Consider the following 72089-nt stretch of genomic DNA (forward strand, 5'->3'; position numbering starts at 1 on the left):
GAAGAGTGTCTTGAAATAAGAATTGATGAACACTTTGTTCACCTTGACTCAAAAGCTATTTTAGTTAGTTCTCAGTCTTGTCTTCTCCAAGGGAACATATTTCCTGGTGGAAGTAATTGCCTTAATGTTGCCTGTCCTCAGTACTATAGGGGGGGACAAAAGAGCATGCTTAGTCTGGTATTCTTTAACAAGCTGATCAAAATTATTTCAATTCTGCTTCTCACTGTTTTATTGTTGTGCAAACTTCTTGAGGTGAAAGCAGATTTCATTTACCAGGCTTTAAAAATGCCTTTCCTATTGTAAAAGTTCTTTTCAGAACATTTTTATATCATGTGATTTCCTTTGATATCATGTAGGACACTGCTAAAGAAACTATCATTTCAGTTCTGATTTCTTCTTTAATGTAACAGTATTTTATTTTTAGAAGGTGAATTATTTAGCCAGTTTTGCTCTTAATATCTAGTTTTCTTCTATCTTCCATTCATAGATAGATGAATTTTTTAAAATATTTTACTCATTTTTACTAAAAAATATCATAAATATTTTCCAAAAATGCTATATGGTACACTAAAAGTTGTATAAGCTATGTTTTGTGAGGGTCTTCTTTTTCTAATTGTGAGGTTTTTTTGGTCACGTAATTTATGGTTATATTTCGGCACATACATCTTTCTCCTGGCTTATCAGCTTACTGGAAGATTCTTTATCTTCATTTCTTCCCTAGTTCCACACCTCAACTTTTTCATTTAGGTCATCAGAGGGACAATTCCTTGAGGATCTCAGAGGAGCTCTCAGCAGAGAAGCTCCTGGCTCATTTGTATTCAACCTCTAAGTTTCCATCAGGAAGTTCTCAGATTCTCTACAGAACTATAGTTTCCTAGAACAGACAAGTCCTCACCACATTAACCACACAAAGCCATCCATTGGCAGTGATCGACCACAGTGAGCATATGTTCCATTATTATACAAAGCATTTCTACTTCTTTTAATGAAAAGTCTGAAATGGCTTTTCTGACAATTTCACCTTATATTTGCCTTGCTATATAGCTCATCCAAATGATTTTTCTAGAACAAAAAAGTTTGTCCTACAGATATATCCCTTACCTTCAGGTCAAAACAAAAATCCTGCCATTTCCTTTGAAATATCACAAGAGTTTTCTTTTTCAAGTTCTACTCTTTCTTAAAAGATCTCAAACAATCTAGGGGCTACATCAGAGTTCAATTTCAAAGCAACCGGTCACCTATCCCTAGAAGTTGGTAAGAAATCTTTTTCCCCCACCCACGCTTCTTCATCCTTGTGGAAGTAATTTAATATTTTGGGTTAGATTCACTTTCAGAGGCAAATGGCAAATGTCTCAGTGGTTATTTTTCTGTCACTTACTTGAGCAATTTACTTAATTTCCTTAAAAGTAATTTTATTTTTTTAATTTTTTTTTCAGTGTTTCTTCCTTTATTTCTCTCAGGTATTTGTTATAGTGATGAAAAGACCAAATTGCAGTTTTCCCTTATACTTTTTTTTTTTTTTTTGCTGGTCCTGGGACTTGAATTCAGGGCCTGGGCGCTGTCCCTGAGCCTCTCTGTACTCAAAGCTAGCACTCTACCACCTGAACTACAACACCATTTCTGGCTCTTCTGAGTAGTTTATTGGAGATAAGTCTCACAGGGACTTTTCTGCCTGGACTGGTTTCAAACAATGATCCTCAGATCTTAGCCACCTGAGTAGCTAGGAGTATAGGCATGAGCCACTGGCCCCCAGCTACATTTTTTCTTATTAATGCCTGATTTTTCTTTTTTTCTTAGGCCCGAGACCAGGACTTGAACTTGGTAACTGACACTTTTACACATCTACCAACTGAACCACACTTTCAACCCCATAATTTCTTCTTTTTATTATTTACTTTCTCTCTCTCTTCCTTTCTTTTTTCTTTATCTCTTTCTTTCTCATTCTCTTTCTTTTTTCTTTTTGTCAGTTGCGGGATTTGAACTGGGTGCCTGGGCTCTGTCCTTGAGTTCTTTTTTTTTCATTTTCTTTTTGCCAGTCGTGGGTCTTGAACTCAGGGTCTGGCACTGTCCCTGAGGTTTTTTTTTGCTCAAGGCTAGTGCTGTACCACTTTTAGTCACAATGCCACCTCTACTTTTCTGTTGGTTAGTTGGAGCTAAGAGTCCCATTGACTTTCCTGCCTAAGCTGGCTTTGAACTGCAATCCTCAGATCTTGGCCTCCTGAGTAGCTAAGATTATAGGCATGAGCCACCAATACAATTAATTTTATTTGCCTATAGAATGGGAGAACTATTTGGTCTAGCCTTGGACCACTGTTGCCAGGATTAAATGAGATAAGATGTAGAATGTGTTTTGTAAGAGCTTGGCACAGAGTAAGGACTCAGTGTAAGGCAGCTATTATTAGTAATGCAAGCTCAATTCTGAGATGATAAATATACACCTGGCTTGCATATCTTGTTCAGGAGATCATCATTATTTTTTTTTCTGGGCAGAGATTACAATTACACCTCCAGACGAGGTCCAAAGATCCATCAGTATCTGGAAAAGCACAACGGGTAACTGAAGATAGAGTTCAGGAAGCAGGTGCTGACTGGTGCATTTAATTCTGATGGACAGCATGTATCTGGGATAGGGCTATTTTTAACAGGCCCATCAAAACTGTAGCAGATCACAGTCGGTAGCTTCTTAAATAAGTGCCAGTACTTAAATAAGTGCTGTGTGATTGTATTTGCTATTCTTTCTGAATAAGATCTTTGCTTTGGTTATCACTGAAATCCCTCATCGCATATTTTTGAAATAATATGCTTCATTTGCACTATGAGCCTATCGATTATAATGAAAACAGTGAAAATCTGTCTTTAGTACTGGATACTTGTTTCCTTTTCTACTCTATCAATTTCAGAGTTAGCCATGGTCCTACCAGCAGCAACTGAGTCAGCAGATACTTGACTTTACAGGCACGGGACGCAAAGCTCTCCTTCCCCATGCTGTCCTTGCAAAACTAAAAGAAAGGGAACTGACACTTCACATATTTTACACAGAATATCTTTTAGAACTCATTTGGACTATTTAGAAAATGGAATTTTTTGGAGTACAGTTCCAATGGAGTTCAACCGACCCAATGGAAACCAGAATGGACTCTAACTGGGCACCTTTGAGTTATGCACTTCCAAGTCAACTTCTCCAATCATAAGCCCTTGACTCCTACTATCTTCTGAACTCAAACTCTCTTGTCTTCCAAGATCCCCTATTCAAGAAAGGGCAACATGTCTTTGCTCCGAGTTAGAAAGAGACCATCGCAATCTACCCATTTCTTTCTCCAAAATCTCGTACTTAACCCCTCAGAAAATTAACTTGAGCATATGTTTTTTGTTTTTCTCTTCTTACCACATCTACTACCACAGTTAAAGACACCTGCATATTTGATAGGAACACAAATTATGCACTTCCATTTCACTTCTGAGGTTACTCTCCATTCACCTATTCTGCTCTTCAGGCAACAGCAAGAATAAATAGGTCATCACTCCTATGCAGTAGCACACATAGGGTCATCTTGCTCAGATCCATTCAATGGTTTCTCATCACACGGAATAGATTTCTGAGTTCTTGTTAGGGATTTTATGTCACTTCTCGGGCTTAGCTGTGGCCTTTTCTGTCTTTCCTACTCATCATTCTGCTCTTTGCTTCCTGGATCTCAGCAATGATGAGCAGTTCTTTGCCACCTTAAGCACTGTGAGAAAGCTTCTCAGGGAATTTGCACTTGTCCTTTGCTGCCCCTGAGACTCTACTCATTCTCATGTTTACTTCTGCCCTTTGTTCCTATTTCTGTTCATTTATCCTCCTGTCATAAAATCGGTTCTGCTTATATTTTCACCCATATCAAAAGGTAGTTCCCTCAAACAGAACATACGTGTCTCTACCTCCTTAAATGACTTAGTTTCCTTCGTAGCATTTATTCTGGTCTGATAATTGATTTTAATCTTTTTTTATTGGATTATTATCTGTTCCTCTATATGCCCTCATGGAGGACTTGTGAGAGAGAAGCTGGCAAAAGCCAGCTTTTCTGTCCCCATCGTTTAAATGATAACCTGTATTACATTCATCAAGTCGATTTTTTTGTTTACATTTAGTTTGTGTTTGTTTTCTCCTTGCAGTAATCAAGAGTGTATGCTGCTCAGGGAGTTTCTTCTATTCCGGGCGGATGCAGGGTCATTAGATATGTTCTGCAGCCTGTGCACTTCAGAATGCCAGCGGCACCCCTTGGATTTGCATCATGAACAAACACTGCAGCTGTTCACATTGGCCCTGTGAATGAAAAATTTAAAAAATACTAAAGAAAAGAAAGTATTGGACAGGAATCCAACCTTGAGGCTTATAAAGAGGTCGAGGAGAAAGTGATGAATTTCAAGCAGGTGGATTCTTACGTGTATTGATGATGACATCATTCCACAGCTGGGAATACCAAGGGGCATGATCTTATTAGAAGTCATTTTTCTTCCCATATAGGTGAGATAAAGTAAATGCATACTTTTAAATCACTAAAATTTGTATGTTTAATATTTAATAAACAGAAAAGAGGTAATGGGATGGCATTACCTTAAATAGGTCTGATTAAATAACATTTCTGGACTGTAATGAGAGTAAAGAAGTATCATTTGGAAATGACTAATAAAGATGTAAATGTGTTCTTAGACATTTCCTTTATTTCTTTCTTTTCTGTCAATATCTCAAAAAGAAATAGATGGTCTGCATGTGTTTGCCTTCTTCAACTGTCCCCATGCTACAGGGTGACAGAGATTTCAAACTGAAATGTACTTTGAAGTTAAGAAGACAGAGGAGACAGAGATAAGTTCTCTATTTTAGTCTTTTTCTTTCTTTCTCCTATTCTTCAGGTCATTTTATGCCCTGGATCATTTCACTCCCCATTTTTAAGTCTCTATCACTCTTCTATGTCTCTATTTGGCAATTTCACCTCTGCTTTCTTCTCATCAAAACCACTTCAAGGTCCACAAATCAGGATCTCTGGTAAGTCGTTCCTCTTGCGTACTTCATTTTTCATCATTTTTAAAGTGAAACTCTTACTGATCCTCTTTATATTTTACAAATACATGATTCTATAAATGATGCAAGATGCTAGGAGATTATTAGAAGGAGAGAAAAGTGAAGGAGATGGATTGCCAAAGGGAACTTCACTTGTAGAGAAAGAAGGCAAGTCAGGAAAAATCTAAAGGATAAAACCACTAAGCAGGGAGGGGAAGTATATACCTGTAATCCCAGCATTCAGAAGGCTGAGGTCCACTTAGATTGGCTATTGTGTCTCAAACAACAATAGAAGACTAAGAGCTAATAAAGAGAAGCTGGGAAGTTTGGAGTAGCATACCCAAAGGGACAGAGTGTAAATTAATGGAGTTTCTTCTGAAATTGCAAAGTAAGCATTCGTAAATGTAATATTTTGCTCATCCTTGAGTTTTAGACTCCTTGATAAGCTAATTAAATATTGTTATTTATATGCCTTGGGGATTGGTAAAGGCTTGGGTTGGTTTATTTATAGTGAGATAGGAATTAAAATTAAGTAATGGTCACTATTGGGCTTATGATTAAACAGAAGAGCATTATTTTTATGTTAAAAGTGAGAGGTCCTGAGAAAGTTTAAGTTCTCACTCTTATCAGACCAGTAAGACAAAGATGAAGAAACAATATGTAATTAGAATCAATCAATCCAAAATAGAGTTCTCTGCTTGTTCCAGAAGAAGAGCTTTTCGGCTCTGACTACCTCAGTGTGGATGATTGTCTGCTAGCCTAAGGTTTGATCTCATGTTTCTCAAACTAGGAATATGTTATGTACTTCTCTCAGTAGGATGTCTTATTAGAAAATTCCAATGCAAAATCATGGAAAAATATAAACAGAAGCCCCTATTGTTTTGAATTTAGATGTCAATGAATGGGACTGTAGACTACTGTTCTTCCTCAGGAAGAAAAGCATCTGGGCAAATCTTCTCCAAACAAGCTCTCAGATAAACTTCCTCAAGTCCAGATAATTAAATACTCTTTCTCATCGTCTGATCATACAAGACATATAAGATCCAAAGAGTCAATGTGAGCATTAATGTTGGGACTGAAGTAAGTGCTGAGAATGAAAAGTCTTACTTTCTAATTATAACAGAGCTGCAGAATCTTACCATATGATTCAGATGAGGTATGAAGACAGTGCTCCTCAAAAACAGCTCATTAAGTATTTGTTCTTAGAAGCTGATCACATATGGAAATGTATTACCCAAGGAGTCAATTTCTTTGTCAGGACAAGGAAATACTGTAGGTACTTAAATTCAAAATGACAAAGAGAAAGAACCAGTGTTCAAGAATCTCTATCCATTCAGAAGTGCTGAAGCCAGTGCTGCTATAAGTTTCAATAGAGACCAGCCTTTCTCTTGGGAAGCTGTTCTTCATGAGCTCTTGCAAGAGCTTCTAACGTATTAACTCCCAACCTTTTCCTGGTAAACCTTTCTAACTTCTATTTCCTGCTTATGAAGTTTCGGGGTCTCAGTTGCCTTTTCTATTTCTCTGCTGTTTCTTACCCTTGTTACACTTTGGTATATGTTGATTCTTTTAAATTGTTTTCAGGTTCTCTGTATATTAGTGTATGATTCAGTCCTTTACTACAAGCCACAATCACTGGTATTATCTGAATAACCTATCCTCAGACTCACCATGGACTGCTCTGAGATAATATCCTTAATATTCTAAGAATACTCATGCTGTAGCAAAGAGGATATTTAAATCAGATTACTATGAATCTTAGAATGATGTAGGTAGAAAATTCTCTATTTTCTCTTTGAGTTCCCTAGAGTCCTGACAGCATGTTTTGTAATGCAGTTGAATTTACTCTCCTAAACCAATCCTTAAGTATCACCTATAATCGAGAGCCATAAGGACAGAGAAACAGTTTATTTTCAAACCATAAAAAATACTGGACCAGGCGCCACTGGCTCATGCCTGTAATCCTAGCTACTCAGGAGGCTGAGATCTGAGGATCACGGTTCAAAGCCGCCTGGGCAGGAAAGTCCGTGAGACTCTTATCTCCAATAAACCACTAGAAAACCAGAAGTGGCGCTGTGGATCAAGTGGTAGGGCACTCGCCTTGAGCTGAAGAGCAGAGGGACAGCACCCAAGCCCAGAGTTCAAGCCCCATAACCGACCAAAAGAAAAAAAAAACTGGATCCTTTATAAACAAGAGTGTCTTTTCTTTTCTGTTTTTTTTTTTCCAGTCATGGTGGGGCTTGAACTCTGGGACTGGGAGCTGTCCCTCAGCTCTTCAGCTCAAGGCTAGCGCTATACCACTTGAGCCACAGCACCACTTCCAGTTTTCTGGTGATTTATTGGAGATAAAAGTCTCACAGACTTTCCTGAGCAGGCTGGTTTGAACCTCTAACCTAAGATCTCAGCCTCCTGAGTAGCTAGGATTACAGGCCTGAGCCACTGATGCCCAGCTCAGGAGTTTATTTTCAACATATTTCTCTCCTCTTACCAAAAACAAAAACAAAAACAAAAAAGCAGTAGTAGAGATCTAGCTAATGCTTTCAATATTCTGCCTGAAAGTTCCCGTAGATTTCTCATCAAGTTCCTTCATTCACTTTCTCTTTTCTGAGGTAATGCAGGTAATAGCATAACAGAAATTTCTGCCACTGTGAAACATCTTCTGTTCACATTTTCCTTACTTCCTCTGAGCTGTCAGAGACAGCTTTGTCAAAATTCTTGAGATTTCCAGTAACATATTTTCAAGGCATTTCTTGTTTGTTTATATAACAGGTCTCAAAGCCATCATAAGATGCTTTTGGACCTTTGCAGCAATACTCCTCTTTGAGGGTCACACAAAGTCTGTGTTAGTAATCTATTACTCTATAAAGAAAACCCTATTCCAAAACTTAATGACTTGAAACAACAACTGTGTTCTTTGCTTATAATTCTGTGATCTAGGTGGAGCTTGATGAGGATCACTCATCCCCCTGCAGCTGTCAAGATGGCTCTCTTTCATGGCTGGCAAGAGAATACTGGCTATTGGCTGCAAGCTTACCCCAGTGCTGGAATGCCCAGAATTTCTCCATATGGAATCTTCTAGGGACACCGACACCTGGGCTTAGTCTGGCATGGGGGCTGGGCTCAGAAGCAGATATTCCAAATGACCCCAGTATTGCTTTATCTAATTTCATCACCTAGAATTTTATATTGACTTGCTACAGTCAGTGTGATATGAATACCCATGTATATTAAAAGAAAATGTGTGTTTCAGCCATTCTTGGAAAATGAAAATTGCCCAAATGAAGAGAAACTATAAGGCTTTGAGTTAGATTAGTAGAGTGACCTGATTTTTGTTGGGGTGGAATCCTTTCACTATTTTAGGGATGAAAGACAGGTCTCAAACAAGGAAATTATTAGAGAAATAACTGTCATCGCTTAAGAAGTAGAGAATGACATCTTGCATAGGTAGAGACACAAATGGAGACAAAATTAGAGAGGAATTGCAGAGGTATATTCAATAGAAATAGGTTAGACACAATTATTTAGAAAAGCAGCCATGTGTTTTGCTTTTAATCTTCACACTTAAGAATGGTGGGGTAGGTAATTATATTTAATGAGATGAGAAATACCAAGGAAGGAACAGGGTTTTTTTTTTAGTGATAAGCATTCACTGTGTGCCAGGTCTAAGTTCCTTATACATGTTCAAATAGAGAATAAGCACACAATACACATATTGGTGTAGAATTGTAGATTTGAGAAGCTCCAAAGGACAAATCCACGATAGAAATAGAATGTAGTAGGTTTGGAAGGAGACTAGCCACATATGTGTATTCTGTAGTTAATGATAAAGCAATTTAGTTAAACAAGTATAGAAAACTGCCAGCAGTCTATATCTTGTACAACTCTTACATTGAACAAAAAAAATGATGAGACAAAGGACAAAGGAGAAACCAAGGCAACAGTGATACTCACAAAACACTATGCTGGAAATGATCTGTACAACTTGCGGGGGTGGGGGTAGGAGGAGGAAAAGAGGGAGAAACATGAGGGAGGGGGTAACAGGTTTGACAGGAAATGTACTCACTACCTTACTTATATAACTGTAACCCCTTTGTATATCACCTTGACAATAACATTTTGAAAAAAGGGAGTCAAAAGAAGATTATAAGAATGACAATTTTGAAGGCAGGGGTAATCTGCAGGCATACTATAATAGAAGCCAAGTTAACAGATTCAGATGCTATGACTCTGAAATTTAGATATTTTCCTATGAATCAGCATCTTTGGAAAGGCTTTTCTCTACTGCTCCCTCATAACAAGTTGGAGTTACCCTGACAGCAGCCAACTGATCTCAGCCTTCTCAGAAGGTAGGATTATAGGCACAAACCACTAGCACCCAGCTGATATTTTTTTAAGTTTAAAATTGAAATAATAGCCATCACAGTCAAGATCACAGGATTATCTCTTAATTTTAATCATATCTCCTTCTCTAATGATCTGAAATGCAACTCATCTCTTCTCTAATTTAGCTTGTCTTTACTCTGCTAACTCTTTAAGCGTGCATTTCTGAAAAGAATAGCTATAATAATACTAATTGGGAGACAGCCAAATTAGATTTCAGCTTTTGGTCTGCTACTGATTGAGTTAGTATTGACCACTCAGTTTTACTAGATTTTAGTTTCTTCATCTTTTGGAATGGTATTTTTGAGCACTTGATAATGGTATCAAGAAGAACACTATGTATTTATACAGAAATTGAAAATTCCAACAGTTTTAACTGTTTATGTTCTAAATTATTAGGCTCAAACAAAGCGTGCAAATTTAAGAATTTACTAAAAATCATATATCTCAATGCTTTCTATATAAACCTCATTTCAATTTAGTTCTTTTGATACTGCTTCATGATTAATATTGTGGTTTATCATGTGAATGTTTAACTTTGTTCATTAAGATGTCTATTTCTTAAAATTAGGCAAGCTTTTTTTCTTTCCTATATATTCTTTTCTCTTTAAAGCTTTACAGACTCACAGTAGCATAAGATGAGTAGTCATGGGACTGAAGGAAATATATCAATACATGGACTTTAAAAAATATTGATATTTTGTTGTGTCCAGCACTGTCATAATTATTTGGATTCCCTTAAGCCATTTTATACTAACAATGTGTCTTAGATACCATGGTACAGAGGTTAACTGTGGCCAACAAGCTAGCAATTCTGAATGCAAAATCAAGAATCTTAATTGCTAATTTGAATTGTTTGTGCGATAATGGTTATTGATGATGATGATGATCATGATCATGACAATGATTAGGAAAATGATATTGATCATAGGTATCTGAGAACAACTTAAACAAATCAAGCTTGATTATAATGAAATGATATAGCAGGGTCAAAAGAGCTATACAGAGGAGATAAATCTGAAAGGGGCTACTATTTCCCAAATATACAGAGAGTGGCAGAGAGGAGGAGAAACAGTAAGTTTTCTGCAATGAAAATGTAAGACAAAACTCCCATTCATGCTACTGCTGATTAATAATCTGAATTTAATTATTAAACAAAATCAACTTCTTTGGTAATAGATCTGCAATGAAAATACATTTAGTAATTATTTCTAGCAAGTCCCAAAGTTTAAATCATGAACCCAAACTAAATAAACATATATATATTCATATATATATTCATTCATAGTTATATACTATATTATGTGTATGCGTGTGTATATTTATAATAAATAGTTGGTTTAAGGAAGTCTGAATGTCTGGGGCCAGGAAAGATTAAACAGTTAATCCAGTTCAAACCCAGCAAGTTCAAGACACTAGGCAATTCAATATGTTGCTCCAACTCAAAGTTCGAAAAAGTCCAATGTCCCAGCTAAAGAAACCCAACCAGATGAGTTCTTGTGTACAGGTGCTCCATTAATTGGATGCAACTCTTCTGCAGATTAGGAAAGTCAATCTGCTTTGCTCAGTCTCCTGATTCCAAAATGCCACTGTCAACCAGAGAGGCCTGCAAAAACAGGCACACTAACCTTTGGCTAGATAGATGGCCACCCACAATCAAGGTGATAAATTAAACTAGTGATCAATATAATGCGTCCAGTGGTATATCCAGTCACAGACTATGGGACAGCCTATCGAATAGGGCAATTTCAAAAGGAAAATATCCTAGAGAAAGAAGAATGTGGGTTTTTTTTGTTGTTTGGTTTTTATTTTTTCTTCTCTGAAAGGTTTTCCCATCCATCGTTTCTGATATCCATCCTATCCTTTCAGGTCCCCTCAGCTGTGTGCACGTGACTCAGGCTTTAGAGTTCTTGGTTATAGCTATTCTAAGGGGGGTGAGGTGGAATCTCAATGCTGTTTTGATTTGCATTCCTTTTATGGCTAGAGAGGTTGAGCATTTCTTCTTGTGTCTTGGCCATCTTATTTCCTCTTCAGATAAGTTTCTCTATTATAGCCCACTTATTTTTTGGGCAGTTGTTTCTTTGAGGATTTGTTGTTGGGGGATTTAATTTTTTTAGTTCCAAGTATATTTTAGATATGAGACCCTTATCCATTGTAAATGACATCGCCCCATTTTGTGAGGAAATGGAAAGACTTGGAAAAAATTATATTGAGTGAAGTAAGCCAGGCCCAAAATCATAGGTCCCATGGTTTCCCTTATTTGCAATAACTAGTATATGTCTGGGACAAGCAGAAAAGGTCATATGACCAGAGAACATGAAGTGAAGCAAAATGAACCCCAAGATAAGGACACAGTGTTTTTTTTAAATTTCTTGCTATTGTTTCTAACATATTTATAAGGTACCATGTGATTTTTTTTGTTGCTTTGTATGCTCTTCCCCCAAGGTTTAACCCCTGTTTTCACTGTATTTGATGTCTGTATAATTTGGGCAGGGGAAGGGAAGAAAACAAAATGTTTAAATAGGGATATAGGTTGACCCATTGTAACAATGAGTTATACAAGACCCTATGTTGAAAACTAATTTTACAACTTTGGGGGGATGGGAGGGGTAATTGTGGACATGGGAGGGAAGGGATGGTAGGGGAAAAACAAAGGTGGAAACAACAATGCTTGATAAGAAATGTACTCATTACCTTGCTCATGTAACTGTAACCCTTCTGTACAGTATTTTCACAATAAAAAACTTATTTAAAAAAAATCTGAGAGAGAAGAGGTCGTTTTCAAATATAGCCAGCAAATTAATCTCAAGAGAGCAAGGAAAACTATAGAATTTTATCAAGTAACTATAATTTAATTAGCTACAAAGAAGACATTTCTTTCTTTATTAACATTTATATCACTTATTTGTACTTCTCCTGGAGGATAGATGACACATATAACAGCATGTTATAGATTACTATATGTTGAATATATATATATATATATATATATATATATATATATATATATATATCATTTAAAAAATAAGTACGTAAGGAATCATCTTGGGGTTTATACTCAGAGCTTTGGTGCTGTTGCTGAGATTTTTTTTTTTTGGTCAAGGCTAGTGCCCTACTAATTGAGCAATGGCTCCACTTTTGGCTTTTTGGGGGAATTAGTTAATTATGGACTTTCTTATCTGGGCTAACTTTGAACCATGTATCTCGGATCTCAGCTTCCTGAATAGCTACAATTATAATACATGAGCCACCGATGTACAGCTAAAGAGTCATCTTTAACTTACAGCCTGATTTTTTTAAGACTCCTAATATTATGGAAGCAATAATGAACATTCAACCCTCTGACTTAGAAATCCTTACCTTAACTCTACTGATAGTGGATAGAATACTATAAATATTTTAAATCCACTCTACCATGTGGAGTGGTTCACACTACCTTAACCCTTCCTACATACAGATCTCCTGCATTTCCTAGCTTTGTTAGTTCCTGTCTCTGGCTTTGGCCCACTTGGATGTTCTATCCAGTGATGACTCTGATTATTTCTTCCAAGAGTGAACATCTACTCCCCCTCATCTCTTTCTATGGAACCACTTACACTTTGGAGAATTTGCCAATTCCAGAAGGGAAGGAGATTAAATACATAGAAACAAAGTCTTAAAAAGAATCCACACACAACACAAAAACTGCTACTAAACATTTGCAGATAAGACACATTTTACTGTTTCTGACAATCGCACCAGAATCTGAGTTAGAAAATCCAAAAGCCCACCAAGGAGACTGGCGTAGAGAAGCTTGCCATAGAGGGAGTGGTGCTGTTTCCATTTCAAATAAGCACAGAGAATAGAGATTGCAGCCCAGTGTCATGCATTTCAATTTAGGATTCTTAAGAGTTTTGAGACATAGATCATCAATCCATTCTGGCTAACAGCTCAAAATGCTTCTATTGGCATTTTGAAACGCGTTCACTTTCAGTACCTCTTGGAGGTTACACAGAACAAATAAAGCGTCTACAAGCTTGTAATAAAACAAAGAGTGTGTTTGTCAGCTCTACCCAAGAATGTAGGCATTGGGCTTGTGATCATCAATTTGCTTTAGCTTTGTTCCTGATTCACAGGAATGTTAAGTACTCCAGGGATTAAACCCCAGTCCTTAGGAGTTCTGTACACAAATGGCTGATTTGGTCTAGTAATCAAATGAGATTTGTTTTACAAGAAGATACGAGGACAATTACTGAAACTAAACACAAATAGAAAGAGGAGCGGGTGCCAAACTGAAAAGAGTGCCAGTATTGGAGAAGCGGGAAATAGAGGCTATCCATTAGAGCCCATACACCATGAATGAGACAAATACCTGTCCAATTCTAGGAAAGAATCCATGGCCCAAATCCTCCTTTTATTATGAGAAACTCTTCTTCCTTAAAAATGAAACAATTCAATGGTACTTAAATATTAAGATTCTAGTCAGTGTTTGATGGTGCATACCTATAATCCTAGCTACTCAGGAGGCTAAGATTTGAGAATTGTGGTTCAAAGCCATCTTGGGCAGGAAAGTGCATGAGAACTCCTAACTCCAAGTAACCACCAGAAAATTGAAAGTGGTGCTGTGACTCAAAGAGGTAGAATGCTAGCCTTGAGCAAAAATGAGCTCAAGGATATTGCTTAGGCCCTGAGTTCAAGCCCTATGGCTGACAAAAGAGAAAAAATAGATTTTATAAAGTACAGTGATGCAACCCTTTTTGAATTCTAGCTTCTTTTGCTTACTCCTTACCTATAATCATGGCTATTGATTAATTCTGAGTACAGACAAGAACAGTTTAGCAGCAAAAATAATCACAGATACATGTAAGGAAATGAGAAGAATATTACATAAACACAAACAAGTCATTCCATTTTAATATCTTAAACCTTTCTAATTTAAGTCCTTATCTGAGAACTCTTAGTGTTCTGTTAATTTCATTATACATGGATCTAATCCAGAAGATACATATTTTAGTCTTTACCCACTCTATATGTTAACCTAGTGTTATGTATATTAAGAGGTTAAAAGCAATATATACTCACATAATAATGTGGTTTATAAATATAAAAATAATGCAGATCTTAAATTCTCATAGCACCTATGATATTTAATATATATTTCAAACTGTGTGTATGTATCTATATCTATATTAAGCAATATTCTTTTGCACATAATATTGTAGTAACTTAGTAAGAAATAATAGAAACTAAGCATCCATATATGTACTCATTCTACTTAGTTTCTCCCTAAAGATTTTGTAGGAATTTATAAATATCCATTTCTGGCCTTAAAACTGCAAAAAAGTGGTTTTTAGAGTTTGGGAGAGGTGAAACTTTAAATAATTATGCTATAAGTTTATAAATCCCTGCCACTCACCAGGCAAATTAGTTGAAAACTTCTCCTCCTTGATGATGATTATCAGTTTGTATTACAAACTAAAATGTTCTAATTAATACTTTTCATAAAAAATTCATTAAAACTCATTGGTTTTCTTGATGATACATGTTAAACTCCAAAGTACTCATTTATTATTACTTTTTTTGCTTTTGGTGTAAGTTTAAATTTGCATTTAAATATGAGATAGACTTGTCTTTTTCCCAAAGTAGTAAAATAACACATTTTCAGATTTATTCTGGAACACTTTTTTCCCCAACAACACTGGTTTTTGCACTCATTAAAACTTCACTTTCTAAGACTCTGTTGTCTAATTTTAAATCTGGTTTTGTGATCTATCTAATATTGATTTTTTTTTCTCAAGATTGCTTTGGCTATTTGGGGTCTTTTGTGTTTCTATATGAATTTAAGAATTGATTTTTCTACTTCTGAGAAGAAAGTTATTGGAATTTTGATAGGGATTGTATTGAATCTGTATAATGCTTTTGGTAGAATAGACATTAATTATTCTACTTCTGCCATTCCATGAGCGTGGGTGGTCTTTCCATCTTCTAGTGTTCTCTTTAATTTGCTTCTTTAAGATTTTATAGCTTTCTTTCATGGTAAAAGACTTTCATTTCTTTGATTAAGTTTATTCTTAATATTTTCTTTTCTTTCATGGGTATTGTGAATGGATTTATTCTTTTAATATCCTTCTCAACCTGTTCATCATTGGCAGACAGGAAACTACTGATTTTTTAAAAAGTTTTTTTTTAATTGTGAAAATACCGTAAAGAGAGGTTACAATTACATGAGCAAGGTAATGAGTACATTTCTTATCAAGCATTGTTGCCTTCTCCTTTGTTTCCCCTTACCATCCCTGCCCTCCCTTCCACCCCCTGCTCCCTCCAAAGTTGTAAAGTTCGTTTTCGATGTAATGTCTTGTACATCTCATTGTTTCAATGGATCCAAAAAACAAATTGTTTAAATAGGGAAACTACTGATTTTTGTGGGCTGATTTTGTATCCTGCTATATTGTTAAAGTTTTGAAGGGCTAGATTGCATACATAATTTGAGAAATATTTTCTAGCTATGATGCAATTAAATGCAAGCAGTTGCTATCATAAAAGCCAACTGAATACTTGAAACACTAGTTTTGTCAATTAGAAAATAGCTCATCTTTAAGCTCAAAAATTATTTTTATGCATTTTAGCAACAAACATCTGAACATCTAAGCTATTGGCAAAAGTGTGCCTAAATGACAGTTGGGTCTCTATGAAACTTGATATTAAAACTTCAAACTTTTTTTGTATTGTATAAATCCATTTAAGAGACAAAACCTAATGAAAAAAATTTGATTTTGAAACGGTTCCCTGGGCTATCTTGCTTTTTTCCTAAGACTGTTATGGTTGACGATCTGATAAAATTCCCAAGGAAGAATGCAGGTTGTCAATCCTTCCGTTGACGATGTCAAATATTCTTCTTGTTAAGTTTTTGTAAATAAAGTGAAATTCTAAGTGGTTATTTAAAAATCCTACTGCATTTTTTTGAGAGATCCTTGACTTTGAAACAAAAATTTACAGCTAATGGAAAGAAAAATGTATTGGAAAAGAAAGAAGTTTAGAGGAGTTAGGGCTGAAAAATAAGAGAAAGAAAAATAAATCTTTAACAGAGGTGACATTCTTAGTATGTGCTTCTGCGCAGCATTCAACTGTATGATGAAATATTGGTGCATAAATATTGAGTGAAGTTTATAGGGAAAGAAAGCAGAAATAGCCAGAGTTAAAGGGAAATAAGATCCAACAAGACAAAACCAAATCCAGGCTGTATATCTACTCTGTCACTTTGAATAGATTTAATAGAGATGGATATCTGCATATACCAAGTGTAATTCTCCACTTAATTTTATCCCATAACAAACTGTCTTTCTTTTAATACTTTAGGAATTCATCTGTGTTCTTATGTGACAACCACAGAATTTCTGACTGAAAAACAACACATATGAAGTGAAATGTCAACAATAGTTCTAAAGGATAAAAAGCAAGTTGTCAGCAGTGCCAGTTCCTCTAGTACTTCCAGAGCAAAATCCTTTCCATGTCGCTTTGATATTTCACAATCTTTCTTGCCTCCTAGCTTTGCCATTGTATTCTCTGTCTCAATTTTCCCTTTTCCGTTTATACTCTCTTGTACCCCTTTGGCATAGTTTCCCACACATACATCAGCACACAGGAAATCTAGATATGCTCTTATCTCATTGTATTTCATCGTATCTACAAAGTCCCTTTTTCCAGACAAAGTAATATTTGCAAGTTCTGAATTCAATAGAGAGAGATGGCTGGGAGGTGGGACACTTGCTCAGCATATGTGACACCCCAGACTCAATCATCAATATGGGGAAGAAACCAATCACACAAACCAGTGATAACATTTTCCATACAAATTGATGTATCTGAGTTGAATAGGAAATCATGTCCCCACCCCTACATTGTGTTTTTTAGTTATTTTTTCCTACAAAATGAATCCAATAGTTAATAGTTTAGTTTGACATCATAAAATTCTAGAACTAGATGTTTTCCATAAAATAATCTAAGTTCCGTTAGTGGAGGGCTATTGGAAACTACTGCAATCCAATATTTAGAGAATATTAACTCATGTTCCAAACTAATGGCATTCAAATATTTTTAGACACTCCAGGAAGATGATAATAAAAGTTGTTAATGACAATGGTTTTTAAGAAAACCTATCCTTACATTAGAATTACAAAATACAAGGATGTGGACCCACAGAAAATATATACACCAGTATTACATAAAATTATGGAATCCTCATGTGCATAGTCAGTGATAGATGATTCTAAACTCATATAACCTTATAATACTAAGTCACAGAGAAATTCCTTTCAAACTAAGGAGATGACTAGTAACCTTTGGAAGCATAAATCATACCCTATCTTAACTATAAATATGATTTTATTTTACATCAAGCTTTCATTTCTTAAAATATTTTTCCTCATACAGAAAGGAACCTTACTTCATTGTTGGTGGGAATGTAAACTTGTTCAACCACTTTGGAAAGCAGTATGGAGGTTCCTCAAAAGACTCCACATAGAGCTCCCCAACAACCCAGCAATCCCACTTTTGGGCATTTACCCAAATGATCACAAACAAGGCCACACTAAAGCTACCAGCACAACTATGTTTATTGCAGCATTATTTACCATAGCTAAGACATGGAACCAACCCAGATGCCCCTCAGTAGATGAATGGATCAAGAAGATGTGGTATATATACACAATGGAATTCTATGCCTCCATCAGAAACAATGACATTTCCCCATTTGTTAGGAAATGGAAAGACTTGGAAAAAATTATATTAAGTGAAGTAAGCCAGGCCCAAAGAAACATAGGTCCCATGGTTTCCCTTATTTGCAATATCTAGTATAGGTATGAGTCAAGCGGAAAAAGTCAGATAATGTGATGTTAGGAAAACAAAACCTCAAATATGTATTTTAATGTTTTTGTTTCTTTCATGCATGTGTTTCTAATGCATTTATAAGATTATTTCTTTGTTGCTTTGTATGTCCCTCCCCCACAGTGTAACCCCCGCTTTCACTATATTTGATGTCAGTATAACATGTGGAGGAGACGGGGACAAACAAGTCGTTTAAGGATTCAGGTGGACCTGTTGCAACAATGAGAAGTACAAAATGTCATGTCAAAACCAGCTTTACAATGTCGGTGGGGGGGGGGGGTATGATTGGTTGGGAGGGAGGGGGGAGGCTGGGAAGGGAGGTGAAGGGTAAACAAAGGAGGAGGCTGCAATGCTTGGTAAGAAATGTATGCATTATCCTGCCCATGTAATTGTAACCCCTCTGTACAGTATGTTCTCAAATAAAATAAAATAAAATTTAAAAAAAAAATATTTTTCCTCATAACATTAAAGTAACTCAATATCTCACCAGGCTGGCTGCTTTTATCTCTTTAGGTAATATTATATTCACAAGTGGTGAATGATATAAAGAATAAAGATCAAATTTAAAGACAAAATCAATCCCAGATAGTACCATAAAGTATAGCATGTGAAAAATAATTTATAATATATAATTCGTTTTTTAATTCTAGGAATACTTTATCAGCATACTTTCTTTTATGATATACTATAGCTATAATAACTTTTAGATAATATACAGTGTTGAGGACATATAAAATCATAACATTTTCATTATAGTAAACAAGTTTCTAATTATTTTAATTACATGATAGTAATACAAAAAATTTGATGATTCCTTCATATTCTTTTTTACTCTTTAACACTATTCTAAATCCACCAAAGCCTCACATTTAAAATACAGCCACTCAGTGGGCTGAAATCTGGACAAACATAGCGCCAGGCCATTCCAGGCAAAAGATCCCCTCCAAAATAACCAGCAAAAGTCTAGGATATGAACCTGACTCAAGTAGTAGAGTATTAGCTGAGTAAGCAAGAAGAGCAAAACCAGACATTGAGTTCAAGTGTTGATACTGGTCAAAAAAAAAAAAAAACCCTACAAAAACCCCTAAAAGTTATTAAATTCAAAAATAATTAATTAATACTAACAAAACTGACAGTCACACTTTGTGCATGCTTAACATGGTAAGTTGTACTAGTAAAATAAATTAAATTTGCATCCCAAAGCATAATCTTTCTAGTCACAAGTCATACAGGGCAAATAAGAGGAAATATTTAATATATAATATCCATTTTATTTTAATGCTCCATTGATGACATCTACTATGAGTATTCTTTAATATATAACCAAATACATAAAATTAACTGACAAAATTAACTACAATTTCATAGCATTATTATTTAAAATTAAGATAGTTGCTCTAGTATAACTATGATCAGGATTTTACTTTTTATTTAAGTGAAAATGATGTTGCATTTGACACCATACAAGAAGTATCCCTTCAAGTTTTCCAGTAAATGTCCCATAAGTAATTCTACTACGAAAATTTTACTATTTCTGCCACTACCAACATCTCCCTATCAATCTCAAGATTTCTTAGCATAGACACAAAACGTAGAATTGTTTGGGTTACCTAATGTGATTTTGGTTCTGTGATAAGTAGGGTATCATAGAAGGTCTATTTTGATAATATGAGTAAGCATTTTCTGTTTAAGCCTCAGCGGTGTTCTTAATTTAAATGATTATACATATAATCTGCATGCTTTCAATCATTCAAAAGAAAATCTTTCAAGTCTAAAAGCACATTGTTAACAAGGATTTTCATTCTTATATTCAAACCTATGTTTGACTACAAATGTAAAAATAAATTTGTATTTTTCTGAATTAACTGAAAACAAAATTGCGTTTGGGAAGCAGAAGATTAAAACAATATTTTTTATCTCCGTGTACTTCAAATATTTTTTAAATGTGTCAGACATGGTGCAATCTGAAGTTTTATAAAATCAAATTCGCCTTCCAAATATTCATAGCATAATGAACCAAGTCATGTAATTTTCAGTTTCATAATTGAATGATATTAAAAGAAACATAGAGTAATAATTTCAAAAAGCTAAATTAGGATCTTCCAAAAAGCAAATTATTTACTTTCCTTACAAACCACCAGTTTCCAAAGTGGTTGAACAAGTTTACACTCCCACCAACAATGTAGTAAGGTTCCCTTCTGTCCACATCCCATCCAGCATCTGTTGTTATTAGAGTTCTTGATTTTAGCCATTCTAACTGGAGTGAGGTGGTATCTCAATGTTTTTTTGATTTGTATTTCTTTTATGGCTAGGGAAGGTGAGCATTTCTTCATGTGTCTATTGGCCATCCTTCTTTCCTCTTCAGAGAAATTTTTCTTTAAGTCTTTAGCCCACTTATTTATTGGGCAGTTGTTTCTTTGAAGATTTGTTGTTGGGGGATTAATTTTTTGAGTTCAAGGTATATTTTAGATATGAGACCCTTGTCTGTTGTATGGCTAGTGAAGATCTTCTCCCAATCCGTGGGCTTTCTATTGATCTTGATAGCTATGTCCTTTGCCATGCAGAAGCTCTGCAATTTCAGGCAATCCCATTTGTCCAACTCTTCTTTGATTTGTTGTGTTTCTGGGCCTCTATTAAGAAAATTTCGGCCTGTGCCAAGAAGACCTAGAGTTTCTCCTATTACAACTTTGGGGGGGGAGCAGGAGGATTGGGTGGGGTAAGCGGGTGGGGGGGGGGGAAGGTTGGGAAGGGGAAACAAAGGAGGAGGCTACAATGCTTGATAAGAAATGAACTCATCTTGTCCATGTAATTGTAACCCCTCTGTACAGTATTTTCATAATAAAAAAAAGAAAAGAAAATAGTTTGTGAAAAAAAACCACCAGTTTCATATGAACATTTGAAGTCTAGTTGAAATTTTTGTTATTCTAACTGGAAATCAACGCCTATAATTTCTCCTTATTCCATAGTAGTATCTCTCTGTGAATGAGTCAAAACCACATATTGTTCTCAGCACTGGAAGATATACAACCTGCTTTCTTCTAGGTAAAAGTATATTACTTTTGATTTGCTTACCTGATAAATGTCTGCTTCTTTTTCAAATCCAAAAAGAAAAAAGCAGTGGGCATATAGAGCAATGAATGATGTCTTGTCACACAATTTCCCATGTCCTTTCTCCTGTATTACATTTACAACTTTATGTAAGTGGTTGAAGAAAGACAACTTAAAGATGTAGGTGTTTTTAATAGCATGGTAGCTAAGAAGTGGTCATTTAAAATTAGGTAAAATAGAATGATCCTTAATGATATTCTATTTTGTAGCCCCTCCCTGAATTTTCTTCTCTTAGTCATCCTGCTCTTCTTCTTCTTCCTCTTCTTTCTCCTCTTCTTCCTCTTTTTTTCCTTCACCTCTGTCTCCTTCTTTTAACTTCCTTCTCAGACTGGAATTTCTGATGAACAAAATCTCTCATCCTACTCAAACCCATTATAATCCTAAAGATTTTTCTCTTTATGCTTCTTGCCTGTTCTGTAAACAAAAATTGCCATGGTTTCCAGCAAAATACATTATTTCACAGTTCTGTGTGTGTGTGTGTGTGTGTGTGTGTGTGTGTGTGTGTGTGTGTGAGTGAGAAAATCTGTTTCTCAACTCAGTGTTTCTCTCTCAGAAGTTTAATGTTTAGATCACATGAAATCTTGCTAGAGCAAGACTTCCTCCACACTCAGACCATAGCTTCTAGCATTTTTATGGTCCCTAATGGCACCTCTAGACTCATCAGTTGAGTTCTATAAAATTTGGCAGGTGTATTCCCACAGAGCAACTATGGGAGAGTATCACACAGGTAGTTGTTCCCTAATATCAGAACTAAGAATCCATCACTTTGCCATAATCTGTTCAATACAAGCAAGTCAAACAAGCCACACTTAAAGGGAAGGAATTACACAGAGCACAAATATAAGTACTAGGAATAACTTCAGAACCTTCAGGAGGCTGATCCCAGAGCAACTACCCATCATCTCATCCCTCATTTATATTTTATTTTAGATTTAAAGGGGAAAACGGGTCAAATTTTATGAATACATCTCTGTACCATGTCAAAATTGTAAAAAGATCAGATATATATGGCTTTCATTCTAGAGAAGAAACATAAAAAAAAAATCCATTCTCTTTTCTTTTTTTTTCTGCCCAATTCTTCTTTATTTTTAAGCTATGAGATTTGTACTCCGGGCTTTGCACTTACTAGGAAGTTTTTTAACTACTTTTGCAACATTTCTAGCCCTTTCTTGCTTTAGTTTATTTTCTTGTTCTTTTATGTAGGGCTAGCTTCAGATTTTCCAACTTCTCTCTCCTGCTTAGCTGGCATTCTGAGGGCACCACTATATAATAATGTGTTTTGTCTCTATGTTTGGACTTACTATGAAAGACTTCCTTTTTGCTTGCCCTTTTCTCCTATTGGAATGGAAGTATCTACAACATCCACTTGTTTATTAAGATGGGATCTCTTCAATTTTTTTCTGGGCTGGCCTCAACTCAAGATGTTTTTACCCCTTCTTCACGAGTTGCTAGGATTACAGGCATTGGTTGTTACACTAAACCTTAAGCTTATTCATTATAAATAATAATTTATTTCTATCTGCAATTATTTCTTTGCCTGTGTTAATTTTCTATGTCACTTGGTGACATACTGAATTTGTTTTCCTAAAGATACTTGTCCATTGTTTACCTTGCAAATTTTACAAAGGACTTATGCCTGCTTCCCTGTTTACTTATAGATTTCTTCTTTAAATCTTTTTTGCTTACTCTTTGCAATTAAAAATTACCAAGCAGTATTTTCAATATTTTGCTTAAAAATTTCTTCTATCCAATATCCTACTGCCTTATTCTTTAATTCTTCATTTTACTAAGACATCCTTATGATAAGCTTGTTTCCATGGTTTAATCATAAATGTAGAGATAGATTTATAACTTATATCTAGCATGAAAGGCTAATCAAATCTACAAAGCCAATTTAATTCATTGAAAGAGATAACTGTCTACAGAATTTGTATTGACCTGAAAGTTAAGGTGCTGCCTGATGGTTAACTTAGTCCTTTCTTATTAACACAATCAAGTCAGAACACAAACAATACCACAATAGATGTTTCTTCACACACAAATAAGCACAGAACATTAAGCAAATGGATTAGCTCCCTTTCATATATTACTTTCTCTTAATTTTGCTATACATATAATTAAAATCAAACTGGAAAAAAGTGCATTAGAGAAACCTCCCAATACATCTTCTTCACTTCAATTGGCTACTTCCTTACTAAAGGCCACAAGTACCTGACATCAGACATATTAAAATTTGTAAGTAAAATTATATTTTTTAAATGTACTTCTACAGTAGGTGGGCTTTGTTATGTGATTTGTATCATTATTATTTGTATGCAGCTCAATAATTTTCATTGCTGAAGAGTTTCTGTTTTATGAGGCACAATGTTACAGAGTCTAAGCCTGCATGTCTGCAGAACTGCAACTGTCATATCATGAAGGCTGTAGATCTGCAATATTAGCAGATGATGCTGAACTTTTTTTCTAAATATTTCCATCAATTTATTAGATACCTAGGAAGAGTTATTTTTTTATTTGCTGTGTTAGAGATTTGACTCCATGCCTTGCATATGATAAACAAGTGCTAATTGATGAGCAAAACTCTCAGTCCCTCTAGTACTATGAGATAATTTCTCATTTTGTGTCTAACTTCTTTATATTAAACCTTGTTAAAATTGACCAATTCTGGTGATTTTTGTTTTCATGTGTTTTCAATGTATCATTGGTTTCTTTGGTTAATATTTTAATATTTTTGTATCTATGTTTATGATTGGAATGGGCCTTTCATTTTTCATGATGATATTCCTGCTGGAGAATTTTATCAAAGCTTGCTTCTATTTTTGCTAAATTTAGAAAAAGAATGCATAGACAGGCACTAATTTCTCCTTAAATATTTTGCTGAATAAATAGTTTTTATCATCTGTAATTTTCATTATATTTATTGGAACCTTTTACATTTTCTATCTGGTTCTCATATAGAATTGCTTGACTGTTCTATTTAATGGTTCTATTTCAAAGATTGCAATCTCTCTCTGTCTCTCTGTCTCTATATTTGTGTGTGTGTGTGTTGCTAGTCCTAGGACTTGAAAACAGGGCCTGGGTGCTGCATGAGCTTCTTTTTCTCAAGGCTAGTGTCATACTAATTGAGCCACAGCAGCTATATTTCCAGCTTTTGTCATAGTTTTAATGGGGATTTAAATTTTACAGATTTTCCTGTCCAGGCTGGCTTCCAACCATGATCCTCAGATTTCAGCCTCTTGAGTAGCAAGGATTACAGATGTGAGCTACTTGAGCCTAATAAAAACACTGTATTTTGAATGTAGTTGTTGCTTATTCTTTTTGAAGCTTATTTGGCAGGACTCTTCTGTGCCTGTTAGTATGGTATGTCACCAAGAAGAATGAAGTCAGGCAGGCAAATGGATGGAACTGGAGATCATGATGTTAAGCAATGTAAACCAGTTCAGAAGGTTGTTCATTTTCTCTCATCTATGAGTACTAGACCAAAGTGTATAAAAATATATGCAGGATCATATACATATTATAATAAATATGCAAATATTGTATGTGTATCACATATATGATATATGAATTTCTAATTGCAATCTGGAGTTCTGTTTCAAGAGAATGAAGGTGAAAGGAGAAGGAAAAAATGTTAAACAGAAATAATATTAAAACATTGCATCTGTATATGAAGACAGCCAAAGGAAACTCATTGAAGGCTATCAAATAATAGGGGACTAGACAATGCGTAAAGAGAAAGTGTGTCACTGACTAAAGTGCCCATTGTACATGTGAGAAATATCAAGACGAAATATTTTTGAACAATTAGCATCCACTTTAAGAAGTGAAAGATAGAAATATAATACAGCTCTGGACCAGGGCTAGGTACCTGTAAGGTAAGAGAGGTGAGTGTGTATGATCCAATGTTTTACTTTGTTATATGAAAATAGAGCAACTGAAATATACTGAAATAATTTGAGAAATGAAGGAGAGGAAATAAGAGTGTTGAAGAGGGTGAGTCTAATTAAGATATATTATAAATCTATATGGGAATTTTGTAATGAAAGTCCTCTGTACTGCTCATAAAAATATTTCTTTAGAAAGAATGAACCCCAAGATAAGTATTCAAATGTTTTTTTTTGTTTTTTTTTCCTTTCATGCAATTGTTTCTAACATATTATAAGATGATTTCTTTGTTGCTTTGCATGTCCCTCCCCTACTGTATAACCCATGCTTTCACTGTATTTGATGTTGGTATAATGGAGGGGAAGGGAAAAAACAAATCGTTTAACTAGAGATACAAGTGGACCCATTGCAACAATGAGATGTGCAAGTCCTTATGTCGAAAAACGAACTTTACAACTTTGGTGGGGGGTGGAGGGAAGATCGGGTAGGGGGAGGGGGAGAGTATAGGAAGGGATGGGAAGGAGAAACAAAGAGGAGGCAACAATGCTTGATAAGAAATGTACTCGTTATCTTGCCCATGTAATTGTAACTCCTTTGTATGGTATTCTCACAATTAAAAAAAAAAAAGAAAGAATGAAACAATACATCTTGGGGAAAAATGACAAGAAAGACCACCATCTACATACACTTCTAATTTTCAAATCTTGACTGTGTGATTTGCATAGCTTTGTTAGCTCAACAGGAATATCAGGCACTTTAGTTTTAACTTTATCAGCTTTTTAAATGGTTTCAGAATGAATTTTAGTCTAAGTTCTCATCTTTCATTGTAGAAATATGTAGTCTAAAGAATCAGTTTTTAGAAATCCCTGAAGGATACCATCAAGACAAAAGATCTTTATGTCTTTATAGTTTTAAAACTTGATACATTTTTAAAATATAAAAGGAATATTTCTTCAGAGAATGAATTAAGTGGTGAATTTTGCATTATATTAAATGAGCACAGAAACATGGTCTCCATAAATTTCTTCTTGTTAGTGTTCCAAAAAGTTCCTTTAACATTAAACATACTCTTAAAAATCTTCCCTTCATTATCATATTGCTATATTGCTTATTGGCCTACAATAGTAAGTACCCATATAGCTTATAAATCTCATATGTGATTATATTTAAAAGAATTTACATTAATTAATTGAGTGGCTATTTTAAAGTGGCTTTAAAACATGCTTTCAATAAAAGTGTATAATACTAAGCATAAATACCAAATTATATTTTTAATAGAGTTGAAGTTCTAAAAATCAATACATTAAAAACTTATAAATTAGCTATGGTAATACAATATAGATATAGATAAACTTGGATATATATCCAAATATGCATATATATGCACTAGGATATATATATAATTGCTTTACAATAATTTACAAATAATATATGCATTTGAAAAAGGAGGTGGGAGGCGGGGAGGAGGGAAGGGAGGTAGAAAGGGGAGATGGGAAGGGATTGTAAGTGGAAACAAAGGAGGAAGAAACTTTGCTTGATAAGAAATGTACTCATTACCTTGCTCATGTAATTGTACCCCTCTGTACAGTATTTTCCCAATAAAAATAATAAAAATTTAAATATACTAAGTATATTTAAATTTGTATTTATTGTCAGTTTTCCAATTTCCTGTTACTCTTAGGAGGCTCACTAGTCACTCTGATTAATAAGTAAGCATGTTCAAAATTGATGTATCCATGTTCAAGTTCAGTAAAAATGCATGATCAATGCCCATTTATGTTTTTCCAAGGAACCAACTCTACTTTCTCCTGAGTGTAGAATCAGAAGACAATCATGTATGGCTGTTTACAGTGTGACTGTGGTTCATAATAACTTCTAGTTGTTTGATATTTCATATTAGTCACCGATATACAGCCAAATGCTTAACCCCGTGATCAGGTGTAACTTCATGCATCATAAGAGCCTGTCTGTCACTGATTTATTGGTGAAGAGTAATATAAAACTCTAGTTGTTTCAGATGGTAATCCATGGAAACCAAGATTTGTTTTCCCCTCTATCCATTCAATATCTCAGGTACTGCTTTTTTTCTTTCTGAGCAGTTACCGATTACTTCTCCCCCATTTTCCTCTGGTGTATAGAAGTCCATGGTTAGCTACTCGGAGGCAGCTATGTGAGCACATGGCTGCATCTTCCTCTGACATACTATATGTGTTTGTTCCTGCCTTACCATGAACTAGATGAGCAGAGAATAAAAATGACCTTCCTCGATGACAGATGTTTATAAATGAGGAATTTAAATTCCAAAGTCAATAAACTATAAACTGAGTGCCACAATAAGAAATAATAGACAATGTGATACCTATCAATATTCTAACCTCATTCTTCAAGGAAATAGAAGAGGCAATCCAAAAATTCATATGGAACAATAAAAGATCCTGAATAGCAAAAATGATCCTTAACAGAAAAAACGGTGCTGGAGGAATATTAATATCAAATTTCAAACTCTACTACAAAGCCACAGTAATCAAAACAGCTTGGTACTGGCACAAGAACAGACCTCAGGACCAATGGAATAGACTTGAAAACCCAAAAATGAACCCACAGACCTACAGCCATCTAATCTTTGATGAGGGAGCTAAAAAAATAGAATGGAAGAAAGACAGCCTCTTCAGTAAATTGGGCTGGCAAAATTGGTTAATCACTTGTAGAAAACTAAAGCTAGATTCTTATAGATCACCCTGCACCAGAATCATCTCCAAATGGATCAAACACCTCAGAGTCAAAGCAGACACCCTGAAAACAATACAGAATGCAATAGGAGAAACCCTAGGTCTCCTTGGCACAAGCCAAAATTTTCTTAAAAGAGACCCAGAAACCTAACAAATCAAAGAAAGGTTGGACAAATGGGATTGCAGAAATTGCAGAGCTTCTGCATGGCAAAGGACATAGCTAGCAAGATCAATAGAAAGCCCACGGATTGGGAGAAGATCTTCACTAGCCATACAACAGACAAGGGTCTCATATCTAAAATATTCCTGGAACTCAAAAATTAAATCCCCCAACAACAAATCCTCAAAGAAACAATTGCCCAACCAATAAGTGGGCTAAAGACTTAAAGAGACTTTTCTGAAGAGGAAGGAAGGATGGCCAATAGACACTTGAAGAAATGCTCAACCTCTCTAGCCATAAAAGAAATGCAAATCAAAACAACATTAAGATACCACCTCACCCCAGTTAGAATGGCTATAATCAAGAACTCTAATCACAACAGATGCTGGAGGGGATGTGGACAGAAGGGAATCTTACTGCATTGTTGGTGGAAGTGTAAACTTGTTCAACCACTTTGGAAAATAGTATGGAAGTTCCTCAAAAGACTCCATATAGAGCTCCCCTATGACTCAGCAATCCCACTTTTGGGCATTTACCTGAATGATCACAAACAAGACCATACTAAAGCTACCAGCATGACTATGTTTATTGCAGCATTATTTACCATAGCTAAGATATGGAACCAACCCAGATGCCCCTCAGTAGATGAATGGATCAAGAAAATGTGGTATCTATACACAATGGAATCCTATGCCTCCTTCAGAAAGAATGACATTGCCCCATTTGTTAAGAAATTGACAGACTTGGAAAAAAATTACTTTAAGTGAAGTAAGCCAGACCCAAAGAAACATAAGTCTCATATTTTCCCTTACTTGCAATAACTAGTATATGTCTGAGACAAGCAGAAATGGTCAGATAAGTTGATGTTAAGTGAAATGAACCCCAAGATAAGGACTCAAATGGTTTTTCTTTCTTGCTATTGTTTCTAACATATTTATAAGATGATTTCTTTGTTACTTTGTAAGTTACTCCCCCAGGGTATAACTCCTGTTTTCACTGTATTTGATGTTGGTATAATTTGTGAGGGGAAGGGAAAAAACAAATTGTTTAAATAGGGATACAAGTGGACCCATTGCAACAATGAGATGTACAAGACGTTATGTTGAAAAACGAACTTTACAACTTTGGTGTGGGGTGGGGTGGGGGTAGATGGGAAGGGATGGGAAGGGGAAACAAAGGAGGAGGCAACAATGCTTGATAAGAAATGTACTCACTGCCTTGCTCATGTAATTGTAACCGCTCTGTAGGGTATTTTCACAATAAAATTTAATAAAAAGAAATACTAGAGATAATCAAACTCAGGTTCTGATAGCTTCCAACATAGGCCCATAGTTTTCTATTTTATGCTTTTATATCTCTGTAGAAGATGTAAAACCTACATGCCTGAACATATATCCTTTCTCATTTTGTATTTCATAGCCGACTTCCTTCCCATAGAGTAATGTCATTTTTCACTGACTAGCCTATCATATAAATTGTTTTCATAACTAGAGAACTTATATATGTCACCAATTAATCTGCATTGAACTCCAGTAAATATTAGATCAAAGTATAAGGTTTTTTTGTTATTATTTCATTCTCCTTGTTCGAGACAAAAACAAAATAACATCCAAAAAGGCTTTTTACTTCCTGACCTAGTGTGGCTGGCTGTCACCATGATTGCTGGCACCAGAATTCCAAAGTTTTAGGAAGATGTTATTCCAAACAGGAAGAGAAAATGTTATGAGATGATAATGAATAATGCTTAACTTGTGTGTGTGTATGTGTGTGTGTGTGAGAGAGAGAGAGAGAGAGAGAGAGAGAGAGAAAGAGAGAGAGATGGTCCTGAGATTTGAACAGCCACTAGAGCCTGTCCTTCAGCATTGTTCAAGACTAGCCTTCTGCCACTTGAATCAAAGTTCCACTTACAGCTTTTGGGTAGTTAATTGAAGGTAAGAGCCTCAACCTTGTCCAGGCTGCTTTTAAACTGCAATTCTCAGACCTCAGTCTCCTAAGTAGCTAGGATTACAGGCATGAGGCAACTGGTACCAGGTGTTTCCAACTTTCAAACATTTATTATTGGTACTTTACAGAAAGCCTTTTGCCTGTATTAACTAATTAATAGTATTATTGGTCATGAACTCTTTACCTTAGCTTTATGATTTTTTTGTCCTTTTTCATTGGATAAATGCTATACAGAGGGGTTACTGCAAGCAAGGTAATGAGCAAGGTAATGACATTTCCTATTGAGCATTGTTGCCTCCTTTTTTCCTACCATCCCTTCCTCCCACCTCCCACAACTACCTCCTCCTTAAGCATTTTGTTTTTTCCTTTCCTCTTCCCGAATTAGAGAAGTGTATATACAAGAGGCAGGGCACTGACATCAAATGTAGTGAAAACAGCGGTTATACCGTGGGAGACGAACATACAAAGCAACAAAAGAATCACATTGTACATTATAAATATGTTAGAAACAATAGCAAGAAAGAAAAAAGATATTTGTGTCCCTATCTTAGAGTTCATTTCACTTAACATCATCTTATATGGTCATATGTACATAGTTTTTGGCCTTCTCTGCTTTTCCTACATATGTACTAGTTAACTGTATTTTTTGGTACTGAGGATGGAATCCATAACCTCCAACATGCTAGGTAAATGCTCTTTCATTTCAGTCATGTCTCTACTCCTTTTTATATTTTGTTTTGGAGATAAGGTCTTCCTAATTTTGTGAAGGTCAGCCTTAAGTTTTATGCCCTAAGGAGCTGGAATTATGAGCACATGCTGAATTTGAGCTTGGTCTCCCTTTTTTTAATGATGAAGCAAAATGGAGATTTGTAAGAATAATATGACTGCTATAATAACTTCAGGTAACTTAAAAATTTAAATTTTCTATTTGTTGATGCTTTTCACTTCCATTAAGCAAATCCCAAAATTTAAACTGCATACAAATCACCAGAAGACCTCATCAGAAATGCATATTCTCATTCGGTAACTCTTTGTTGGGGCTGGAATTTCTGTATACAAACAATTCCAACTGATAACATTCGGAAAGGGTTGCTTCAGATCATTGAATTTTTTCTCAGGCTAACTCTACTATTAAAAAGCCTTTAATTTGTTCTTAGATCTAAACAAAATAGTAATCTCCAAATTTATTAAAGACATTTTATAAATTGATATACACTTGATCATCAAGAACTTGGACGAATCATTGACTTTAGTATGTTTTTCCTTTGTGTCTGTGAATCCTATCTGACCAATATCCTCTAAACAGGGTCCAATGTTCACATGGTCTATTAATGCTAGGCTCTAATCCTGAGATCCTCTAATACAAATTTGAATTGGTTCTAGCCTCCAGAAAGATTTAGAACCTCAAATTGAGTGGTTTAAACACTCCAGGTTTTTTTTCCTCTATAGTTCTGTGGTCCCTAGGGAAGTTTTGCTCAATCAAAATGATGGCAAAATTCAATTTTATTCAATTGGTTGGTTTCTGTTTCCTTACAGATTGTCAGCTAGTGGCTGACATCAAGTCTGGAGGTCACTGCTTCCCTGGACTCACGTGGCCAGCAAAATGGTAGAATATTTACCATACTTCAAAAGCTTTCTGCCTCCTGTGTCTTCTATCTCTGGTCATTGCCTTTTAAGCCTTATAAGGATCTATGTGAATAGATTGTGCCCACAAATTCATATGAGTACCTTGAGCTCACCTACATAGTCCAGGACAACTAATCTCCCTGTTCAAGGGTCTCATCACATCTGTAAAATCCCTTTTGTTCATAGAAGTTCACATTCTTAAATTACAAGTGTCTTCAGGGGCCATTGTTCTAGCACATACCACTTATATAATGGGTTTCTTTTGATCAGGTTAGTTAGTGACAATGAGAGAAAGCATAAATGCCACAGAAAAGAAATATATTGAAGAAAATAAACCAGCCTTCAGAAGTTTCAGGAAGGCCAACAATCAAGGTTTTGCACTTTATGCATCCATCCATTGTCCTCAAGCTCCGTGTATACTCACAGAAGTGATGACAGGAGAGTACTGTAGGACAGCAGTGAGGACCATCACCAGTTTCACCATCACAGTTATTTCTCGGGCTCAGCGTTTCCATGCCATGTTTGGCCGTATTTACAGTACTGGAATATCTCAAAAGCTCTTCTATGCAGAGATAAACTATTGCAGGGTTACATTTCTCAAAGGGAAATGCTACATGTCTGTCACTTAGCCATCAATAAGGGCTAGATATTTTAATGGTGGACTTGAATTTGATGCAGCTTTTGCTAAATATAGAGAACAATAAAATAAATAAGTGGCTGGGCCATAAATATCATTCTCAATTGAATATGGCCCTCCTACTTAGATGAAAGTCTCAGAAGGACCATGACATTTGCACTCATTATCAGCCCCAAACTAGAAGACCGTGTGTATCCAGGCTTCCCAAAATGCCCTCAGAGAGTGGCGCTCACACTGCTGGTTACCATAGTAACACACGCTTCTTTTTTAAAAACCTGATGATATTGAAGTACTGATAACTCAGTCAGGCACCAATGGTTCATGATGCTCAGGAGGCAGAGATCTGGAAGATTACCTTTTAAAACCAGTCAGGGCATAAAAGTGTCAGGCTAACTCAGGTGAAACACTAAAAATTTCAGGTCAGGGGCATGGCTTGAGTATCGGATTGCCAGAAATCAGCAAGAATATCAAGGAAGAGGTGATACAGCCTCTCTCCTTCTGTCTCTGTTTCTGTCTCTGTCTGTCTGCCTCTCTCTCTCTCTGTCTCTCTCTGTCTCTCTCTCTCTGTCGCTCTCTCTCTCTCTTTCTCTCTCTCTCTCTCTCTCTCTCTCTCTCTCTCTCTCTCTCACACACACACACACACACACACACACACACATACACATAATGGGAAACTTGCAAAATCATAAAAGTTAAATTTCAAAAATGTAGTATTTTCTTAAAATTCTGTACCAGACAATTTTGGGTACTTTTTGAGACTTACACAATTTTATATCAACTCAAGATGTTTTAAGCCCCATTGTAGTGCTCTGAAGTCAGGTTTAAATAACACGAACAATACCTTTTGCTATATAGATACTTAGGTTTTATTTTTTTATTTTTACTTAAAAATATTGTAAAGATGATGTACCGAGAGGTTACAGTTCCATGAGTCAGGTAATGACATTTCCTTTTGAATACTGTCACATTCTCTCTTATTCTCTCCCCATTTTTCCCTCCTTTCCCCTTTAAGTTGCGTAGTTCATTTCCAACCTAATGTCCAGTGGTTTCATTGTTGAATTGGTTCACACTTTTGTATATATTGTATTACTTACCATAGTAACCACAGTATTTGTAGTTCCTATTTCTGCTAAGAATATTCTACAAACCAGCAATAGTATCTTTATTTCACTAATCTATTATTTGTTACCCTTGCTATTTTAACCACTAATTTAATAATAATTACATTGCTTACTATTTTTACAATCACGTACATTACCTGTAAATCTAAATTTAAAGTCCTTCCTTGTTTCCAGTGCCTCATCTCTATGTAATAGTTACTTTCAAAATTAAAAGAGATAAAACATATGTTGTTTGATATTAATTCACTGTATATTCAGAACCAAAATGGGATTTAGAATCTTTCAAATAATTGCTTCACTGATGCTGAATTGTTTAATTGGCCAGTGATTTAATTGATCAAGTAATGATTCATAGAGTCAGGTAGAAAATGATGATGTCAGCTCATATTTGGTCCAAGATTTACCCTTTAGAATAACAAAGACCTTTTTTATGTAGAGTATAAATTACAAGTTGTGAGAAAAGCTAAGATTTCTTGGAAAACCCAATTTTCCTTGTAAAAATTGAATGAGTAGCCTAGTCATGAACTCTGGAGGGTCAGGGTTTACTATTTAAGCTGTGCCTGAAATGCAATTCCATATACATTGAGCCATGAAACCATGCAGCTGGAATGACCCTGAGACTTGGAAAGCTACTCACTCTACACATGATTTATTCAATAGCAATGTTAAAATTCATTGAGAAAGGCATCCCATGAATTTCATGAGTGTAGTGTGTTATTTCCAAATTCAGATCGGTCTCGAGTGTAGACTCAGAGGTTTGAACTCCCCTCACTATTGCTGGCTGACTGGTTATGAATACATTTATTCAATTAATCACTAATTTTCAATTGAACAGCTTCCTATAACATAATCCCCCAGCTAAATGTGAGGGATATAGTTCATAGGCAGACACTGAATTTGTTCTTATAGAGTTTGTAATCTTGAGTAAAGTAGTTCCTCAATGACAGCCATGAAACAAACAATTACACAATCCTTTAATCATAGGTAAAATGTAAGTTATCCAACTAAAATAATGTGCATTTACAACTCCATTGTATCTCTTTGTTTGTTGGTTGGTTTTGTGCCCGTATTGAGGCTTGAACACAGGTTTGGCACTATCCCTTAACTAGGATGGTGCTCTATCACTTGAGCCACAACTCCACTTTTGGCCTTTTGGTGGTTAAGTGGAGATAAGAATCTCATAGAGTTTCCTACCCAGGCTGGACTCTTTAAGCCTCTGCCTTCTGAGTAGCTAGGAATACAGGTATGAACCACCAGTTTCCAGTTTACAAATCCATTCTTAAAGATAAAATCTGGGGGAAAAAAATCACCGAAATATTTTACTGAACCAAATATAAAAAAGAAGCTATTTTAAATTAAGAGGCAGTTAAGTAATACCAAGTAAAGGTAAACCAGATTACATGCAAGAATTTTTTTCTAGTCAACCCTTTTCTTAAATATCAGTTTCATTTTGCATATTATTCTTTGGGTTTCAAACAGCTGGTCAGAATGTATTCTAAGCTACATCATTTACGTAATTTAAAACAACAGCTTCATTGTCAATGTATGTTAACAATTGTGTCTGGGATCTCTAATGACTGGGCTGATAGAATTAATGCTGTCTTATTGTTTTATATGATTACTGCAGTACTAACGTATTACAAAAGTGCACAGCCAATTAAACCTTCACTGAAATGTATTATATGTTGGTTGATTTGGATTCCGTTATGCTTTTTGAATTTCTCAATTTTAAATACATATAACCTTTTCTTGTTTACATCCCTGTCTTCAAACATCACTGTAATTTGAGAAGTTCGAACTTAGAACCTTCAATTAATCAGTCTTCAGATTGATCATCATAATAGCTAAATATTAAATGTCTTGCAAAAATAAGCATGATTGCTTATATAGAATCGGGAGTTCTTCTACTAACTTAAAAGTAAAACTGATCACCATAAAGTATTTTTTATCAAAAATAAGTTACCTGGAAACTTTTTGTTTTGCATATCTCTACTCTTAATAGCTCTGTAGAGCTCTCAGTGGAATTTAATCCTTGAGAATTAATATCTTCTTTCAAACTAACTTGGGGATGCAAAGTCTGCTCCTCTACAATATCTCTAGGAGGTTCAACACATTCCAACATTCTAATGCTCACACCAGGGATCATCTGCTTCTCTTGAACACCACAGAATCTCCTTTTGAAGCTGTTACATTATTCCCAGAAGGGCTTTGGCTCATCTCTGTGATACATGTTCATTCATAGTGATTTTACTGCAGAAGGTAATGACAAATACAGCCAATAAGCTTTCCTGTTGTTTTGAAAGCACATTGTTTAATCTAGTGTGCTGAAATCATCTTGCAGATAAAGCAGCTGTATTTATACTAAAGAAGAGGTGTGTCCAGGCACTGGTGGCTCATGCCTGTAATCCTAGTTACTCAGTTGGCTGAGCCTGAGGGTCATGGTTCAAAGCCATCCTGGGCAGGAAAGACTGTGAAACACTTATTTCCAAATTAACTGCAAGCAATCTGGAAGGGGAGTGGTGGCTCAAAGTGGTAGAGTACTAGCCAGCATTGAGCAGAAAAGCTTAGGGATAGCACCCAGGCCCTGAGTTCAAGCCCCAAAACGGACAAAAAAAAAAAGGTGTCTTTTGCGAGGAGTCAGTAGTTCATTCCCTGTTAGCTACTCGGGAGGCTACTCGGGATCATTCTTTGAAGACTTTTATCTCCAATTAACCAGCAAAAGAAAAAAAAAACTAAATTAAAAACTAGAAGTTAAACTATGGCTCAAGTGGTAGATTGGTAGCCTTGAGCAAAATAGTTCAAGGACAGTGCCTAGGCCTTGAGTTCAAGTTCCAGGACCAGCAGAAAATGAAACAAAAACACAGTAAAAAAAACCACTAGGATGTCATATTATAATTTAGCATCCCTTATATAGTTTGTGTAATATTCATTTTAAGGGGATGGGGGAATGTGACATTTAGTTTGTTTAGTTTTCTTGAGAATTCAAAAAGAGTTGCCTTAGACTAAAGGGAGAAATGCTGTTGACACTTCTATTTGACAACATAACCATATTTGAAAGAGAAAAAAAAGTTTTACATTCAGCTAAATACCAGAGAACAGAAGGGCATGAGAAGAAGGCATTTCTCCCATCATAGGGTTGTGTAAAATGAACACACATATCTAGTTAGTTATTGCTACTGGTGAGGAAAAGTCAGTCAAAAGTGCTGTCATAATTGCTATTAATGATGAATCTTTATCTGCTCAAGTGATCAGACTTCTGTCAAATTATTTTATGTGGCTTTCCTTCAAGGGCTGCCCAAATTTGATCACATTTCCTTGTTTCTATTGCCATTTTCCTGAGGCTTTTCCTGTATGCACCTCCAGATTGTCAAGCTACATTTTAAAATCTTTTCTCATATCACCCACACATGTCCTGCTTGAGGATGGATTGACATCTGAGCTTAGATGGTTGTAATGAAGCTGTTGTACTGAGGGAAATTAAAAAGTTCATTTTCCTTCAGCTATGGTGGATCATTTTTCTTCAGTGTTGTGCAATTGCTTCAGCCTGCTTCCCAATGCTTACTCACAGGTTTCAGGATCATAGTTAAAGCCTCTCAAGCAGGAGGACCTCTTTCTGTACACATTGCATTAAGTTTCTACAGCCATTAAGTTTGATCAAGTGCCTGGCACCATTGGCACACGCCTCTAATCCCAGCTACCTGGGAGACTGAGATATCAGGATCTTGGTTCAAAGCCATCTCAGAAGACGAAGCCAAAGATTTTTAACTTCAGTTAAGGAGCCAAAAGTCAGATCTGAAGGAGGGGTTCAAGTGATAGAGGTTCATCCTAGGGTGATAAAGCTAGGTGGTGCCAGAATTTAAGCCTGAATGATCACACACACACACACTCACACACACACACACACACACACACACACATACACACACACACACACACACACATACACACACAGAGTATTGATAATGAGTGTAACTCATCTTTTCCAGGTAGGGACAACTGATAGACAATTGTATTTTTAATATTTGTTTTTAAATTTTAGCCATTCTACATTGGTTTTTATAATTTAGCATGCCAAATAAATAAAATTTAAAGCTATTTTTATATAATTATATTTCCTTGCACCTTGGCTCTTTCATGAAATCAAGACCTTCAGAAGAGCCCAGAGGAGGAAGATAAACAACTCAACGATGCCTGTTATATACAAACTGCGAACTGATATTTCCCCATTTGTTTCTAACTGAGACTACTGACACACTCCAAATGAGGCTCAGGTCACAGAGTACACACTTTTCACACTGGCCTAGAAGAAAACAATCTCGGGCAAAATTCCAGCCACCATTTAAGGGAGAGAAAAGTGATTTTCTTAACTTGGTTAGGTTGAATTCCTTACTTGCAAAGCAGATACTCACCCCTGTGATTTCTGCACTACTCTCTTTCTCCCTACCATGATTATCTCCCACGTAAACCTTCCTTCACTGTGGAATCAAGCCACAAAGATGCTCTTTGACCACAGATCAGAGCCACCATCTTATTAAACAAAACACTGCATTGCTCCATCAATGGTCAAGAGACATACTAAAGCATGGAATTTTCTACTTTCTCACTATCCCCAATACTTTATTAAGCAAAACAAGGAAAGTCATTCCTCTAAATCTCTTGCAGTTGTATGGAGATGGTTTAAATCCATATCCACTGTTGTAGTTAATAGTCAGGGGTCCAAGTGCTGGGGTTGGTTATGCAGAACATGGAGATTGAGAAGACAATTCTGTGAGCCAGGGTGACTGGTTGCTGGTGCCTCATCCCTGTAATCCCACATACTCAGCAGAGTGAGATATGAGGATCCCAGGTCAAACCCAGACTGGGCAGAAAAGTCTGTGAGACTTTTGTATCCAATTAACTACCTCAAATGCCAGAACTGGAATTGTGGTCTAAGTTGTAGAGCACCAGCCTTTAGCAAAAAATCTAGTGGACAGAACCCAGACCCTGAGTTCAAGCCTCAGGACTGATGCAAAGAAAACAGCATAACTGAATTGTGGCTATGTAAAATTATTTGAAGCTATGTTTGATGTTCTTGTTGTTATTGTCATTATTACTTTTGTAAAGATGGGAAGTAATAAACTGCTTTCAAACTTATGGAAATAATTCTTTCATAATCATCTACTCTCTAGAAAACCATCCATTCCTTTTAATAAAACATTTATTGGAAAATTGCATCTGAGGCATTTTCTGAGCTGAAATTAAAGCTATAAGCAATAGACTTTCAGCATTAAAAATGTATATGAATGGCTTTACACTAAGTTCCAACTAAAAAGTATTTGCTGATCAAAGTGTTAAAACTTGAAAATGAAAGGTGGGAATTTTTTTACATGTATTATTTGTTACCAGCTGATTTCATAACATCCCTCATTTTACATATATGGGGAAAATGTATACTGTATTTGCCATGACTGTTGGCATCAACTTCTAATTCCAGCAGTCTGGATATGGAGGTAGGAAGATCATGAGTTAGAGACAAGTCTGAATTATATAACAAGACTTTATCCACAATTCAAAATAGCAAAAAAAGAAAGAAAGAAAGAAAAAGAAAAAGAAATGAAGAGGAGGAGAAGGAGAAAGGTAGTGATAAAGAAATGAACTGGAGGAGATGGATAGAAAAGGAGGAGGAAGAGAAAGAAGGAAGACAAAAAGTAGTACAAGGTAGAGAAAAATTTAAAGGTATTTTAATGACCTCAAGAAAATAATTCCATCTACAAAATACGGTAGGAGAATATCTTCAAATCCAAACAAAGAGAAATTGAAGACTAACCATAAAATAGTGAAATTTATAAAACTCATGGTGAGAATGAAGACAAACTCTTCATGCTTCCATATTGAAGGCATGACACTTGAATCACTTATATTGTTAGCGGGAAGTCTAAAAATGTACCACAACTAGAAGTAATACTGATTACATTAATTGGATAACATAATACCTTATAAACATAAAATTGGACAGCAAAAATTCAGAATGGAATTCAAATATATAGTTTCCTTATTAGTTTTTCTCTTCTCTTTTCTGATATTTTTGTTATCTTTATAACCTTTTTCTAAATTTCTATCATTAAAATCATGTATTATTATAATCAAATGACTTTATTTTATAGCCTCATGTAATGACAAAGCAAAAATTTGTAAGAGAAAACACAAAAATGGGCCAGGTGCCAATAGCTTATGCCTGTAATCCTAGCTACTCAGGAGACTGAGATTTGAGGATTATGGTTGGAGCCAACTCAGGCAGACAAATCTTATTATCCAATTAACCAGTTAAAAAAAAAGCCGGAACTTTTCACGTAGTAAAGCGCCAATCCTGCGAAGAAATGGCCAAATTTTTAGGCTCTAAGCAAAGCCCACATAGTGTCAGGAGAAAGAGAAAGAGAGAGACAGAGAGAGAGACAGAGAGACAGAGAAAGAGAGACAGAGGGACAGAGACAGAGAGAGAGACAGAGAGACTGAGAGAGAGGAGAGATAAGGAAGGAGGGAAGGATAGAAGGAAGGAAGGAAGAGACGGAGGGAGGAACAGAGGGAGGGAGGGAAAGACAAACAGACACAAGTTTAAATTTATTAAACTAAATATTGGCAACAGTAGACTTTAGAAATTCTTTTCAATATTTACATTTGGAAAAAGTTATCATCCACGTTTCTCAATAATTAGTTACCATGCCAGGTGCAGTAGCTTACACTTATAATCAAAGCTATGTGAAGGAGTGGTTTACACTTGTAATTTCATCTGTGGCAGCAAGTATAAATAGGAGTTTCTAAGGCCAGGCTTGCCTTTTCTCAAAAATAACCAACCCAGCAAAGGCTGAGAGCATGGATCAAATGGACAGCATCTGCCTAGAAGTGTGAAGCCTTGGAATCAAACCTTGTGCCACTTACCCCCAAAATCAAACATAATGATCACATCTATTTTATTCATGCTTCACAATATTCTGTCAAATAGAGCCTAAGAAAGCATATTGAAAAAATTAAAACATAATGTACTGGTGTAAATTCTATCCATCCTAGCATTTTATAGAGAAAAGATAAATCACTGTCATGCTTAGTCTAATTTCTAATAGTTTTATCTTTATTTAATTTATTATTATTATTTTATTCATTTTGTTTTGGTGGGTCGTGGGACTTGAACTCAGGACTTGGTCTCTGTCCATGCCCTCTTTTGCTCAAGGCTAGTAATCTAGCACTTTGAGTCACAGCTCCACTTCCAGTTTTCTGGAGGTTAATTGTAGATAAGAGTTTCAAGGACTTTCCTGCTTGGGCTGGCTTTGAACTACGATCCTCAGATCTCAGCCTTCTGGGTAGCTAGGATTACAGGCGTGAGCCACCAGTGCCCTGCTCTAGTGGTTTTAGGTGTGTCATCAAGCAACACAGAGAAATTCTCTGTAAATCCTTTACTTACTGGACATCAAAATGGAGTAGTTTCATGGTTTCTGGTTGGCCATAAATCTTAGCATGCCCTCCTTCAACTCCAGAGTTATCAGACTGTGACAGATTTCTCAGGTAACCCAATATTGTTAAAATAACTAATCATTGTATAACCAGTGTGTTACATGATTAAGAAAAGTTTAATTAAAATTATAGCCTTTCTGTATATATTTTGTGATACTGAAATCTTAAACCAATTCACCCAAGGAAAAATGCACTTCTTTATTCAGCTAATATATATTGAGTGCATATTATTTTCTTGGTACTGTGTGGGACCATTAACCTTATCATTGGAAAAGTAGACAATGCCCTATGTGTTAAGACTTATATTCCAATTCATGACACACAGAGTCCTATGTCTTCAGTATAGGAGAATATTTGAAAAAAAAAAGAATATTTGAAAACAACTCTGTGCATGAACATGTATGAAGTTAATGTTCAGTAAGTGGTAACAAAAATAATCATATATATATTCAGCATGTGTTAGAATCAAGGCCAAATTTTACTTTTAGTATTGATGGACCTTCAAGAAGATAGAGCTTTATTAGTCATACACTGACGATAATATTTACCTCAATTTTATTAAGGTGATTTAAACAAAGGGAAAATCTAATTTGTCTTTTGGAAATTTGCACTAATGAAGTATGTTGTCAAACAAGGACAGAGAGAATGGAAAGCTTTTTTTCATTCTGAAGATGGCAGGTAAACACTGGGCAGGAAGGGAGAAGTCTTTGCCAGTCAGCAACCAGACAGGCAGACAACTTTCTCGCACCCAGGAACATCCTGGCTCTACAGACCAAATGATTAAGAGAATGTGCTTCTGACTGGCAACTGTGGGCTGTTTAACACCAGCTCTATGAAGGGCAGGTCAATCCTGGATTAGAGCAGCAGAAAATTTCCTACCTGTGTTCTTTACTTTACCACACGTCTTTGTTTTATTATTCATTATTGTGGGGAAGGAGAAAAAAATTGAAACATGAATCCACCTTAAAAAAATCTCACACATTCAAGAAGGCCAAGTGTGTACTCCAAATGCAGGTCCATGGAATGGAAAAATCTTGTTGGTTTTCATTCATGTTTGCATCAAATGAGTATATCATGGATGTAAAAGAAGCATAGTCTCATAAATGTTAAAAAGTTCTGCTCAATCTAAATTAGTATTATCATTTAAATTTTTCTAGAATTCCCTACTGAAATCTCTCTGTATATTGAAAGGGATTTCAATTCAACATGTAAGGTTATGAATACAATGAATCTTGAGGAATGTAAATCATTTATTGCTCACTCCCTTCTCTCCCAACACACCCATGTGTGTTCCTATTTTCACTTTCACATATGTACTGTGAATATTATTACTATATTCTCCCACCTTCTTCTCTGCATTTGTCAACCTTCCCTCCCTTTGACCTCATACACACCCTCCATGGGTAAAAAACTCAGAGACAGTGTCCAGGCCCTGGGTTTAAGCCCTAGAATTACACATATTATTTATATTATATATGTACAATTTATTATATATATATATATATGAAATCAAAATATTTTGGATGTGTATCTCAAAAAGTAACAGCTTCTTGATTAGTGCAAGGTCCTGAGTTTTTTTTAAAAAAATGATTTGGTGGGGCTGTGGCAGAGTTCTATAATTGCATTTACTCAGGATGCTGAGAGTTGAGGAGTGTGGTTCAGAATCAGTACAAGCATGGAAGTCTATGAAACTCTTATTTCCAATGACCACCAAAAAACCATAAATGGAACTATGACTCAAGTGATAGAACACTAGCTTCCAGCATGAAATTTCAGGGACAGAACTGAGGCCCTAAATTCAAGCCCTAGGATGGGCATGCACACATGCATGTGCATGCACATGTGCACACATGCATACACACATATGCACACACTATGCATACATACATACACAGTAATATCTCCACTTGCATGTATAACTGCAGCATTTTTTTTTACTGGTTTTGTGTGTGTGTGTGTGTGTGTGTGTGTGTGTGTGTGTGTTTATGTTTGAGTGTGTTGCCCATTTGTAGGCATAAACCCAAGGCTGGGCATGGTTCCAGCGCTAACCCTCTACCACGTGAACCACAGCTCCACTTCCAGCTTCTTTAGTACATTATTGGAAATAAGAATCTCAGGGAATTTACTACCCAGGTTGGCTTTGAACTGGGATATTTAGATCTCGGCCTCCTTACCAGCAAGGACCAGAGGCATGAGCCACCAGTGCCAGGCAACATCCAAAATATTTATTCATCCACTTGCTTTCTTAATACACATTGGTGTATATCATTTATTCCAAATATTATTCTACCACTGGGGGAGAGAAATATTAAATTGCTTTCGATGTGAATTATAGCATTAAATTACAGGGTTACAAACAAAATCTTTAGTTAAGAAGACTGTAGCTGATTTATTTTGTAGTGTTGGAACCCAGTAAATTGTTCCATAGTTAATTTTGGTGGAAGGCAACAGCATTATCCAAATAGCAAATCATTTATGTCAGTTCAAAAACTGAAACACATTTCCATTTAAATTTAAAACTAAGCCTATATGTACACCTACATTTGTGTGCTTACATAAAACTAAACATGAACGCATTAAATTTTCATTCACAACTTTGCTTAATTATGCAAGTCTTGCTAAGTGCCTTTAAGTTGTCCATATATCTAACCTCAAATGTCAAATATCAAACTTAAAGACAAAAAGAATGGAATGGATGCAACTTAATTAAAAGTCTCAGTAATGGCAGGTAAAGATTTTATTCAAGTTTAAAGAGTAATAATACTATGACTTTAAGGGTAAAATTTTCTCTTACATCTAGAGATTCCCTTTGATCATCTGAATTAATAAAATTACTTAAAATGAACATATATTTTTTCTGAATGTGCCTTCCCAAATGCAAAAAAAAGAAAATAAAATTATAATTTGAAGTTTGTTAAGAGATGAATACAGAGAATCACTGCCTTCCCTTGTGTTTTAAAGTAAAATAGAGTTTAAAAAGCAAAATAAACAACCAAAAAAATTACCAACAAAAAACTTTGCCTCTCTTCCTAAGAAGAAGAAACAAGAAAGAAACAAGGGCCAATCACCCAGACACTTCTAGATTTACATCCACAATGAGATGCTACCAGATAAATTGTATTAGTCAGCTTTTTTCCCCCAAGTTACCACCCAAAAAGCTCCAAGTTCTTTCCCTTTGTTTTTGTTGAATGAAGATGCTACAGAATCTGGAATTCAAGGCAATCCTTTTGAAAATTTCTCATTCTCTGGGTGTATAAACACATATGTTAAAATAAGTGCTCATGGAACTTGTTATTGTTTTCTCTTTTTAATCTTTTTTAATGTGATTAATCATTTTTTCTCAACTATTTAAGCTATAGACAACGCAAAAGACAACATATTCAAACGTCTATCAAAAGAAAACTTTCCCCAAATACAGCTACCATTAAACCTTCTTAAAAGTTTTGCTTCTGAGTTCTGATCCCAGGAAGATGGGATTCATTTCTATTTTCATAAAAATTTTTTCTTTTCTCTCCTGTTGGAGAGCTAAAGCGATCTCTGAGTTAATATAATGTAAGCATGTGTTAACATACATATACTTGGACAAATGTATGATAGGTCGTACATACATGAATACAAGCATACACGCATGCATTCACAGCTTATTCTGACCTTTACTTCCAACTATTACTTCAGTTTTCCCATTACTAAGAGCTGCTGCATGAACATGGAAATCAATGTGGTCTTTTCCTTGTAAACCTAGTTCTTGTCAGTTAGTCTGCAGGACAATTACTGTACCCTTCTCGAAAGAGAACTATTTCTCCTGCCATAATTTTAAATCTGTGAAGTAGATTATTTTTTCTCTCTTTTCTTTTGAACAACTAAATTTTTTCTTAATTTCTCATTGTTCCTAGACTAATAAACAATGACACAGTGTAAGTGTCTACAAAACCAATAAACTCAAATTAATCATTAATGTGATGATATCAGAAGGTGAAACCTTAAGTAGATGATCAAGAGATATTCTTTCTACCATTAGTAAAGATGCCCAAGAGATCTCTCTTTTGTTGCCTGATGAGATTGGTTACTGACATGGGTGCTCAGCAGACACCCAATTTCTGAACACCTTCAGTTTGAAGTCAAGTCTCCAGAACGATGAAATGCAAGATTCCATTGGTCAGAATCTCCTCAGTCTGTGGCATTCTTTAATAGCAATCTGAAAGGGTTAAAGCATGCTGTATTGTTTGAGGAGAGACTGTTTAAGATACTCATCTTACTCTATTTTCAAACAACAACATGATGTTTTTAAAACTGCTTATGACAGAAAAATGTTTATGATTCTAAGACGTTGTAGACATCTTAGAATGCGTAGGTCAGCATGAATATTTTAATTCATGCAATATTTTAATCACAAACGCAACTTTACTTGCAATGAGCTTTTTAAAGTTATTTCTTAACTTCTACAAATTCAAATATAATCACCACAGTGATTTACATAGAAAAATATTGTCAGTGAAATATTTTATTTTCAAAACCCTGATAGCTTGACTACCTATCTCAGACTTTCTAACCTAGAAAAATCTGAAGCCGCTGGGCTCCGGTGGCTCACACCTGTAATCCTAGCTACTCAGGAGGCTGAGATCTGTGCAGCATGATTCAAAGCCAGCCCGGGCAGGAAAAGTTCGTGAGACTCTTATCTCCAATAAATTACCAGAAAACCAGAACTGGTGCTGTGGCTCAAGTGGTAGAGCACTCGCCTTGAGCTGAAGAACTGATGACCCATGACCAAAAAAAAAAAAAAAAAAAAGCAAAAAAACAAAGAAAAATCTGAAGCCGAGGTTCCATCAATTCATAAACAATGGCTTACAGTAGTCTCACCAACATAGCTTAGGACTCCAACTTCATGACTGTTATTAGAAATCGAAGGCAGGTAAGTTGACTTCAAGTCTTTGTGTCTGTCAAGAGAAGAATTTAGGCAAGACACTAATACAGTAAAGGTGATAGGAAAGTACATTAGAAAATAAAAATATGGCAGAGAGAGATAGCACCTATCACAGACACATCCTGGGAAAACAGAACCCCAGCCCTTCTCAGCATCTTGGCCCATCTTCCCCATGATAAATTGGCCTTGGGTTAAATAGGCAGAATTAGAGTTCTTGAAGATGGCACTCTGTGTGTGGAGTCTCCTTTCTATTCCCTAGAAGGTCATAGAAAGATATTTGGTGTTCCATTATTGTTTTACTTCTTTATTTGTCCTTCTTACTTCCTTGTTGTTGATGTTGTTTTAATCCCCTAGCTGAATTTCAATGTCAGGCAGGTTTGGATTGCTCTATTTACAATTAGTATAGGCCAAAATTCCCTGATGGGATGCTTTTCTAATAACTCATCATTACCACATAAAGAACTCTACCACTAGGGAATGAGAAGAAACATCAGACAGTTTTACTTCTTAACTGAAATCTATGCTTGATCATTATCTTAAGGCATGTTCTAAAAGTATGTATAAGTAAACACTGAGATGATTGGAATAAGCAAGCAAAAGGAAAGTAAGACCATCCCTCTCTCCATGAAACACTGGCAACAAGGAGTGAAATATACTAATATGCCAATTCAAGGAGAAGGTGACTAAGTAGCAGATTAAGTAGAAGTCTGTAAGACAAGCAAAGAAAGAAAAAGGAGGGGAGCTGGGAAGGAAAGTGAGATATAGTTCAGTAACATTGCACAATGAAATAAAAAGAAAGCTACCAATTTAGAGATTGTGGGAGAAAAACACAAAGCAGAAGATCTGATTCAAAAAGAAAAGACAATAGTGTATCTGTCAATGACAACAAATGGAGAGAGTGAAGGAGTAGTGATAAGCTCAGTTTGTCTCTATAAACTCAAGGCCAAGGAAACACCAAGGAAATATTTTGATACTGATAGCAAGAAAAAGATAAAAGTCACATTTTGGTTGTCATTACATTTCCTTGAGATTGCCTTGAACTAGCAAATATTTGTTTTATCTTCAACTCTCACTTTCACATGCCTTTGAGCAAAACAGGGCATTTTAATTTCTCAATTATCACTGGATTTTGCTCCTTGTTCTCACTCTTCCTTCTCTCCTTTTGATTGTTATTTCTTAGAGAAAAAGACCCTTCACCATTGTGACTTAATGTAATACATTAAATACTGTTTTATGCATAGCAATGCTGACAGCATAGAAATTGTAGGTTGAAATGTTACCAGATGAGGAGTAAAAGGAATTTCTCAGCTCCTTGGTTTTCATGCAAAATCACAGGTAATTGAGATCCAGGATCTCGCCCCCCCTTTCAAACACACACACACACACACACACACACACACACACACACACAAACACACACACAGTTTCAGAAAGATATAAGTTTTAGTAAGAATGTCTTATAGTATATTAGGATAAATTAGGAAGAAATGAAAAAGTAGGAAGTGTTTTCTGGTCCATATACAGAAATGGAACCTAATGATGTCTGTCTCATGCAGTGTTTAAGAAGGCATATTTTTCCTAAGATTTTTAATTGAGACTGATGGAAAAAAACACAAAGTTTACATATGATTATAGGCAACAACCACTTCGATTGTAATACAGGAATTTTATTCAATTATTTCCTATAATTTCTAATTTTTTTTTTCGGATCAGAACTGGAATTTGAATTCATGGCCTCATGACTTCCGGTCTGGCACTCAACCTTGAACTACATCCTTAGTGCTACATTTAGCCGCTATTTGGCAATTGGAGTTCTTTAGACTTTCCTGCTTGGGCTGACTTCAATCACCTGAGTAGCAAGGATCACAAGCATGACCCACCAGCACCCAGTATGTCCTACACCTTAAATGCTTAGAATAAAGTTACTGATACAGAGCATGGTGCTGATTCCTTCATTAATGCTGAGTTCATTTTATCGTTCTACGAAAAGATGAAACGGTGGTACTTGTGAACTGCCCACAAGGACTTGGTTACTCGGCAACCAAGTGATACTGCTGATTCATGCCTCTAGCCTTGTTTTTCATTGGTTCATGTTGTGATGTAGTCTCATTTTCTACTGGGGCCCTTTCCTCAGTCATGATCTACCTGCCTCAGGTTTCCCTTGAATCATGGGCACATGCCACAGAACCCAGCTTTCCTATGTGGAGGTGGAGTCTTCCCAACTTGGTGATTTCAGATCTCCTGTGGACTGGATCTGTGAACTACCAGATCTCAGCTTTCCATCTACTTTGAGATGACAGATGTGAAGCAATTCGCCAAGCTATGGGTTAAAAAGGAAGGAGGAGGATGAAATCTACTCAACTGTTCCTAGTTCTGTTTGTGTTAATTTATATACACTACTTTAAAAATAACAAACTACTTATCTATTTATTTCTTGTTTACAAAGTACTGAAGTTTAAACTCAGGGATTTGTGTTTGCCAGGCAGGTACTTTACCATCTGAGCCATGCCCATAGCCAGATTACTTGGCTTTTTAATGATTTATTTGTATATTGTTTGTTTATTACTGTGGTTGTTGTTGTTGTTGTTGTTGTTAGGTGTTAGACACAGAATCTTGATAAGTAACCCAGGCAAATCTAGCAATCTTCCTACCTAAGCTGAACGCCCAGATCACAGACTTATTTCTCCACAATCCAGCCCTGATCATCTTAGATATTGACACATGCAACTAGCATCCAAAATATCTAAAGGCTTCTTAAGATTCAGCTATAATAAACTAAGAATGGATTTTGTTTAATGGAAGAGAAATTCTAAACAGACCTCTGGCCAGAAGAACAAAAGGTTAACAAACCTGAAAAGATTCACATCATCATTTGTATAAGAAGATCTGCAAATTATACTACATACTTATAATGGCTAAAGCCAAGGAACATTGAGGCATGATTAAAGAGCAAGAACTGTCAGTTACAGCTGATGGAAATGCTAAGTTGGACAGGTTTGTGTAAGACAATTTAATAGTGTCTTATAAAAAAAATGATTACTCTAGGAGATGGCTACTCTGCTCCCAGGGTATTCAAATGATCTGCAAATGTCTGTCCACACAAAACTTGCCCACAGTGGTGCTCTCTTCTTCATTAGACTATTTTTATTTGTTTGTGTATGTGGGGTGGGGTGTGGAGAGGAGGATCCTAGGGCTTGAACTCAGGCCCTGAGTCCTGTCACTGAGCCATAGCTCTCTTCTTCTTGATTTTTATTTAATAGTAGTTGTTTATCAGAGCTAAGAGTCTCTACCCAGCCTGGCTTTGAGCCGTGATCTTTAGATCTCAGGCTCTTGAGTAGCTAGGATTATAAGCATGAGCCATTGGCATCCAATTAGACTCTTTTTTAAAAAAAAACAAAATAGCTTCACAGAAAATCTGAGCAGAAAGAACAGTTTTTACATCCTTTGTCCTAACACAACACAGAATTTCTCACTATCTCTGTCTCACACTGTGGTTGCCACCTGGTAGCACATTGATTACAATCAATGAAATCACACACACACACACACACACACACACACACATACACACACACACACACACACTCATCATTATCAGTCGAATTTCATGTTTTTATGTTCAACTCCTGGGGTTACCCCTTCAATAGTCTTTGACATTATACTACAAATGATAGATTCACTCACTTAAAATTCCTCTGTGCCTTCTGGGTTTTCCCAATCTACTAAGCCATAGCAATGGCCCATCTTTTCATTCTTTCTATAAATATATCTTTCCCAGGATGTCATGGACACAGGCATAGGTCTTTCAGATGACAAGCATTTGTCTGACATTGATGTCACATGGCCACAAAGTTGTGATTCTCCAAAGTTTGCTGAAACAATTTCACTCCTTCCCATTCCAAGTGCTGTTTTGGCAGAGAAAACACAGAAAGCCATTCTTTCCTACAGAGTACAGAGTTTACACCTGCCCCCTCTCTGCTGATGGACGGTTATGGGCTCAGCATCCATACATCAGACTCTGCACCTTCCAAAATGATCTTGTCAAATACAAATTATGGAAACCAAGTTACATTTCATTTTTCTAATGACTGCATTTTTTAATATGTCCATATGCAGGAACTAAGTAGTAAAATAGTCAGAGTACAGTTAATATCAGAAATGATATCCCTTATAAAAAGGTTTGGAGATGCTATTAGGATTCGCTTATTCTCATATTTATGAGAATTTATCTCACAAGGAGAAATCTGGTTACATTATTTCATTTGTCTCAAATATACTATGGGTTTAAAAGGTTTGCCAAATCTATATTTTTCCACTTTTTTATTGTGAAAATACTGTACAGTGGGGTTACAATCACATGGGCAAGATAATGAGTACATTTCTTATCAAGCATTGTAGCCTCCTCCTTTGTTTCCCCTTCCCATTCCTTCCTGCTTTTAAAAATTAATCTATAAGCCAGGTGCCGGTGACTCCTGCCTGTAATCCTAGCTGTTCAGGAGGCTGAGATCCGAGGATCACAGTTCAAAGCCAGCCTGGGCAGGAAAGTCCTTGAGACTCTTATCTCTGATAAACCACCAGAAAACCGAAGTGGTACTGTGGCTCAAGCGGTAGAGAGCTCGCCTTAAGATGAAGAGCTGAGGGGCTGGAAAGGTGGCTCAGTGGTCGAGCGCTTGCCTTGCAAGCCTGAGGCCCTGGGTTCAATTCCTCAGCACCACATAAGCAAAAAGGAAAAAAAAGCCTGAAGTGGCACTGTGGCTCAAGTGGTAGAGCACTACCTTGAGCTGAAGAGCTGAGGGACAGCGTCCAGGCCCAGAATTCAGGCCCCATGACCGGATCACCCCGCCCCCCCCCCCCCAAAAAAAAAGATGAAGAGCTGAGGGATAGAGCCCAAGCCCAGAGTTTAAGCCCCAGATTAACCTTTAAAATTATCTTGGAGGAAGTGGTGCTGTGGCTCAAAGCAATAGCATACTAGTTCTATTACTAGTACTAGTTAAAATCTTGAGTTATGTCAAATGAATGACATTAATTCACTTAAGAACTTACATTTTTCCTGATGTTTTAAAAAACAAAAGTTCATTATGATAAAATTAAATGCACCAATGAGCAATGTAGCTGTTGACTTAAGTTTATGTACCACATTTTAATACTATGTTTACAATCAGTAATAGAGAGGGAATGATAAATTTAGAACATATTTTACTGCATAAATGTGTTTTCTACCACAGTTGTTTAAGATAATAATGAAAAAGGAACCTCAAAGATGTATATGGAAATGGTTTTTATTTCCCATAAAACTAGCACTTGTGACTGTGATCAGGGGAAGCAAATCCCAGACTTGAAATACGGTATCTTGATTAAAACCGCTCTATATTGTTGTCTAGCCCAGTTTAACTATTTAGCTGTGGGAAAATAAAAACTCCAATTCATTTTATAGCTGCTGAAGACATAAAGTTTACTACTTGTTAACACAGGAAGAAATTCACCTTGTTGTACAAAAGGAACAAGACAGGACTTCCCATATGTGTAATGTAGTCTACAGTAGTATTTTTTTTAATCACACTGCTATAATTCTAGAAGGGGAAATCCTGAGCCCTGAAAGTCCTGAGCCCTGAATGAATATTCTGAAGTATCTTCTACAATTTGTCCATCCTTTTGCCAATAATTGATTTCATAAATTACACAGCATGAGGCCCAGTTCTATACACCAATCAGAAAGGGAGAAATTAAAAATAAAAAAGTAATAAACTGACATACTGAGTTGAAACTACTTTGTACAACTACTTCAGAATGATCAATAAATTACTTAATTAGAGCAAAGTATATTTAATTTAGGATCATTTTATATAGTAATTTTGTCTCTTTTTACAATATAAATATAGTAATACCATCTTATTCATCACTGTATGATGTGCAGTTTTGATCAAACATGATCCTAAAAATTACAAAAATACCAAAAGAAATGTCTTAAACAAAAATGTAAATTCCTGTGTGAGCATTGAGTGGCGTAGTTGATGAGAAGATCTATTAGTCTTGTTGGATTGTGGATTGTGTGTAAACCACTGAGTGATTCCATGAGTATTTTCCTGACCTTACTGCAGTAAAAATCTGCCTCCCAAAAAATAACTGGTGCCCCCAAAGTGAGGGAAAAGTTATGCTAGTTCTCTAAGCCAAAAAAACAAAACTGTAGTGTGCTTAATTTACATGATAAAGTAAAAATCTGCAGTCTGTTGAAAGCTGAGCTGTCTTTAGTTGGGCGGTGTTATACTAAAAATGAACCAAGCATCTGTAGCACTTGGCAGGAAGAGAATGAAATAAACTAGAGTATTTTCACCAATATTAAAGTGGACAACCGTAATTTTGGGGTGGAGATGAGTCCTCTCCATGTTGAGGTGAGAGTCACTGTCTTCATGGTATTAGTCGTAGTAGATATAACTATCATTAATATTATAGTGATTTATCACTGTGATTATTAATGATACAATATTCAGATTATCATAATGTCCAAAGCCATTAAATTTGTATATTTGTGTGCCAATTCTGGGGTTTGAACTCAGGGCCTGGGTACTGTCCCTGAGCTTTTGTGCTCAAGACTGTTTCCTTCTCTTTTCTGATATGGCAAGTCTGTTTTGTTCTCAGTACTCATATTTGAAAAATACTGACCTCTTTCTAAAATGTTGATGCAGGTCACACTTGGCCAAAAATCATCCATTTTTTCTTTGACAGAATAAATTATTACCATTAATTAATCTAGGCAAGAATAATAAGTAAGCTAGCCACATGACCCACAAAGACCTTCTTCAGTAAGAATAAATTTACTTGTACTTTTTATATATGATTTAAGAAAATACTTTTTCCTTGACGTGAATATACCTAATGTAGATAATAAGTAGATAAGTGAAGGTTAGTAGAGAGGTGGTAGCTAGAGGATAAACCATCACAAAACCATATGAAATTAATGCTCAGAAATGTATCTATGTTAACAAGAAAATGTTTGGTGATTAGTTTTTATACCTTTGTTATGAGGATATAGAATTTATAGAAATAGGATTGGGAAAATGTGACTTCTACATAGAAAACACAATGGTTCATTTGGAATGTTTACTTCTTCATAAGCATAAAGGAAACTACAAACTTTTAACCCCCAAATTTCTGAAAAGACTTGAATCTACATTTTACTTGATTTTTTTTTGCCAGTCATGGGGCTTGAACTCTAGGCCTGGGCACTGTCCCTCAGCTATTCAGCTCAAGGCTAACACTCTACCCCTTGAGTCACAGCACCACTTACGGTTTTCTAGTGGTTTATTGGAGATGAGTCTCATGGAATTTCCTGTGCAGGCTGGTTTTGAACCATCATCCTCATATCTCACCCTCCTGAGTAGCTAGGATTACAGGTTTGAGCCCCTGGCACCCTGCTACTTTACTTGATTTTATAATGTATGCACTATTGACTCTTAAATGTCAATGTGTAACTTTATAGACAATCCTTTATATATTTAGCCACATCATACATTTTAGCAACAGATAAACTATTATTTAAAAGGTATTAATCTATCAATTATTCATGACAAAATTGCACACTTAGGTAATTACTGATGAAAGCAACTTTACAATGTAACAATGAAGAGTTATCATGTTTATACTATGAAAGATAAAGTAGATAAAAATATAAGATAGATAATTATCATAAAATCTTGGCAATTTTGCTTGCTTGTGGTAACCTAATTCAATACCTTGCACAAAATAAAGACACAGGTAGCATCCAGCCACATACCTAGCTCTTGGAATGTATCTATATGTATATGTATTTTCATATGTGTATATATATGTGTGTGTCTGTAATATATATAATTTCTCTTATATTTATATATTATATATTATATTTTATAACAACAATATAATAGCATAAAATATGTTAATAATATATCAATATATCAATAATTTTATAACCTATTAAATATCATGTATTATGTATTGAATATTAAATATCCTATATATTATGTGTGAAGGGAGAGAGTGAGACATTACTGGAAGGCATTTCTCAAAGCCTCCAGAGTTCAGGAGCCACACTGCCAGCACTTATTTTGGGATAGTTAATTTTGGCATAAACTCTCACTTCCTTCTGGGCATGTGCCTAGATCATGAGCTGCCTATTTTAGGTTTCCTATCATTGCTGAGATGACAGCCACACACCATCATGTTCAGCTTCCCTACTTCGAAACGCAGTCTCACCGATTTTTTTTTTTTTTTTTGCCCAGGCTAGCCTCCAACCGCAAATCACTTAATCTCAGCCTCCCACATAGCTAGGGTTACAGACATGAGACATGGATAGCCAACCAGGCCTGCAAGGTTTTGAGACAGGTTCTGTCTATGTAGTCTAAGCTGGGCATGAATGAATAATCCTTCTGCCTCTGCTTTCCTAGCATCTGGAATTACAGCCATTCATCACCAGGCTTTCCTAATACACACTAATCTAAGCTGGGAAGATAGGACACATTCTATCCAAGCTAGTATTTCCAACTAATATATATATATATATATATATATATATATATATATATATATTTTTTTTTTTTTTTTTTTTTTTTTTTTTTTTTTTTGTCAGTCATGGGTCTTGAACTCTGGGCTTGGGTGCTGTCCCTCAGCTCTTCAGCTCAAGGTGAGCGCTCTACCACTTGAGACACAGCACCACTTCCAGTTTTCTGGTGGTTTATTGGAGATAAGAGTCTCACAGACTTTCCTACCCAGGCTGGCTTTGAACCTCGATCCTCAGATCTCAGCCTCCTGAGTAGCTAGGATTGTAGGCATGAGCCACCGGCGCCAGGCCCCAACTAATATTTCATAATGAGGGAAATAGAGTAATTGAACAGTGAGAACATGTGGCACAAACAATAAACAACAATTCACTAGTAAATAATACTGAAGGCAATTTATTGAAGGAAAAACAAGTGCAAGTATACAGAAGACAGAGGTCCAGGATTCATTTTCAAAATGGAGCATCAGGCATTGCACATCGATATGGGTGATTTTGGTGAAGGAACTATGAAAAGAGTTCCTTATTTTTATCTGTTTGTTTGTTTTAGTGCAACATTTACTTGGGAGTTAAATTTTCAGCTCACAGCTTCTTGCTAATAGATATTACAGAAAGGCAGTAGAAAAATATATAATTCTGAATAATGACTTAGGCTAACATCTGGTAGGCATTTAAGGTGACATTTGCAAGCATTCCTATAAATGGATTGACAATATGTTGACCATACATTTTATTTCATTTGTCCTACTGTCTTAGAAAGAGTAGAATGAGTTCGATTGTGAATTCAGTGTAATTTTTGCCAAGTAAAGATTATAAGGGTGGTTCGTTCTTTGAGAATTTGTTGTTGGGGGGATTTAATTTTTTGAGTTCCAGGTATATTTTAGATATGAAACCCTTGTCGGTTTGTACTCATTACCTTGTCCATGTAATTGTAACCCCTCTGTATGGTATTTTTACAATTAAAAGATGCTTTATAAAATATTATAATGGTGGAGGAACAGACAAAAACTATTGAAACAAAACAAAATATATTTGAAGCTATAGGTAGCATTTGACTCAATACAGGTATCTGTTGGACTTGGTCTACCCAGTGCTTTGCAGAAATACTTTTACAGAAATCCTAAGCAGGTCATTACATAATCTGTTAAAAACATTGTATTTCTATATCCATACTAATAGACAAGGATAAGCAATTTAATTATGCAAATGCATGGGGTAAACTGTATGCTTAATAATGACTAAGTAATGAAAAGAAAGAGGATTTTGTTGTTTGAAATCTTTTCCCTAACATTAGAATTGTGTATAATGCAATAGTTAGCTACGGTGTAATAAAAGGTCTGGAAAAGATAAAGTATCTGTTAAAGGAAGGAAACAACATTGCCCAAGTAATTTCTTCAAATGGCCCAAGTAGAGACAGAAGATGGGATGTGTATAAAAGAAGTAACTTCTTTGCAGAGCTTCTGCATGGCAAAGGACATAGCTAGCAAGATCAATAGAAAGCCCACGGATTGGGAGAAGATCTTCACTAGCTATACAACAGACAAGGGTCTCATATCTAAAATATACTTGGAACTCAAAAAATTAAATCCCCCAAAACAAATCCTCAAAGAAACAACTGCCCAATAAATAAGTGGGCTAAAGACTTAAAGAGAAACTTCTCTGAAGAAGAAAGAAGGATGGCCAATAGACACATAAAGAAATGCTCAACTTCCCTAGCCATAAAAGAAATGCAAATCAAAACAACATTGAGATACCACCTCACCCCAGTTAGAATGGCAAAAATCAAAAACTCTGATAACAACAGATGCTGGAGGGGATGTGGACAGAAGGGAACCTTACTTCATTGTTGGTGGGAGTGTAAACTTGTTCAACCACTTTGGAAAGTAGTATGGAGGTTCCTCAGAAAACTACACATAGAGCTCCCTTATGACCCAGCAATCCCACTTTTGGGCATTTACCCAAATGTTTACAAACAAGATCACACTAAAGCTACGAGCACAACTATGTTTATTGCAGCATTATTTACCATAGCTAAGATATGGAACCAACCCAGATGCCCCTCAGTAGATGAATGGATGAAGAAAATGTGGTATATATACACAATGGGATTCTATGCCTCCATCAGAAAGAATGACATGGAAAGACTTGGAAGGGGAAAAACAAGTTGTTTAAATAAGGATACAGGTGGACCCGTTGCAACAATGAGAAGTACAAGTTGTCATGTGGAAAACGAACTTTACAACTTTGGTGGGGGGGGTGGGGGAGGATTGGGTGGGGGGGGGGGAGGCTTGGAAGGGATGGGAAGGGGAAACAAAGGAGGAGGCTACAATGCTTGATAAGAAATGTACTCATTATCTTGCCCATGTAATTGTAACCCCTCTGTACAGTTTTTTCACTATAAAAAAATAAAAAATGAAAAAAGAAGTAACTTCTCCAAGGTCATGTAACTAATGGATAATAGCCTGGAAACTGAATCCATGTATCTGTCAGTTGTTGTTGGTGGTGGTGGTGGTGGTCCAGGCGCTTAAATTCAGGGCCTGGAGGATGTCCCTGAGCTATTCGCTATTTGTTCAAGGCTAGTGCTCTATCACCTTGGGGCCACAGTTCCACTTCAAGATACATATATACATATATATATATATATATATGTATATATGTATATATATATGTACACACATACATATATATATATGTTTTTATTGTAAAGATACTGTACATAGGAGTTACACTTACATGAGCAAGGTAATGAGTCAATTTCCTCTGGAGCCTTGTTACCCCTTCTTTGTTTTTCCCCTATAATTCCTTTCCTCCCTACCTCCCCAACTACTCCCTTCCCCAGAAAGATGTAAAATTTATTTTCAACATAGTGTCTTGTTGTTACAGTTGGTCAACCTGTATCCTTATTTCAGCATTTTATTATTTCCCTTCCCCTCTAAAAATTAGAAAAATGTATATACAAGATGCAGGCCACTGGAATCAAATACAGTGAAAACAGAGGTTATACCATGGGGGAAGAACATAAAAAAGAAACAAAAAATCACATAGTACATGGTTAAATTGAGATAAGAATCCAACAAAGGCTTCCCTGCACTGTTTGGCTTCAAACTGAGATCCTCACATCTCAGCATCCTGAGGAGCCAGGATTACAGGTATGAGCCATCAGAATCCAGCTTCAGGAATATATTTATTAAGCAATCAGTATCTATATGTTAGTAACTTGAGATAAATATATTTCATATATAAGTTAAATAAATATATATGACATAAATGTTATACATGATATATATGTACATTTATTAAAATCTGAATGCTATGCCAAATTACCTGAGGTACACATGTAATTTGTAGACACCAAATCATTCACTGAAAGACTTAAAGTCAACATATTTCCCACTAGTTCCAAAAAGTTTTACTGCTTAACAATGCTGAGATGGTGACCAAACTTTCAAAATATGAAGGATGTATATGTTCCAAACCATAATAGAATATTAACAAGCTTCAGCATATGACACTAGATTATTATAGTGCTGACACATTTGAACTCAGATGTGTCTAACTACAAAGCCAAGGCCTCCTGTCTTTCCACCTCTTCTGTCAGTCTAGTCAAATACAATTAATTGAGGAATTCATAATACGACACAACTTCCCCCCCTCCCATTCTAAGCAACCACTCCAACACACATAACTAAAAGTCTAAATCAGGGTATATGTGCTTTATTATTCTAAACCATGCTGAAATGTATTTCTTACTGCTTTGGAGAATGGCTTTAGAAAGTATTTAAAATATCCAGAAAAGATGCTGAACGTTCTATGGGGAGAGGGAACTAAATGTAAGGAAAAGAGCCTCGTTCCGCTCCTCCTGTCTGATGCTCATCTCAGCAAACAACCAGAGCTGAATTCCGTTTCCCTCCTCTGTATGACAAAATATAAGAGCATGCCTTTGAAGAGCAACTGGAATGTGGTTTTCAACCTAAGGTCAGTCACTTCAATTATTTCTTCCACGAATTTAAGCAAACCATGAAAACCAATACCTAGTTCAAATCCCAGTACTAGAAAAATCAAGGTGTGCTACCTCTTAGCCTATTCTCTGTGAGGGCCAATAAAATAGTGTGCAATGATTTTGGACTATATCATCTACATTCTCCAGAAAATCCTTCACCTCTTCTTTCATAAAACCAAAAACATTTTCAGGTGTCTCTCTGTATTATGTATCTTAGAGTAAAAAGAAAAGGAAAGAAAATACAAAAAATAGAAGGAAGAATGAGAGACATAGAAAATTTGTGTAAAAAACAGTATCTGACTAAATAGAGTTCTGGAAAAGAATAGGAAACGGAAAGGCAAAGATAATTCCAAAGAAGTAACAGAAGGAAAACTAAGCAAGAATTCCATAATTATTTGGCATGAAAGTGCACACAAAGCACATCATTATGGCTCTGGATACAAAAAAAAAGAATAAAAAGAGGCTCCAGCCTCAGTAGCATATATCAAGAAGATTCAGGTTGGTATCAGATTCATCTCTGGCTACATGATTCCAAAAGCCCCTAAAACTGTGAGAGAAAAGTAAGTTGTACACATACTAACAAAACTTACATTTTAATGTTTAACAAGACACATGTAAACCTAAGTTCTAACAAAAACATAAGACAGGTAGAAATATGAAAACTCGTGGAAATATTAAATAGTTGTATATTTACTAAATGGCATACTCCAGAAAATCAAGAACCAAAAATTCTGCTATTCAATCAACTAATCAGTGAAGATATGAGGTCTAGAAAAATCCAGAGGGCAACAAAAGAGACAATGAACCAAACTGACAGCTCATCAGACAAATGTCATCCTACACTTGTGAGATGAAGGCAAGCAGGCATGAAAAATCAGGACATCAGTGAACTGATGATCTGAAGAAATGTCTTTAAAATTTCGGTATATATGTAAGCCAGGAGCTTTACTCTCATGCCTGTAAGCCTAGCTATATTGGAAGCTGAGGTTGGGAGGCTCATGATTTGAAGCCAACCAACATGTATTTGAATCAATTTGAATCATTTGAATCAATTTCTGGACACAGTGGTTCAGATCTCATAGCCTATCTATGTGGGAGGCTTAAAACAGGAAGATTGTGGTTCTAAACTACCAGGAAGAAAAGACTCCACATAGAGTTCTCCTATGACCCAGCAATCTCACTTTTGGGTATTTACCCAAATGATCACAAACAAGACCATACTAAAGCTACCAGCACAACTTTTTTATTTCAGCATTATTTACCATAGCTAAGATATGGAACCAACCCAGATGCCCCTCAGTAGATGAATGGATCAAGGAAATGTGGTATATATACACAATGGAATCCTACGCCACCATCAGAAAGAATGACATTGCCCCATTTGTTAGGAAATGGAAAGACTTGGAAACAATTATATTATGTGATGTAAGCCAGGCCCAAAGAAACATAGGTCCCATGGTTTCCCTTATTTGCAATAATAAGTATATGTCTGAGAAATGCAGAAAAGGTCAGATAAGTTGATGTTAGGTGAAATGAACCCCAAGATAAGTATTCAAATGTTTTTTTATTCTTTCTTGCGATTATTTCTACCATATTTATAAGATGATTTCTTTGTTGCTTTGTATGTCCCTCCCCCACAGTGTAACCCCTGCTTTCATTGTATGTGATGTTGGCATAATTTGTGAAAGGGAAGGGCAAAAACAAACCGTTTAAATAGGGATACAGGTGGACTCATTGCAACATTGAGATGTACAAGTCCTTATGTTGAAAAACGAACTTTACAACTTTGGCCTGGGTGGGGGGCTGAGGGGAGAAGGGGAGAGGGAAAGGGGGTGGAGATGGGAAGAGATGGGAATGGGAAACAAAGGAGGAGGCAACAATGCTTGATAAGAAATGTACTCATTACCTTGCCCATGTAATTGTAACCCCTCTGTATGGTATTTTCACAATAAAAATTTTTTTAGAAAGAAATATTCACAAGACTCCATCTCAAAGGATAAATCTGAGCAAGAAAGCATGCACTTTTCATTGTAGATATGGTTGGAAATGAAAAAATAGAAGGATCACAGTCTAGATGTACAACTTAGCAGGAAGTAAGCTCCTCTTTCTAAAGGAACCAGCATGAAACACAGGTGGTAGCCTGGTTCAGGGGTAGAGCACCAGCCTAGCAAGTGTGAGGCATTCAGTTCAAAGCCCAGTACTGTCAAAACATAAAAACTTAATATATATTTAAAAATAATACATAAATAAAACTGATGTGAGGAAGTATTTATGTTTGTGTATATATATCATATATATGCATATATATATGGCCTGTAATCCTAGCTACTCAAGACACTGAGATCTGAGGATCATGGTTCAAAGCCAGCCTAGACAGGAAATCTGTCAGACAGCTCCAATAAACCAACAGAAAACCACAAGTGGTGCTGTGGCTCAGGTGTAGAGCGTTAGACTTGAGTTGAAGAGCTGAAGGACAGTGCCCAGGCCCAGAGTTCAGGCCCCATGATGGACAAAAACCAACAAGAAACAAAAACAAAACAAACAAAAGAAAAAAATCCCACAAAACTATTATGCCTGGCCCCAGTGGCTCTCACCTATAATCCTAGCTAATCAGGAAGCTGAGATCTGAGGACAGAGGTTCAAAGCCAGCACAAGCAGGAAAGAACATGAGACTCTTACCTCTAATAAACAACCAAAGAAGCCATAAGTGAAGCTGTTGCTCAACTGGGTAGAGTACTAGCCTTAAGCAAAAGAAAAACAGGAAGAGTGCCCAGGCCCAGAGTTCAAGCCCCAGGACCAACACAAAAGGAATGGAGAAAAAGGAAGGAAATGAAGAAAGACAGAGAAATAAGTAAATAAATAAATATTCTTGTAGCAAACTAAATGACTTAGCATATATTTACTGTCTCTTTTGTAATGAAAAGTGTGGATTTTGCTAATATTGGAGAAATTTGGAAAAGAAGACAAGATGCCTATGAGGAATCCTGAGCCATCACAGCAGTGTATTAATACATAATTTACACTATAAATCACAAAAAGTAATATCAATAACAGCACATCACTTAGTGCGATACATGCCAAGGCAAAACAAAGTGAACTGAAGTTATTGCCTCTGGAGAGAGGTCTTATTGGGAAAAAGTAGGGCTTCAGACTGTATATTATCTTTCACTAATTAAGATTTTAACATTATGCTACTTGAATACTTATTTGATTTTTTTACAAATACAAACAGATGTATGCCAAAAGATAGAAAAGTTATTTCAAATCTTTTTTTATTTTTTTTTTAATTTTGAGAATACCATACAGAGGAGTTACAATTACATGGTCAAGATAACGAGTACATTTCTTATCAAACATTGTTGCCTCCTCCTTTGTTTCCCCTTACCATCCCTTTCCATACTCCCCCAACCCGATCCTTCCCTCCCTCACCAAAGTTGTAAAGTTTGTTTTTCAACATAACAACTTGTACATCTCTTTGTTGCAATGGGTCCACCTGTATCCCTAGTTAAACAATTTGTTTTCCCTTCCCCTCCACAAATTATACCAACATCAAATACACTGAAAATATGGGTTATACCGTGGGGGAGGGACATACAAAGCATCATAGAAATCATCTTATAAATATGTTAGAAACAATTGTATGAAAGGAAAAAAAAAACAAGAAACATGTGAATACTTATCTTGGGGTTCATTCCCCTAACATCCACTTATCTGACCTTTTCTGCTGGACTCAGACATATACTAGTTATTGCAAATAAAGGAAACCATGAGACCGATGTTTCTTTGGGCCTGGCCTACTTCACTTAATATAATTTTTTCCAAGTCTAAAGCATTCACCTACACATACTGACACCTTCTTTTTCTGTATGGAAGGGTAAGTAAGAATGATCTTAAGAAATGGTTATATATACAACAATATTTAAATGAAAAAGGAGGAACTCCTCTGTATAAGAGAAATAGACATTTCTAGGGTTTGGAATCACGAACAAAAAAAGATATCATCCCTCTACAAGGCCTATTGAGGACTAAATCAAATAAGGAAGAAACAGAAATGAGAGGTCCCAAACTCCCGGGATTTGCAATAATGATTCCCTGGCCTAGACTTCTACCCTTACCAAAAGCCTTTCTACAGTCTACAAGTGCTGATAAGATGAATTTCTTAGGGCAGATCATTTAACTTGGCACCAGCAAGCGGCCCTGAGCACAATCCCAGTACCACCTATAAAAAAACCAAACAGAAACATATGATATTAACACATAAAATATAAAGTTGTTTGCTGAATTATAAAAAGAAATAGCTCTGTATTTGAAATATTTCATTTGTCTCTTCCCTAACCTAAATACCTAATGGATCAACTAAACTCACAGTACCATCTATAATCACACCTTTCATCTGCTCCTCACATAGCTTACATTCTGCTCAGGTCCAGTGGATTACTTTTTCTATCACTACCAAGTGATTTGGGTTTTACTTTGCCCATTCTAATTCCTCTCTTTGGAGCACTAACCCCTCAAGGTGCCTTTCAATCCAATGGCCTCCTCTCTCTAGACTGTGTGATACTATAAGACAGAACATATCACTACTTCTGTGAAGCCTGTCCCAATCACCTTCACTACCATAAAACATTTTTTTTTGTCAGACATGGGGCCTGAACTCTGGGCCTGGGTGCTGTCCCAGAGCTCTTCAGCTCAAGGCTAGCACTCTACCAATTGAGCCACAGCACCACTTCCGGCTTTTTCTGCTTATATGGTGCTGAGGAATTGAACCCAGGGCCTCATGCATGTGAGGCAAGCACTCTACCACTGAGCCACCTTCCCAGCCCCATAAAACAAACTTTTAAAAACATCCCTTATTGTGTCCTATACTGACATGAAAGAAAATTCCACTTGGTATTTTGATAATATACATGATATTTATATATATATATATGATATATATATGATATTTATATATATATATTATCAAAATACCAAGTGGAATATATATATATATATATATATATATATATATATATATATATATATGAGAGAGGTCTACAAATTCCCTCTGGCCTATACATTCCCTGAGTACTAATACCACATCTTGTTCTCTTCTACATGCCTCCAAATACTTCCTGACATATTATAGATGCTTTATAAATGGATTAGTGGTTCAATACATCATGAATAAATTAATGAAAAAAGATGTTTCCTTTAATATATTCAGCATTTTGAGAGGTTGCAACTTGTAAGTTGGGAAATATAGACTTAGCCTGTTAGTCTTTCTGACTTATTATATATAAAGACACACACACACACACACACACACATCTTACAAGCACTTTAGGATAAAGGGCATTGCCATTCAGGTCAACAGAAAAAAACTATGAAGGACAAACTTGAACCAAGTAATCTTGCTTAAATGACTGTAAAAATGACTTTCTGTCTGTTGTTCTCTAGTTCTTCTTCTGTAATAATTCAGTAATGCTTTATAGGAGAAATGTGAATGTTTCATGTTACTACTCCACACACTATAATTTACTATACCTTATCTTTTACGTTGATTAGCAAAATTCACAACTCTATCATGTTGATGCAAGAAGTATGAATTTTTTCAAGGAAAAAAAAATGAAAATTCCTGTTACTGACAGGACATACATTTGTGAGCATGGAGTAAGTATTTAAAAAAAAGATGTTCATGGTTTATAACATTAAGTAAATGAAAGTTGCTTCAATTTTTGTAATGGTTGATATGAGCCTATGGCTATTTTAAAGCATCAATGTTTCCCTCGTGTTTATTCTTTAAACTGAACAATATTACCAATGGAACTGAAACAAGACCTTTCTCTGATCTCAACTGATACAGGAAGTCTTAGCTATAGGCTATCTGGAAGGAGTGAAAGGCAGAAAGGAAGTGGGAGTTAGTCGGAATTCAGGAGACTCCCTGCTGATTTGTCAAACTTGGTGCATCACAGATAAACCAGCAAAACTATCTTCTCAAATCCCTAATTCTTTTTATGCCTTTCCTCCCTGGAAATGATGTAAATGCTTTACTACTCAAATGTTTCTATATTTCTTCTTCTATTAATATTTTATCATCCCCTAAGCTTTGCAATTTATCTCCAAAACTCCCTTTTATTTCAAATTCTCCAAATAATCAAATAAATTAAAATTATATTTCAACACTCAACCATTCCAAATTAGAGTTTACTGAGTACTGCTATTTAAATTAATGTGATGAGATAGTTGTAGTAGACTAGTTCAATCTTCTTAAAGAAACTTCATTTCATATATTTATTCCTATATTTACAATACAGAGCATCAAGGAAATGCCATCTGGTCAAGAATTGATTTATGAGATTCAGTTGGAAGGCACTGACAATACCATGTAGAATTAAATCAATGAGATACATACACTGCCTGCATCAGTTTTAATGAAGTATAAATTGTTATTAGTATGCCACTTACTAATGAAAGCAATATCCAATAAAAGAAAAATAGGTTTAAAAGCTGGGATGCTGGCAAACAAATATACTCATTCTATACAAAATAATTTTGTTGTCAGGGGAAATTTGAATTTTAGGTGACTTGATAATAAGATTTTATTCTACACCAGTGACATCTGTGATTTTATCACTAGGTTCAATTCCTAGCATTGCCACTTGTTTTTGAAGTTTTGATCTTAATCCCTACCTTTGTAAAATCCAGATTACAGTCATATTCTGTCAATGTGGATCCTGTGAAGATAAAATTAAGCGGAATTCAGGTATTTGTTCTGCTGCCCAACATACTGTGCAAATTGTACACTATTATTATTTGAATAACGTAAAGAAATAGGAAACAATTATCCATCTGTAACTTTCTTCTGAATAAGCACAATGAGTAGGAGCTATCATATTTCCCGCAAAAATATCAATTCATGGGGTAATACTGAGAGGATATCATCTTCATTGCTTTGTGTTAGGTATCTTCATGAAAACAGATAAAATAGTAACCAAGTTTATATTCAATGTCCATGGAAGCTTATCTAAACCAGTTTTGCTGTCTGCACTTTTCACTGAGAAATAAATCTTCATGATCAAATAAATATGGCCAAGTAAATCTAAAAAAAAAAAGAAAAACGTTGATGACTGTAATCTTTTCCTTATCTATGGTGTATTCACATACACATCTGACATAGAGTCAAAGGAAATGGGTGAAAAAGTGTATCTGTGAAACACATTGGGCAACTCGTGGGTGGCAACGGGAGGGAGGGAAGGGGAGAGAATGAAGGAACAGATGATGCTGTGTGAAAGGAAGTGTACTTATTACCTGATGTATGTAAATGTAACCCCACTGTGTATCACCTCTAAAACAACAATAATGTAAATTAGAAGAAAAAAAGAGAGCAATGGAAAGGAGTTAAAAAGCAGAACGAAAGTTATATTAATAGAAAAGCATTAGGTAAGACTATAAGGTTTCTTATTTTCAGTTCTTCCTACAAAGCTTGTTTTATAGCTAACTCCTCTATATATTTTGTCTTTCACTCATTGTTTCTCTTTACAACAGCCTTAAAACAATATATGCACTGCTGCATCTGTTCACTTTGGAAAGATTATCGTATAAGAATGGGGAGGTGGGTGAACATAATCACAATTATTCAATGTACACATGTGAAAAAGGAGCCAGGAAAAATCGACTGAATGAGCAGAGTAGGGAGAAATAATTGAGAACAGTAAGGGGTGATCATGATTCATTATACCCATAAAGGACATGTTGAATTGGAATCCCTTTTAAATGATAATACTTAATGATACTGCTTAATGATAATAAAATTTTCTTTTGGAAGATTGCTTGCCCGAAAGTATTATATAAAAGATAAATATACAAATATATACATAAATAAATAAAAGGTTGTCATATTCAATTCTTGTTCAGTTCCTTGTGTTTTGTTTACGGTTCCTCTTCACTATATTTCTGACATGCCATCTTTTCACCACAAGTATTGTGTTTTTCATTTTATTTTATTTGTCAACATTGAAAACTGAGCCCAAGAACTTGTACAAACTAAGACTATTCTGGTATAGAGGTATGACACCTGTTCCTTTAGTTGTTTCTTAAAAATTATTTTTATTTGAAAATGCGAATAAAAAACAAGTTACAGGTGAAGAGTACATTTCCTTTTGGACAATGTCCAACTATCCTTTAGTTTTAATTATAAACTCAACCTACATCCTGTCAGGAAGTTTTGATTATCTGACCACATAAAAAGATGCTTTCCAACATTAAAGCCGTTAAGACCAGAGCATGTGTCTGCTTTTCTTTAGTGTCATTGCTTTGATTTTTAAAAATAATTTTAAGAGCTGGACATGTAGGTGGCTCATGCCTGTGATCCTTGCTTCTCAAGAGGTTGAGCTTGAGGTCTGCAGAGAGAAATGAGCACAGGCAGACCCAAGCAAAAGACTATTGCCACCAATTAAACAGAAAAACAGCAGAATTTGATCTGTGATTCAAGTAGAGCAACCAAGCCTCAAGTAAAAAAAAAAAAATTACCCCACCAAATTTTGTGGCCCTGAGTTCAAGCCCCAGTAGCTGCACACACATAAAATGGTCACGTCAGTCTTTGTGAGATAAAAAAATAAGTTAGCAAATAAAAGTGAGACATTGTAAAACATAATCTAAAGTACAGAAAATAAATCTCCTTTGAAGTATAGAAGCCTTTAAAGATCCTACCAAAGAAAATAGTGAACAATTTCATTTTTTTCATGTCTCATTTCTTCATCATCATCAGAACGCAGCAGATGGAAAGATATTTATCCCAATTATTAAGCTGTCCCAATTGTCAGAAATGTTAATGTTAACTCACAACTTTCCCACATGTTCCTTCACAACTGGACTCTTCACAACTGAAATCTCAGCCTCCCTTTCCCGGAGAGACCATTTCTTCTCCCACAGGATCTCCTTGTCTCTCTCCTCCTCCTCATTAACATTCTTCCTTATCTCCCAATGAACACAACAAATGAAAATCTAATCTTACCATGGCTCTTCTGCTCTACGAGACGGCCACTCACCAAGCCAGGTTATCAACGTGGATCCTTCATTCCAACAGGGCAGAGCGAGTTCCTGTGGATCCTTGGGGTCCCTTTGGCTCTCTCCGTGACTAGAATTAGGCGTTAATAGAAGGTCTCAGAGCTCATGAAGGTTAAGGACCCCGCCGCAATCCTGTGCCTCTGTGAGACAGAGAAACATAGCAAGAAGTAGTTGGAATGAAAATGGATTATATTACTTCAAAGTACAGCCATGGAATAATAAAGCCCAGCATTTAATTAACTTGGTATGTGACTTTCAGGAATTTAAATTATTTATTTATAGGAAAGCAATTTCTCTATCAGATGAAGAGCTTTAAACTCATACATATTCCAGACTAGTGCTGCCTAACAGAAAAAAAAGTGAATGCTATGTAATTAAAAATTTTCTAGTTGTTATGCGAAAGGCATGAACTTCAATAATATATTTTATTAATACTATATACCAAAAGTGTCATTAAAACTGATAAATAATGACCACAGTTTCCTCCAACTTCCAAATACAATGCCTTTGTATAGTATTTTGATGTTCTATTTTGCTTTAATACATATAGGTACTTATTTTTCTTTATAGAAATGAATTTAAGAAAATAGTTTTTGAATGCGAATATACTGTATATTTAACAAGAAAAATAAAACACATTTGCCAGATGCCAGTGGCTCATGCCTGTAATCCTAGCTACTCAGGAGGCTGAGTTCTGAGGATCATGGATTGCAGCCACCCTGGTTGGGAAAGTCTGTGAGACTCTTTTCTTCATTTAGCTACCAAAGAAGCTAATGCAGAGCTGTAGCTCAAGTGGTAGAGCACTAGCTTTGAGCAAAAGAAGCTCAGGGACGGCATCCAGACCCTTAGCTCAAACCCCTGGACCAGCACCAAAGGAGGAAAAGCATTCTGAAAGGAATAAAGGTATCCTAACCAGATTTTGCTTGTTTTCAAACCTTGTCATTTTTCTTCCATAACTTTTCTATTTTGAATTAGAAAGACATGCACCTTCCTATTCACAGAGCTCTCAGAAGGTTTTCTCTCATGATTTCACATGATACCTTACAATGTTGTGTTTTTCTCTCTCTCTTTCTCTCTCTAAACATGCTTGCTTGGAAAATACCCTGCTACAGCTCCCTTCCTTCCCTTCAGTTTGCTGTATAGATAGGATTTTGCACTTTTGTCTGGATCTAGCTTGGCCAATGAGTCTCCTATATTTTGTCTCCTACGTAGCTAATATTTTCAACTATCATAAATACACATAACCTCATTTTACCAATTTTTGGACACATTTTATTTATAATCTTCATTTCATTGGAATCACCTGTCCGGTAACAGTTGGTGATGAGCTCCTAGTTCACATTCAGCAAGTCGCATTCATATCTGTCTACCTTTAGTTCATTAGACATACGTATGTCCTGTTATTTTTTTAAATCAAAATGTTGTATTATTAAAAGACATTGATTTCCTTTATATATTCAGAAGTTTTTCTTAGCTCTGTTTTAAACTCTAGTTCCTTTAAATAATGTCATGAAGTGTACTATGAAATTGTAAAGTCCCTGACTCTTTGTGTTGGTGTGTGTGTGTGTGTGTGTGTGTGTGTGTGAGAGAGAGAGAGAGAGAGAGAGAGAGAGAGAGAGAGAGAGAGAGAGAGAGAGAGAGAGAAAGAGAGAAAGTGTGTGTGTTTTGTGGCTGAACTCAGAACTTCATGCTCTTAATTTACCCTTAGAGTCTCACAGACTTTTCTGCCTAGGTTGGCAGATTGTAGCCCCTCAAGAAGCTAAGAGTACAGGAGCAAACAATATTTTTAATGTTCCCTCAATTTCCAGTTATCCATGAGTTATAGCTTTTTTGTGCTATGTTCCTTTTTTTTTCCCTGAGATAGGGTTTTTGTATGTAACACAGGCTGGCCCTACATTTAATCCTCTTGCCTCAGTCTCCTAAGAGCTGAGATCAAAGGTGTTTTCTACAATATCTTTCTCAATAACGTGTACTAAAAAAGTTTTTTTCCAAATGATTTGTTCGAGAAAATCTGTTTGGCCAGTGGCACATTTTCAAACCTGCTACTGTTGACACAAAACAGGACACTCTCCCTCAATCCAGGCTAGAGAAGATGATTTTCAGTGGAGAGACCAGAAATCACTATACAGTTAAAAGATTGTCACCTTCATGCCAAGTCCCTGTGATTTTTGGCATGCCAGGCAGGCACTGATAATTTGGCCAAATACTACACCAACTGCTGCCATGTGACTTCCAGAAGTGTGCTGTTGGCTCACAAAGCTCATCTGACATTTCACAGCTCCCAGGAATGAAGTTTAAAAATAGGCAGCAATTCTGTCCATATGTATATAGAAATGGAGATGTGTGTATATCCTCCCCCATTGGAGGAGGTTTACCATACAGCCACTGTGTATAGGAAACTAGCAAAAATATGTGTTTGCTCTTATGTTATTGTTGAAGCATAAATATATGATAAAATTTCAGACATTACAAACATATTGGAAACTCTGACATAGCTGAAGAGTTAAAATTGTAAAATACCAGCCCTTAAGAACAATAGTGTTATTAAAAATAAATGCCATCGTCTTAATACTCTTCTTAATATTCATCCCAATGGATTAGATACACCATTCACTACCAGAAGGATACTCATGTTTATGATCTCATAGTCATTCTAGATTTTCCCATGGAGTAAATATCCATAACCGTTATTCTTTTCATTGAACTGCATCATTTTCTGTTCCAATTTTCCCAGTTTTATTTGTCTGAATCCAAAATGACCACATGGTAATCATTTTCTCTTTTCATGTTTTGCTATTTTTTATTGTGAAAATACTGTACAGAGGAGTTACATATTTTGCTATTTTTATACATATATTCATTATTCTTAATTATTTATTTTATACACCAAATTATCTCTTTATCTCAAATTTTATTTGTCTCATCATTGGCTTCAAATTTCTCCCCCCCCCCAATTCCCAGAAGTAGAAGAAAGAACATATGTTTTATTTTCTTTTAACTTTTTTATTTTTATTGTCAAGGTGATGTACAGAGGGGTTACAGTTAAATAAGTAAGGTAATAAGTACATTTCTTGTCAAACTTGTTACCCCTTCCCTCATTTTCTCCTACTTTCCCTCCCAAAGTTATATAGATCATTTCCAACATTCTGGCCAATCAACTTCAACAATTCATCAAAAAATCATACACTACAATCAAACAGGATTCAATTAAGGGATGCAAAACTAGTTTAATATATGCAAGTCAATTATGTTTTCTTTTAAATGACTTTGAAGAAAATGATGGCATATACCTTGAATTCCTTTGGAAATGATATACTGTGTTGATTTAGATATACTAAAAGGGGAACCAATTTTTCTAGGGCCAATTAACTTCAGGGGTCATTTGTATAATTATTCAATAGGGAAGCTTACTGCAAATAAGATATATTTTGGAAATAAAAAAACAGGATTTGCTGATGGATATGGTGTAAGAGTTTCAAAAGGAAGTAACAATAATCTCTATTTTAGATTGAAAAAACTCAGAGGGATATCTTGTTATTAATTGATATAAAGAAAACTGGAGAGGAGGATGGGAAGGTAAGAGGAGAATGGGAGCAAAGTTGTGTTTTTAAATCCCAGGAAATAGCATAGTCATTTGTAGATATCAATTTGAAGTTGAGAAGAGACATCAAAAATGGAGAATGTTCAACACAACTGATACTAGAATTTATAGAGCTGGGTAAGTCAGCTAGAAGGATGAACTTGACAGAAAGGAAGGGATGGACCATCACTAAGTTTAGATATACTTATAAAGAAATTTTCAAGTCAATAAACTACAAGTTTTCCAATTTGTCAATGTCTTGAATGTTGAAAACATTCAGGAAGTTTCAGTGTCCACTGAAAACTTTCTGATTATAATTTCAAGTAAATTGAAGAATAAAGCCAGCAGATCAAACCAAAATGGAGTTTAAGAATCATATTCCTTCAGTAGATGAATGGATCAAGAAAATGTGGTATATATACACAATGAAATTCTATGCCTCCATCAGAAAGAATGACATTGCCCCATTTGTTAGGAAATGGAAAGGCTTGGAAAAAATTATATTAAGTGAAGTAAGCCAAGCCCAAAGAAACATGGGTCCCATGGTTTCCCTTATTTGCAATATCTAGTAGAAAAGGTCAGATAATGTGATGTTAGGAAAATGAACCCTTAGATATGTATTTTAATGTTTTTTTCTTTCATGCATTTGTTTCTAACGCATTTATAAGATGATTTCTTTGTTGCTTTGTATGTACCTCCCCCACAGTATAACCCCTGCTTTCACTGTATTTGATGTTGGTATAATTTGTGGAGGAGACGGGGAAAAACAAGTCGTTTAAGGATACAGGTGGACCTGTTGCAACAATGAGAAGTACAAGTTGTCATGTTGAAAACGAACTTTACAACTTTGGGGGGGGGGGAGGCTGGGAAGGGATGTGAAGGGTAAACAAAGGAGGCTGCAATGCTTGATAAGAAATGTACTCATTATCTTGCCCATGTAATTGTAACCCCTCTGTACAGTATGTTCACAAAAAATAAAAATAAAAAAATTTTAAAAAAAAGAATCATATTCCTAGGGTGAACATTATCCAAAAAGAA

This window comes from Dipodomys spectabilis, unplaced genomic scaffold (assembly GCF_019054845.1).
Source record: "Dipodomys spectabilis isolate Male_0828 unplaced genomic scaffold, ASM1905484v1 ptg000050l, whole genome shotgun sequence".
In the NCBI taxonomy this organism is placed as follows: domain Eukaryota; kingdom Metazoa; phylum Chordata; class Mammalia; order Rodentia; family Heteromyidae; genus Dipodomys; species Dipodomys spectabilis.